General features: G+C 44.7%; 1 protein-coding gene across 1 annotated transcript; it reads left to right on the plus strand.

Moving 5' to 3' along the window:
* Nucleotides 1-20555: 20555 nt before the first annotated feature.
* On the plus strand, nt 20556-52173 carry CHKA (choline kinase alpha). The gene is made up of 12 exons (XM_090032370.1): nt 20556-20909; nt 30798-30909; nt 37810-37863; nt 42337-42450; nt 43046-43179; nt 43273-43377; nt 43770-43828; nt 45592-45679; nt 47078-47186; nt 47714-47820; nt 48765-48846; nt 50822-52173. The coding sequence occupies exons 1-12, from the start codon at nt 20650-20652 to the stop codon at nt 50879-50881; spliced, it is 1284 nt and encodes a 427-aa protein (XP_089888496.1). The 5' UTR covers nt 20556-20649; the 3' UTR covers nt 50882-52173.
* Nucleotides 52174-72089: the final 19916 nt, after the last annotated feature.

Consider the following 72089-nt stretch of genomic DNA (forward strand, 5'->3'; position numbering starts at 1 on the left):
GTTCAAATTATCATCAGAGCAAAACCGAGAATTCCATGATACCTATTCATGTCATTAAGTTCATAAGTCTGCACTGAATATTTTTTAAACAAGAATGGTATGCTCCCATTAACCCATCTTGAGAGCAGGCAGTGGCTTTTTCTTGGAGCAATGCTAACCTGACTTTATTGCCTACCAGTTGTTTTCTAGTGATAATGTTAATGTTAGCAACTGTGCTATTCCCCTGGGGCAAGATACAACACAGGTGGGTTAAACTAGTACATTACAAGCAAGAATGATACAGCATGCAACATGATTCCAGTAACAACATTTAACCCAATCCTGGAGTTAATTAAGCAATGTATCCCAAAATTATTCCAGAGAGCTTTTGAAATACCACCACATGTTGACTTTACTGGTGATTTTTGACCTCAAAATAATTCCAGTTGTCCTGATGAATCTCAGAGTGCTTTACAAATTGAGGGCCCAATTCTCCATTCCATTATGCTGGTTTCCTACTATGGTAACTCCAAAGAAGTTATTGCAAGTCAAGTCTAAGATCTGTATAACAATGAAAAAGCCACCTCTGAAGTAGAGGGAAGAGGAAAATGTTGCCCAGCAATACAAAAGCAAAGTGCTACTCTTCTAAGTGCTGTGAATCTAAAGAAAGAGATTTCACAAGCTGCACAGGAGACGTAAAGGGGATCAGCTATCTTTGATGTCAATGAGAATTGCATATTGAAATTATCAAGGAAAAAAATAAAAACCTTAATCAAGGTTCCCTCCAAGGTGCATGCGTGTGTGGCCGTGCATGATTTAAAACTTTGCTGCACACTAACTTATTAATGCCACGCACCCACCCATAGAGGCGCGGAGTGCAGCGGAGGCACCAGGGCCAGTGCAAGACACTTACCAAAGGTAAGCTCAGGCAGCGGCTCTTCCCCGAAGCAAAGCGGCTGTGGGGGAGGGTTGGGGGCTGGAGCAGAGTGCCTCCTTGCCATGTGTCTCCTCACTCCCCAAGGTGAGGTGGAGGCTAGGGCTGGTACAGGCTCCAGCTGCAGCCTGCAGCAGTGGCAGCTGCCCTGCCTCAAAGCTGTGCACATTGGCTGAGGCCAGGGTCCTCCTGATGATGAGTGTGGCAGTGTATTACATTATCCCAGGGGGAATGGGCTGGGCTCGGCTCTATATGTAACGTAGCAGCCCCTTTGGCCTCCAGGCCCCTGGCCCTGTTCCACATGTAGTCCAGGACCCCTGCCCTGGCCCAGGCAAGGCTCCTCTCCATCCATCCCAGTTCCCTGGGGTCCCTGACCCCAGACAAGGCTGATCACCCTCCACTACAGTCCCAGGGTCCCTGACCTTTATATGGCTCTGTGCAGGGTGCCCCTCAGGCACCTGTGGTTTCCAAAGCAGCATGCACCGAAAGGGGGAGGTGGGACCAAAGCGGCGCACTCACAGACTGAAGCAGCACTCTCATGGACCGCTACACCTTTGTGGGAACATTGACCTTAATGAATGTATAGAAGTAATAAGACCTTAGGGTTTTAGGGTCTAAACCTGGTCCACAGGAAACTCTATGTATATGTCTCAAAAGGAAGAGAAGCAATGCCATATGGCTCTAGTGCAGGAACTCTTAGCTCTGCTGATACTCCTGAGTTTATCTAGTCTGCTCTTGAACATCTCTAGTCATTGGGCCTAATGACTTCCACCTTGGCTAGCAGTTGTCAGGGGCTAGGGATGGAAGTTACACCTGTTTAAGTGATCAAAAACTGGTTTATACCTGTAACAGAACAGAAGTTCAGTGTACATGAACAAGTTAAAAAAGGGCTGAAATTGGTTTAAGATAAACCTTGTTGAATGTAGTATCAGACTTAACTGATTCGGGTCAAACTGGTTTATGGAACTTCTGTCCCAGGCCCCTTCCTGGTTCAAGTTAAATCACAGCATCCCAGCCTGCTTTCCAGCCCTAGGCTGGGCTGTACTGTCTGCTCCAAAGAGCAGGGCTGGCCCTGCCCCTCTGCTCCCTAGCTGGAGCAGAAAGGGCTGACTGACAAAAGGGTGGAGGGGGGGGAGAGCAAGTCCAGCTGGGTATGTAGTGCAGTCTACGGCAGGGGGGACTGCCCCCCTCCAGGCAAACCCAGTCTGGGGCCAGGGGCCAGGAAGCAGGGTCAAACACCCCTTCCCCTGCTCAAACTTACTGCTGGCTGCAACTGTGGACTATGAATCCCAGAGGCACCTGGAAGCAGGAAGGGGAAGTGATGAGCAATCCTGCAGAGTCCTGGTATCGTAAGTCTGGTGGGCAAATCCCATAGACCTTGGAGGCAGCAGGAAGAGAAAGTGAACACACAGCCAGAGAGCCATGGTCTAACACCCCAACTTCTGGCCTGAGCCACTACAGGCAAGTGGCTGCATTTCCTGAAACAAAGTAAATGTCTTTTCACTTCTGTTTCAATGAAATCTGTGCAGTTTAGACTAACCTGCTTAGATTAACCTGCAAAGACTGAATTGATTCAGCCTCAGGATTTTTGACTGTCTGTACTTAGCCTAAAAGATCTGATTGTTAGAAATGGTTTCCAAATGTTTCATTTTAATGGGACCTTTTTTACTTTCAGGCTCTTAGCAGTTATCGTATGGAATGAGCAAATACATCTGGGTGACACATAATATGCCCTGAATTTTGCCTTGAATACAAGCTCTGCCTAGCCTTTACCAATGTAGTCCCATCACAGCCCTAAATAGCAACATCAAGCAACAATCTCTCACACCACCACCATGGCAAAACAGATATAGGCCACACAGTGAGTTGCTGTGCTAATTATCTGTCTATAGTTTTAATAACTCAAAAGGAAATTATTTGTAACAGCTTTTTGGCTCTAGCTGTAAACTCAGATGTGGTGTCAGAAAATCATACAAATGTAATTAGACAAATATAAATAGCTTCTGAGTCAGAACTATATAGCGTTTGGAATCCACTGTCTAATCACACATACTAATCAGAGGAAAAAAACTGCAACACACATGACTAACCTGCAGCACTTGAGTTGCAAGTACCATTACAAATTAGTTCTTTCAGTATGTCATCAAAATACTAACATGCATTGTTAGGAAAATAAATTATTGCATAATGAAAAAAACAGAAAGGAAACTGGGTTTTGGGTAGCCCAAACTCCTGGGGGTAACCTGTGGGCTACCTGAACAACTGATTTGAATGCCCATATGAGAACAAACTTTGAATCAAGTATTATAACCATACATCCGATAAGTGCTAGAAAGAGAGAGAGAAAGAAATGAATGGACATGTTTATTTAACAGATGTGGCTGGCAGAAGTTGGAGGGGAATACAAGAACTTTGGGTCATTGTATCCTATTATGATATTTACTATTTATCTAACTAAGTGCATAAAAGAATTCTACCCCTGACCCTCAGCATTTTATTTGCTTTAAAAAACTAAATCCACATCTTATTTTGCACATTGCACATAACAAGTGCATCTACACACGCACTTTACTGTGGAGGGTATGGCCTCCACTTGGTCACCATCTCCATGTGCGCAGTTAATTATTCCACCATAAGATAGTACTGTCTGTCCCCAACAGTAGTATCTTAGGGTGGAGTTAAATAGTTTACTGTGCCCTAATTACCTCTGCAGTAAAGCATCACCATCTACATATGCACCAGTATTAGGGCACAGTAAACTAATTAACTCCACCCTAAGATACTACCGTTGGGGACAGACAGTACTATCTTATGGTGGAGTAATTAACTGCGCACATGGAGATGGTGACCAGGTGGGGACCATACCCCTGGCTGCCACCTAGCCACATGCCTCCACAGGTTCTGCACCCTCATGCCCCAGCCAGCCCCTCCGTCACGTGATACCACCACCCAGAGACCAGGGCTGACACCTCCCCACCCTGGGCCCTCTACCAGTCAGGGATTGCTTGGCTTCAACTCAGATTGCTGCTGTCCTGGACACACATGAAGTTGCTGCACCTGGGAGCAGTTTACTCTAGCTGAAATAGCTCTGGAGTCTATTGTTTCACCTTAATGTCACGTGTAGATCCACCCAGTATTTACTACCACATCCACTGAAAGTGCCTGAACTTGGAAACTGGGGACACGGGAACTGTTTTAAGTAATGTTTTAAGTACTCTTGCACTGTCCAAGCAACTGCTCAGTGAATGTTATCAGTGTCTTATGTGGTATAGTTGGAGTCATGCTGTATCTGTTGACAGTCCAGGAAAAATGCGAGAGGCAAGGATTTTTTGTGGGTGATATCTTTTATTGGACTACCTGACCTTGCCTTATATCATATACATATTCTCAGGTTTCACACATACAATTAGTGACTAACAGCATTCTTTTATTTGACCATTTACACCACCACCATCTATGTACACACCTTTTACATTAATGGCCATTATGCCCATGATGTCCTGTATTGTAGCTTTTCTCCAGCCACTAGCCCAGGGGTTGTCAACTGGACGTATGCGTACCCCTGGGGGTACTTGGGAAGGCCCCAGGGTGTACAAGGCAGTAGTGCAGAGAAGTGGGGGGCAGGTCTGCCAGCATTTTGTGCTGCTTGAGCTGTCACATGCCACATGCTGCCAGCACTTTTGTTTTTGCTGGCACTGTGCACCACTGGCACTTCCGGTTTTGCTGCTGTGCGCAGTATGGGTGCATGGAGGACCCAACCCTCCCCCCACTCATCCATCAGCCACTGGGGTTACACTGACCAAAAAAGGTTGAAAACCCCTGTACTAATCTATACGCTCCTCCTGCCAATCCATTTGCTGTCAGTAAGAACAAACTCCAAGCTATATAGACTTTGGAACCCTTTTCTTTCATATGTATTTGTTTAATCGGTCAATACTTTTTCAGTGGGATGCATAGTGCTTGCAGCCATTGATCCAATGTATAGCTAAATCAGAAAAAGTGGAGGTATGTGGGATTTAGCAGGGGGAGAGAATGGAGAATTCTAATATTACAAAAGCCTAAGTCTGTCTGTCTGTCTATCTGTTACACTTTATTCACGCTCTGATCGGCTGACAAACAGCCTGAGGCACAAAAAAGCATTCTGACAGAAGGCAGCTTGCCACCATGATGGTGGGGACACAGGGGACAGAGCAGGAGGGGCAAGGCCAGCCCCCAGCCCCCTTCCCTGGAGGTGGCAGCAACAGAGAGGATGGAACATAGGTAACATGGGGGGGAGTGGGCCCAGGCCCAATGCTGAAGGAGGAGAGTGGGCCTGCGCCCAACACAGAGGGGAGTGGGGGGCCCAACATGCGAAGTGGGCCCAGGCCCAAAGCAGGGAGAAGGGGAGTGGGTCTGGGCCCAATGTGGAGGGTGGGGGAGTGGGCCCAAGTGGGGGAAAAGCTGGCCCACTGCAGCAGGGGTAGGGGTGCAGGGACCCGTGGGCCCAGCCCAACATGGCCGCGGCAGAGGCTAGGGGAGGGAAGGAGCGAGCCTCCTGCCCTCCTTGGGCCTGGACCCACTCCTCCCCTCCCCCACGTCGGTCCCGAGCAGGCCTGACAGGGGAGGAGCAGGAGCACTGTGCTGTCAGCAGTGACGGTAGAGTCAGGTGAGGACTGGGCCTGGGCCAACGCAGGGTGGAGCGCGGGAGCAAGCCTGAGCTGGGGGGAAAGCTGGCTCACTGCAGCAGGGGGGTGGTGGGACAGCGTACCTGGCCCGGCCCGGCCCGGCCCAGCACAGCTCAACACAGAATCTGTGGGGGGAGGAGAGGAGTGAACTTCCTCCCCACATCGGGCCCGTGCCCAGACCCATTCCTCCCCCACCCCCACGCCCCCATGTGAGCTCCGAGCTTACTCCTCCTGTCCCCCTGCCACTGACAGGTCAGTCCAGGCCCGTTGCTCCCCTCCTGCCGCGGCAGCCTAGCTTCTCCCAACCTTTGGGCCCTATTCTCCTTTGCATCAGGCCCAGGCCTGCTCCTCCCTTCCCCCCACCACTGCGGCAGGGAGGGGGGGAACAGGCCCAGACCCCAACCAGCAGGAGGGAAGGGAAGCATGCTTGGATGAGGGGGGACCCAGGGCTCCGTCCCGCCTGCTCCTCCCCCGCCGTCATTCTTGACGGGCAATTGACTAGTAAATAAACAATGTTGTCCTTGCAAAATAGCCATGTGGTGAATTATTGTGCTAATTATCTCTCTTATCAATTTAAGCCTGCAATGAGATTTACTCAGTTGATTTTGGTCACATTTTCATCATAAGGACAGTTATTTGTGAAATGGATATAAACAGAGTTTTGCAGGAGGTTAGATTTTACTAAAAGACTTTTAAAGATGCTAGCAAGAATGCTAGGCAGGTAGTGAGCCAGAACAAGTGTTTACTCCTGTAATTCTCAACCAGGCTGCCATAGCACCCTTGCGTGCCTTGAGATCTTTCATGGAATCATAGAAAATTAGGGTTAGAAGGGACCTCGGGAGGTCATCTAGCCCAACCCCCTGCTCAAAGCAGGACCATCCCCAGCTAACGTTGCCACAGAATGCCACATAATGTTAGCACTGGTAGGTGTACAAACAAGATTCAAAAGAGAAACCCAGAGTCTTCAAATAGGAATCCTTAGTATTGAAAACACTCTGACCTGATTTGATCTTTTCTGAGTTCTCTGCACAAGAAGAATTGCTGTATTATTTTTCTGTACTCAAAAAACATGTGAAAACTAAGAGCCAAAATTTTCCATGGGGAGTCCCAGGTCTAAAAAGGTGGAGAATTACTGGTTTCCTCCAAGTTCTTGGCTAAAAAAAAATCCTCTTCCCCAGCTGGTGAACAGTGTGCTGGCTGTTGACTTGGTGACAGTGTTTCTTGCTGCTTCAAAGGTGGTTGCATTCCTCTGTATTTCTGGCCAAATCCTGGAGACCTTACTCAGTCAGTGGGAGTTTTGCCTGAGTATCTTTCCTTAGTACCTTTACTACTTTGCTCTCTGCTACTGACTTGTCCTGTGAGCTTAGGAAAGCCACTGTACTTAAGTTTCCTGAAGCACTTACAAACTTTAAGTAGTTAAAACTCACAACACACCCACAGACATATTCCTCAGAGTTCCTCAGATAAAAGGTATTAAAGAGAAGCCCATTATTAATAAAAGAGCTATCCATCTGCCCCACTGTTAGAATGCAGGAAGCTCTTTGGCTGTGACCCTTCCAGTGAGGTTTGCAATAGGTAGATGACTTTTCAGTTGGACTATTGTTCACCAGGGGACAAGACAAGGCAGAGCTGCAAGAAAGAGGCATTTTCTTCCTCTGCCCCCTCCTTGGAAGGGTCTTAATTTTTCACCATAAACAGAATTACATGAGAAGGGAAGGATTCAGGTTGGAACTTACTGAAATGCAAGATCCACAAAATAGTTTAAAGCAGTAGCCTTCAAGCTTTTAGCCCTGTGAGCCAAATGAGTGGCATGGGGCTGGACTGTGGGCTACATCAAGTGCCATGCACCAGGATTAGTCCCCAGCCGGCCTCCACATGCCTCAAGTGCTGGGACTGGACTCTGGGGTCCAGTTCTGCCCTCCCCTGTCCCCATATGCCAGGTTTGGGCCCTGGGCCCCCTCCCCCCTCCTCCAGCTCCGTATGTTGGGATTAGGCACCTGATTCAATGTGCAGGGCCTGCAACTCCCCACAAGTCCAGGAATTTAGCAGCACTCCCACCACTACATTTCCAGACCAGAGGGAAGCCCTGCAGTCCAGCTGACATGGTGCCAGAGGCCAGATCTGACCCATGGGCCAGGGGTTGAGCACCCCTTGTTTAAGAAACAGTGGAGGGTGCAGTAGCAGATTGGACAGCAGTTTCTTTTGGCGCACACTGAAAACTGGAGTTAGAAGTAGGAGGAAGAGAGCTCATTTCTCAAGCAACCTGACTATGGAGTGAGACAGCGGTACCACCTCCTATGCAAGTTTCACATGGTTTCATTCTCCTTCAGAAAAACCGCTTCCAGAGAAAGATACTGGCAGTGAAGTGTATGAAGTTGGAACTTGGGAACAGTTGGGCCTTTTGAGGCTGCAAAGGTTCCTTGCCTCCCTCTTCCTGCGGCTCATTTGCTGTGTCTTACCCTATCCCTGCCTCTTAACTTCTTCCATAAAGCCAAAAATCAAATGTAACACTGATACAAAAAGGTAAGGGAGTAGATTTATGTATGTAGATGCATGGCAGTAATCCTTTCAGAGGATTGGTTACTGTAGTAACTGCTTTCCTCTTTGAGCACAGTCTGCAAGAAACCCCCCTGTTGAGAATTGGCAAGTAGTCCTTGGACTTGGAAAGGAGATTGCCTGGAGAATGTTATTTGACTAAAAAAAAATGTGACTGATCTCCTGAACTCCACCAGAGACAAATGTAGAAATCTGAGGAGGAGTCTTTGACTTCAATCCAAAAGTAAAATGCCTGTAAGAGAGCCTGAACTCCCCAGCAACATTCCTGAGGTGGGACTGAAATAAGAGCGGTGCTCAAATTTTGTCTACAGTTTTTTGTAGGCCAGCTTTCTGTAGACAGGATATCTTGTCTTCTGTGCCCCTTTCTGTATCAGTAAATTCTTAATTTATGCTCCCTAACAGTACTCCAGCAAGTCAGAAGTATCAAATCTAATAGTTTTAACAAAAAGAAAAGTTTTTTTTCCAAACCCATAGCCAATGTCAGAGCTCCTATGGGGTTTTCAGAAAGTTCCTCAAAATCAGGATGAATCCTCAGGAATAATAGAAACTGGTACGCTAGATAAATGAAATCACTTCTTATTTAAGAAGGAGCTTGCCTAATCTGGCTCCAGGAAATGCTAGTCTTCTGGGATATGTGCCATCTAGGTGTTGTCTGAGCTTCTTAATTAGCCCACCTGGCACAGCTATGGACTGGTCTAGTGCCATAGTGGGCTGGGGGTAGGTGCCATTTAAGAAGAAGGAAACCAAGCAAATAAAGAAGAAAAACTGTCTTTAAAAGTTCTTTAGAGTCTGGTTCTAAAATGTTCTCTCTTGGGATCAAATCAAGTAAGAAATCGCAAATTCCCTTGAACAAAGAAAAACCTCCATTTTTTTTTCTTTACTTGTAAAAAAGAGCCAAAGTTAGACAGCCTTTATGGTGTTTATCCAACAAGAACATTCAGTTATTTTGAAAGGATCCCCTCAAGGGCCAGGCAAGTTCCTCCAACATATCTTGTTGGCCTTCCAGCAACCTAAGCTTTCTGTCTTCTGCTTCCTCCATATTTTAATACAGTAAAAGCTGCTTTCTTTGAAGATGAATGGACTGTAATTGTTTCTGGTCCCTGTCTATTAATCTTCCATAGCAGAGCTCCCTCACCTGTGCTTCCAAAAGGCATCATACCTCATCACATGAAGGTTTGTGGTTTTAGGTTGGTAAAGTTATTGGTACAAGATTAGTAAAGTTATGTTGATATGTGTTGATGACAGCCATTCCAAACAATCACAGGCCCTTGTTAAAGCCCATGGATGTGCTAACTAGCCTTCTTACAAGCTAAATGAAACCTGCAGTAAGCCTCTTTATGGGCGTTTGATAGCTGGAGGCTGCTGTCCAAGGCACTGGGCCATCTGGTGAAGCAAGGCTAAATCATGTGGTCTGAGGGCTTTTGCTGGCACTGATTGCAAAGCAGAGACTGTGGGAGCGATGGGTTGCAGTCCTGAATTTCTTTGTGTGTGACAGCTAGAATAGCCTGCAGAAGGCAAGAGAAGCAGTTCTGAGCATAGCCCTCAGAAGACAAGAGACAATGCTCTTGCAGCACTAGACCATCAAGAAATATATGCTTAGAAACTGTGAGCAAGGAAGCTGCTGTCTATTATTGCTTTTTTCTACTGAGTTTAGAAAAATAGGACTATGTACAATTTTTGTAAGAAAACAGGTTGCACCAAAGAATATACCTGACTCGTACTATCAATTTCTCCTCCTAACAGAAACTCCTGAATATTGGCTCAGTGCTCAGGGCAAAAGGTTAGCAATAATAACTGACACCAATGGGGCTTTGGGCTCTAGTGAACATCTAGAGAGACAATAATCAGATGATCATTCTTAGTTCTTTACAGCAATGCTCACATATACACAAACACAGATATATACACTCAGGAAAAAGTCAGTTATCCAAACACTAATTACTTGAACTGTTCAATTATCCAAATGCAAAAAGTGCCATCAACTTACATGCTGTGTGGTACAGATAAGAGCAGTGGGGACTAAAAGAAGGACAACTGTTTTAACAGTCGAGGAAAAACTTAAATGATAAACAAATTAAAAAAAATGTGTACATGAGTTGTATATATTATGGATGTAAATGTTAATTTAATTGTGTTTAATTAACCAAACAATTTGATTATAAGAATGGGTTTTGGTTCCAATTAGGTCAAATTCACTCTCTACTGTATATAATAACTAGAGTTTTGCTGCACTGGCCAATCATGAATGAAATGCAGAACACAGTTTAAGATAACAAGGCTTCCCAGGACTTTGCTTCATTTCATTAGCACATTCATACACCACAGTATGGTAGGTACCACAGATTTTTAAGTGAGAAATTAGCAGTCCTTCTGGGATACCATAGAAAAAAATATCTTCTCCTCAAATGCATGGTGTGTTCTTCACGCAAAATGAGAGGCTCCAAGTTTTAGACTATTTGTCACAAATTAACTGGAATGAGGTAGGAAAAGAACTGGCACAAAGTGGAAATCAGAGACAGTCTTATCCTAGCCCCTGCTTTGACTGTGACAGTAGTGTGAACAGCCTTAATTGTCTGCTTAAGCAGCTGGGAAAATTCATTCGGTATGGGGGAAACTCCAGATGTCGCCCGGCCTCTGGTATAATAATAAAGGCTGGAGGAAAGGGAGTCTGATCATGGCACATTACTGTGTATGATCTCAAGGAAGTCTAAATTAAAATCAGCCTTAAAACTGTTCTAATTTAAACTAGAGACAGCTGATCCTAGGACCAACAAGCTGCAAAGTGGCAAGGCCCACAATGAGCTGCCTTAAGTATAGTTCAAACACAGTGTAGTGTCAGGTCTGAAGTATTTTTCTACTGGAGTTCTTCTAGGATATAGGAACTACTCCCACATAATTGTCATGAAGTAACTAGCCTAGGACAGTTCTGATGTACAACCTCCATTTATGACTGTGCAGCTCACATACCAAAATGTTTGGCTTCACTTTTGCTTTAGAAATACAGTTCACCAGTAGCAACCTCCTCCTGACAGTAAGTAACATTTTTCAAAAACTGTTGCTCACTGTGTTTCCAAGGTGTGGCAGGACACTGTTTGTACCTGTCACTTTAAGGGCCTGAAGACAGCAGCCAGCAGGTGCCTGGTGAGGGAAGCCATTTTGGATTCAGGGCTGCGCATATAAACAGGGCATTTGGCTGCTGGAAGGCCAGGCAACAACATTGCCTGGCTGCAGGTATCAACTGGAGGTAAGGGAGGAGCTGTAGGGGATGGTCAGGAGGCTCCTGGTCCTGGGCATGACCTAAGACTGCACCCTGCTGGGAGTGGGTGGCCTGGTGGGGCTCTCAGTGACATGCGAGCCCCCAGGAAATGCCAGGTCAGTTACCACCCCGGTGAAAGGTGGGTCAGGGTGCCTTAACCCCAGCTCCCACAACTTTGTAGGGTCTGGAAGGTGGACCCCAGAGAGAGAGAGTCGGGCCATAGACTCAGCCTATCTCGACATCCCCCTAACTGGTCCAAGCTGGGACCAGGACCGGAAGGGTCAAAGGGCCAGGGGCCCACTGCAAGGAACACCCAGGAGCTCAGGGCTTGGGGTTCTGACTGGCCTGGAGGTGGGCCAGGGCCAGTAGAGCCGAAGGGGGGACCACCCATAAGGAGGAGGCAGCTCAGGGAGCTATAAAGCCTGGAAAAAAGGTGGAATAGCCTGCCTGAATGGAGGGATCCACGTGGGGTTCAAAGAGCAGGATTCTGAACCCAGTGTGGGGCTGGTGATATTGATAACATCTCAATGCCATCTGCGAGGCTTGGGCTGCTGTGTAAGGGAGGAACAGAGCCGCAGGTAGTGTCCTCTGGCATCGGGGCAAGAAATGAGCAGCATCCTGCTTAATTAACATCAATTAATTAATTATCATCAAGGCATGACAGGCGAGAAGGCGGGCGGTTAGCCCAGAAACAGGTGGGTGGACCATAGGAAAATCAGCCCTGAGAAAGCCCCTGTTACACAAGGCTTTTAGCTGAAATAAAAGTCTCAGTCTCCTCTTACTTCTACATTGTAATTTCCTCCCACTGTAAAACATACTAGTCTTAACTCATATTTAATCTAGTCCGTAAAATCTGCTTTATTTTTGTATGCATTTAAAAAAAGGATCTTCAGTGTTCTCCCAATAAAATTAAGTGCGTTATGATTTAAAAAATTTTTATATTGTAATGTCCATGCATGCTGAATGATTTCTTCATAGCTCTGATGCAGTGCAGGTCAATAACATCACAGGTCAGCTCAACTGCAATCTGCAGTTCCCTCTACTCTAGTTCTGTGTGGATTGAACGAGTTGGCTCCAATTTTTTTTCCTTTAACGTTTCAAAAAGCCTTTCCAATAAATTAAAGAGAAGGAAATCATTGGCTAACTTGTTATTGTTATCACACTGGAAAAAGATGAAGAAAAGAAATATGACACCTTTTGGTTGAGTCATCCATAGCACTGAATCTATGACTTGTAATTTTAAAATGATGAGTCTCCCTTTGGTTGAAGTAAAAGACAACCTCCATTAGCTTGAAAGCAGAAATGTACTGGCTAACCTGTATGTTTAGCTGCTATATAGGGGAAATGATCCATCTATTGTCAACATGAGTTTCATAGTTTCTAGGGGCAAGATAATGATGTAGTTTGGACTACAGAGAACTTGAAAAAAAGCAGCAAATGAGAGGGGAGAAGAGAAGAGGGAACTGTACTGTTAGACCCCTTTTTCTTTCTTCAAGCTGTTTGCTAACTGAGCTCAGTGCAAACTCAGATATCTGTTCACCCCAGGAGAGGTGGCAACAGTTCAGTTTTTTCCTTGTGAACACTTTCGTTAGTTACTCCACTTCTTCAGGTCAAGTTATCCTACCATTTCTTCCTTTTATAGCCTTTAAAACAGGTTATCCAGAGGATGCAGAGAGTTGTTTTCAAAGGAATAATTATTGTCTTGGTGTGTTTAACTTACTAGTTGCTATTTCAGATAGCATCTATTAAATGGACTCAGGCAGCACCATTACTGAGCCCTTATTTACTATCTACAGAATGATAACACTCTAATGCAGCTTGGTCCCTGTGGATACAAAACCTGACATCTGGTACATAGAGACATTTGACTACCTTTTTCCATTACTTATGAAGATGGCTGGTTGATCTTCTAATCCCATTAGTTCAGATGTCACATTTCTGTCACTTAGCTATGACTTGCTGGGAATGCACCTGAAAAGGAAGAAGGGAGGAGAAGATAAAAACAACAGATCAGACGACTGAGAGAGAGAGAAAGAGGGACTCTAAACAGGTTTTTCAAGTCTAATTCCTGTATTTCAAACTGCTCCAGGAATTAATATATAATTCTGTTTTGAGATTTGGTGATGACCTTTGTTCCAAAGTATCCACATGTTCCTGGGAAGGCTTAATAAAAGTAAAGCATAACATAGATGCATTTTGGGTACCAAGTAAACTGGGAAGACAAAATTGCAATTGCAATATGTAGAAACATATGCATTGCCATGCCAGTGCATCTCAATATCAACCTTCATGAGTCACACAAAGGGACAAAAAACATTCTCTACAGGACCCATGTAACATCCAGTCAAAGTGATGGGAACTTTCCATTGACTTCACTGGGTGTGCTCATACCCTGAGCCCATTCAGACTTGGCCTCTCTTCTGAGACATCCACAAAAACTGCAACTACTGCCAGTGCTATCTGTCAAGTGGCTACCTCCCACTCAAAACTGGACAACACACAGAGACTCCTTTTATAGAGGACAGAGCAGGCTTGAGATGGTAACAATGCTGAGCTCTCCTTGATGTGAATTGGATTGGATTCTACAACTTAGAGATGAAAGTCTCCCTGACCAGTAACCAATTCCCTGATCTATATTCATTTCCCGGGGATACTTTAATCCTAAAATAGAAGCTACCTCAATGTCTTTTTTTAAGGAAAAAAAAAAGACATTTCTGTAACAAAGTTTAAAAAGGAATACAAAAATGTATTAGAGAGGGAAAAAAAATGTTGTTAAGAAACATCAATATGGCCTTACGTGAATTAACCAGCAGGCAGACTCTTGTGAGCTTTCACCTTTACTTCAATGTGCTTCGCTGCTGCATTGATTGCACTATATCCATTTGTCTTTTGACAGTGTGAGCTTCTCAGAAGATGGTTATTCTTGTTGCAGGACATTATGAACCATTGTAAAGCGCTATAAACACCTAAAACTCAAATAATTGACAATGGAGGAATGGATGAAGGAAAGAGTGGCATGAAAAACAGGCTGTGTGTGGTGGCAAATAGGGCTGTATGAAGCTTTGGTCCCTGATCTGCATCAACAGAGATTCGGCCCAATTTGGTGGCTGAATCTCTGAATCCAAATCAAATCAGGAGACCCTTTAATCTCTCCAAATCAAACTGGAACCCTTTGAATCGATTTGGAGAGATTCGGAAAGATTCAGCGATTCAGACATAGACACAGTTTTAAATGTTTTTTCTACATACCTCAAGATACCAGGGGGCTTTGTGAATGCTGCAATGCTGGGGCGTGTAGAGTGTCCCACAGAAGCACGCGCTTTCAGTAGCAGACCCAGAAGTGGACCAGAAGCCCTTCTAGTCCACATCTGAGTCCACCGGGGAGCACGCAGGGGAGCCCCCCTGCTTCTCCCTGGCTAGGTGACTGGTGCCTCCTGGCCAATTGGGGGGGGGGGGGGGGGACACCCGGGGTTCCTCCTGCGGCCAATCACTGAGCCAGGAAGGCATGGAGGGGACCCCCAATGCACTCCCCAGCGGACCCAGAAATGGACAGGAAGTACTTCCAGTTCACTTCCAAGTTCACCACTGAGCAAGTGGAGGGCGCCCTCCTCCCACTCCCCAACACCCCTCCCCCCCGGCTGTTGGGAGGCTCTATCCACCCTGGCATCACAGCATTCACAAGCAGCACTGGTACCTTGAGGTGTGTAGAAAAAGCTTTTAAAGCTGTGTCTATGTCCGAATCAGCATCAAATCTTCAGATTCGGATTCGGCCAAATCAAATCAGGGACAGTGATCCGAATCAATGAATCGAATCACAGTCCCTGATTCAGGCTGAATTTGAATCCAAATCAAATAGGGCCCACTTCACACACCCGTAGTGGCAGAGGTCCATCCTTATAGTTTCTTGGTGTGGGCCTAAGATACAGGTAGCACAAAAAAAGGTTAATGTCCTATGGCAGGGGTTCCCAACTGTTTTATGCTGAGGACTGGTAAACTGTAGATCAGATGTGACCGCGGACTGGCAAACTACAGACTGGAAGTGACTGCAGACCAGCAAACTGTGGACCAGCAGTGACCAGCAGGGCCATCCCTAGGATGGGGTGAATCATGGTGACCACCCTGGGTCCTGTGCTTTGGGGAGCCCATGTAGCCAGGCAGAGTGAATGCGTTGCCTCCACGGTGCCACTGCCCCCCACCCCCGCTGAATCCCTCCTTGAATCCAGCGCGTCCACATGCTCAGCACCACTGAATCTGCCACTGACTTCCTTGCATCCAGGGGTGGGGCCTCGCACAGGCTGATTTGCCCTGGGCCCTGCAGCCTGATCAGGTCATCTCTGGTGACCAGCATACTGCTGGCAGGTAGTATAAAAAAGGGTTGGCTGCTGGTCTGCGGTATGCCTGTCACTTTCAGTCCATGGTTTGCCAGTCCAGAGTCACTTCCGGTCCAGCAGCCAGCCCTCCTGTGGACTGGCAGCCAACACTTTGAGGCCCAGGGGTTGGGAACCCTTGTCCTATGGGACATTTCATAGAAATTGTGTAATGAGCAGTCTCCCATGAAATAGCTGGTTCCCTGTGAAAAAGCACAGGGAACCGGCTTTGTTCAAAAAGCCGACAAAGAACTTGCAAAAAGCTGTCTTCTAGAAGGGCAGTGTGGGGGTGGGGAACAAACAGGGGAAAAAAGGCAGACTGCCCATCTCCTGAAGAGGGCAGGCGGAGAGAGATGGGGAAAAGTTCCTATCTTCAGGAGGGGGAGCATGGAAAAAACAGCCAAAAGTCCCCTTTTCCTGAAAGGAGGGGCAGGATGACAGCCGGGTTTTATTTTAGCCACCTAGCTAGCTTTACATTTCAGTTGGGTAGGGGAGCTCTTTAATTGCTACACTTAAACTGTTTGTTTACTCAATAATTATCATCCTCCCCCCTTGAAGAGAGTGATAACTACTAAATTAACAAGCCAGGCTTGTGGTGGGACTTGCACCACTCCTCAGCCAATCAGAGGCGTGGGCAGGGGGGCACTTTGCTCCACTTTCAAAATGTCAGCTACAGCTGTGAAATGAGAGGCCCCAGCCTGTTATCAGCCACTGGGGCCGGTGAATTTGGTAGGCCCCTACCTATGACAGAAAGGATTTAAAGGAAACTGATGTTCTTGCCTCATCGTAAGGTTCTTGAGCTGCTGAGGAGACTCTACTAAAGATTTGAGGGAGATGGCTCAGTGAGAGTACCAGTACCGAGAGTTTGAGTCCTGTGAAGATGTCGGACAAAGAGACAGCTGGGATAATAGAAGCCTCTCCACCAGAAAAGCAAATAGTGGAAGCTAGCCAGAAAAAAAAAAACCTGGAGGAACTAGTCTTTGTTTCCTACCAAGTGATAAAACTAGGGCATTCAGGAAAGATGAGGTTAGTGGTAAAGCTCACAACACCAAAATGTTCAAGAGTTTTCACTGCTGCTGTGATGGCAGCTTTCCAGTTCTGGAGCTACTATTCACAACCACAGGCAATGCGTTGGGGGGGGCGGGGCATGTGCCTTCTCTGACAGGGCCATCCCTGCTCTGTGTGCAGATGCTTGCCAGCTCCTGCCCTGCCACCGAAGCTGCCGCCAGCGTCTCCAGGAGCTTGCCAGCTCTGCCCCCGCCACTGCCAGCATCTGCAAATACTCACCAGCTCTGGCCCCACTGCTGACACCGCTGGTAGCATCTGTGGGTGCCCCTAAGTTGCCCATGTATCAGAGCTTTTTAACTTGGTATCAGTGGCTTTTCTGTGACTCCCAAGGGACCTTTGGAAGCAGCATTTCCATTAGGTGTGAGACAGCTGTCCTTCTCCCCTGTCATGGACCCTTCTCATCTCAACCTTCGGGCCCTGCTTCTGCTACCAGCTTCCCAACTGTCACGGAATATTCTGCTCCCAACTTTCTGTTCCTCCCACACCCCAGTCAACTGCCATGGAATGTTCCGGTTCTCTCTCACTCCAGAACACGGCAATGTTGTCCTTCTTCTGCTTGAAGGGCCATCATCTATAACATAGTTTGGGCCAGAGCTTCAGCAGGTCAACTAAGTTTCCTAGGAATCAAATGGAGCTATGCTGACTTACGCCAAGAGGATCGAACCATTTGAGGGATTTCTTCTGCTCCCATGGCACTAGCCTCGCTGAGGAAAAGCATGTTTGATAGCAGCCAACTAAAATATCAGCGAACAGCTTCAAGTCCATCTGCAATTGTAAATTTGATTCTTATCCTGCCCTCAAATAGCACTATCCATTCCAAACAAATTGAAAAAAAAAATACTGCTGCAGTTCCACTACACTTCCCCATTAAGGTCCATTGTGGCAAATTTAAGATTTCACTGAATCTATCCCATGTGATCTGTTGCAGTGATCTATTATAAATCATCTGTGATCTATTGCAGGGTCTGAGTTCCTTGAAATTTGTAATGTATGTATCCCCACTACGACCTTCTGGCAGGGAAATATTTCATATCCTTCATATACAAACAGAAAATGAGAGCACAAAGAGACTCATCAGCTTGCCTAAATCTGTGACAGAGCAGGGAATTAACTCACATCACCTGATATGGGGCTAGGCTATAAGAATACCTCTCTTCCTGTGCGGGACCTAACATGCCTCAGGCACAGCTCTGATACCTAGTTATGTTGTGGCTGTTTTGCCAGGACAGAGCAGCTGTAAAAGCAGCCATGCCACTTCTCACAAAATCCCTGTGCTGCTGAAGGATTCACCACTGCTGGAGAGCCAGGATACGGGAGACAGGCAAAAAAACAGGGTTGCCACTGTTGTGAAATGGCTAAAAAAAAAAAAAGAGAGAGACAGAGATCGTTTGCACTTCAGTGCTACCTTGAGGCCCCTGGCAGCTGTTACTATAGGCACTCCAGTTGATTTGATATAGAGTGAGAGATCAGAATGATGGAGAGGTGATGCAGGATCAGGTGAGTACAAAGGTGGCTTGGAGCTTAAAGGTGGCTTATCCTTTGCTACTCATTTACGGGCAATAAACTGTTAGGAATTATTAAAGAAAGCAAAGCAGAAAATATTGTTATACTGCAGTCCAAATCCACAGCACATCTACATCTTGAGTATCTGTGAATTTCTGGTCCCCCCACCTCCAAAAGGATATAGCAGAACTGGAAAAAGTAGAGGGGAAGCTCCCTCCAGAGGTTGTGCAATCGCCTACCCTGGAAATCTTCAAGAGGAGTCTGGATGGTCACCTCGTTGCCTGACCCCCAGTTGTTTTTCCTGCCTAGTGCAGAGGGCTGGACCCGATGATCTTCCAAGGTCCCTTCTGGCCTTACAATCTATGAATCAATTTATGTATGAACCTGTCAATTTTATGGATGACAGGACATGAAGTCTTAGGCATTTTTTATATTTCCTCTCATTCCCCTGGGGGACAGGAAAGCTGCCCCTCTTGTTCAGCTGACTATGAGGTCACCATCACAACATGCCAAATACTGCCAAGTCCTTCAGGAGAAAGAGGCAAGTGAGAATCTGCCATTTCTTCCATTTCCTGTGTATAAAAATCAAGGGGATTTGGGAAAGAAAAAAGCCTTAGGAGTATGAGGCAGTGCACAGAGAAACAGTTGTTCCTCTGCAGTTTAATTTTCAGTATAGATTGTGCCTAATCTCAGTTCATCCAGTTCATGCTGCCTGGATGAATCAGATTTGGAAACCCTAATTTGTGAATGAGAGTGAACGAGGCCATCACCTTCCATCCTTGTTGGAGCTAACCCTCCTCTTGCAAAGGTGACAGGTAGGGAGAGCATGGGGGGGACAAGTGCCCCCCCTTGAGATTGGCCACCGCCGAAGCCACCACCGGCTTCTGCAGGTGGTTGCTGCTTGCCAGCCACTCCCCCTCACCACTGACGCCACTGCTGGTGTCCGTGGGCGGTCCGTGTTCGCCACCCCCGCCCACCACTGACACCACCACTGGCATCTGCACGCAGTCCCTGTTTGCTGCTTGCCAGCACTGATGCCAACATCTGCAGGCAGTTGCTGCTCACCACTGCCAACATCAACACTGGCATCTGCAGACGGTCCCTGCTCGCTTCTTGCCTCCATGGTGCACCCCAAGTCTCAGGAGGCACCAGTCGTTCATATCCTCTTGGTTACTGTGACCTGTTTTCGTACAGTATGGCAGCACCCCAAAATATTCTCGGGACATGTCAGAGGAAGTGACACCTTGAAACCTCTGCAAAGTGAACACCCCGGTGCAATAGCATTTGGCTGTGGGGGAGACCTCCGGTCAGGGGGACCCCCCTGCCGCAGACACCACAGTGGCAGCCTGGAGATGGTCCCTGCTGGGCCCACCCTCACCGCTGGTATCAGCGCCGCTGCCATACCACCACTGCTGACACCGCGGCCTGCAGGCAGTTGCTGTGCCCCCAGCCTCAGGAGGCACTGTAGCTTATGATACCAGCTCAGTTGAACATAAGATAATGCATGATGCAACATGGAGGGTTTAAATCCCCGGGGGCAAAGGTGCATGACCCACAAAAAAGAAGATCTCAATCTTGCTGCAATCCCTGCACTTCTGTGCCGCAAATGTCCCTGCTGTACTCAAAGCCTATGTCAGGTGGACACCCTCCCCGCCCCATCTGCCCTCTTCTGGGACTGTCCAGCTCTGCTAAGCCTCCCCACCCCTTCCCCCTACCCTGAAGAGTCTCCTTGTGGGAGGGAAATGTATACTAAGCACAGGGGGAGCATGGAGGCGCTGGGACCAGGGGAGTGGGAGCTGTCGGCACGGCTGCGGGAGGGAGATCCAGCCCGGGGTGGGTGGGGGAGCACAACTGGAGGGGCAGGCACAGCCGGGGAATGAAGGCAGGGGAAAGCTAAGCCGCTAAGGAACGGCTCTGGCCCACAGTGGGGGGTTGGGGGGGGCTTGACCTTCGCAGCACAATCACCTTGCCTCCTCCCATCCCCGCCGCAGCAATCACCGCGGCAACCCCGGGGCCAGCCAATCAGCGACCTCCCTCAGCGGGGATCTGCAGTAGCGGTCTCAACCCCTCCTGCTGCCTCCCCAGTCAGCCAATCAGGAGGCGCCCCGAACGCGAGGCCCGCGGGGCTGCCAGCCAATGAAGACCGGCGGGGGGGGAGGGGCCGGCGCGAGGCTAGGGAGCCCGCGTGCCGGCGGCTATAAAAGGCGGGCGCGGGGGCGGGGTGGCGCAGAGGTTGGTGTGTGGCGTGCGTTGTAGTTCGTGTCTCTGTTGCGTTCACGCATCTAGGGCTACCTGAGACCCCGCTACACCCGCGCAAGCTCCATGAAGACCAAGTTCTGTAACGGCGAAGCTGAGCCGGCCCCGCTCGGGGGGGGAGGGGGAGGAGGGCTCCTGCTCGGCTGCGGTGCGGTGGGGCCGCCCGTTGCCGAGGCGGGCAGGGAGCTGGCGGAGGGTAACGAGGAGCCACTGCCGCAGCAGCCGGACCCGCGCACGCGGCGCCGCGCGTTCCTGTGGTGCAAGGAGTTCCTGCCGGGCGCCTGGCGGGGGCTGCGCGAGGACCAGCTGCGCCTCGCGCCCATCAGGTCGGTCCTGGGGTGCGGGGCTGCCCCACGCGCGTGTCCAGGATGTGATGAGGGGGAGGATGCGCGTCCTCGCGCGGGGGGCGGTTGGGTGGGGAGTGGGCGGTTAGGGCTCGTGAGTCACCGGCGCAGCCTCGTGCTGCGCTGTGACTCAGCGGGTGGGTACCGCCCCCTTCCTGCGTGGGGGGAGCGCAGGGAGCGGGTGTATGGGGGGGTGCAAGGATCTTGCCTCACTGCTTGCCCCAGCCTTAAGGATTAAGGGGGGGCAGGACCTCCTAGCCAGACCCTGTGGTGACAACTGCACTGCGTTGCACTGCACTGGTGGGTGACAACTCCTCCTGTGTGCGCACACACACTCCCATGCACTGCCATATCTGTGAGGCAGGCTTGTTCTGTGTGCCCCAGGCATGAAGTGTGCAAGTGGGGCAGCAGTTGTTTGTGGGGTGGGGAGGGGCAGTTGAGCCAGGCTGTGAGCAGGCCTGATATGGGTTTGAGGGGTTTGTTTTACAACCATCCCCAAGCTCAGTTGACCCTGCCCTGCACCAAGAGCCCCACTCAGTGTCTGAATGAAGGCTTGGCCACAGGGAACAGTTGCAGTTCCTGTGAGTGAACTGCCCTGGTTGGGAGTGTGCCAACCCTGCACCTGTTTTTGTGAGACCTGAATCCCAGGCTAATCAGTCCCATGTTAAACTGGTCCTCTGCCTTTCAGCCTGAGGTGCATGAAATAAAGCTGACAAAATTCATTCTTTAACCTACACGTACTTGGTCACATCAGGGGATGCTCAGTCTCTTCAGTTTGCCCTACAAATGTCTGGCTTATGAGTCTCTAGCCTGGTCTGGGAAGTTGCTTCTTCTCTGTTAATCCACATATGACTGTTCACAATGGCCTTGAGAGAGAACCCCCCTACCTGCCTTTCCTGCCAGTAGTCTGCTATCCTGCCTGTAGTTAATAATATGTATCCTTTTGCTCTGTCTGGCCCCCTCCCATGATTATGCAGATTGTTCTTTTCATTAAATCAAACTTCCAGGTTATTCTGTTTAGCTTCTTGCTGTGGCACTACTACTACTGTATTTCTCCTACCACTTCCCCCTTTTGCCTTTTCAGAATGGCTTGTTCATTTAAAGTGCTTTCCTTCAGCCATCCCAAAGTGTGAGGTATAAAACCCTTGCAGTTTTCATCTTGCTGACCAGCAATAGTCCTCTCTACCATTTCCATGTTAAGGAGAACATTGCTTAGAATAAATTATGCTGATTCTAGATGAAAAATTGTGAACTCCAGACTCTTGCTGTTTCTCTGTCTTGGTGTTCTGTCTTTGTAGCATAACCAGTGCAGGCAGTTTGTAAATCGGAGTTCATGTTGATGGCTGTTCATGAGGAAACTGCTACTAGTGTATACACATCCTGATAGGTGAAGGTTCAAAACATTAACAAATGTATACCAGAGTGAAAGAGAGATTGGCTAGTTGCATGTCTGTCTAAGCCAGGCTGTAGAGCACAGGGTTGGTGCTTTGCTTAAGGACCTTCATGAGCAGAGAGGCACTAGAGAGACATGTGAGATGGCTAATCATTTTCCATCTTTGGTGTATAGACTCTCGACTGATAGCTTTATTTTTCTGGTTGAGTCTGGTGTACAGTTAGTACCGGGGCTCCCCATCCTCTCGCCCCCAAGTTTTCTGCCTGAGCCTGCTTGGCTCACTAAGGTATTGTTGTTAAGGTAAGCAAGTTTTTGACTTAACAGTTTGAATGGTTAGGTACCATTTGTGGCAAGGTGCCTTGGGATGACTGTCGGCCTGAGTGAATCCAAGCAAGCCTTGAGTTGATATGAATCTGGATTCATACTGACACACCCCCTAATGTTATCACTTTACCTGACTGGTGACAAAGGAGCTCCTGTTTGTACCAAACCTGCTATGCCACAAAGGCAGATTAAAGCGATCTTGATGGTTCTTAACATGCATCCTTCAGTTTAAATTTCTTTTTATAGTGAATTTCATACCTGTAAATATAGCACAAGTAAAGCCTTTTGGTCTTCTGTATGAACTGCCTTGCTTGCATCTCTCTAAACTTGGTGCATTAAACTTCCTGTTTCCATTGTGAAGCATATTCTGTTCAGCCTAAGCAACTTAAATAAGAAAGTTAATCTTCTGGATTGGGAGAAATATCCTAAGGATTCTTCAACTTGGCAGTGTAGGAAGATGAATACCATACTCAACTATTCATAGACCTGTTATAAGGCACTTGTTTAGTACTTAGTTCCTTTAACTTTTTTTTCTAGAATCAGTTCCAAAGTGCTAGCTGTTGTAATTTGAGTAAGAGCAAATTGTTCATGTTCCCTAGCTCAGTGGCTTTGAGAAGGGGAAATAAAACATCATTCCTTCATTTAGAGTGTTTTATTAAACATAGAATTATAGTTTGCTGATGTAGTTGGCCATCATGTCCTGCTTGTGGCACTGCGTGGTCTTTTTTTGATATTCCTTCCATCTGTTCTTGGCCCCTGCTCACCTGCGTGCTTTTTAAAGTTGTCTTGTTTTTCCTCCTACACATTTCTCTGGACAGCTGCCAAACCAGTTGGTCCTCTTCCCTGCTTGCATTCTTGAATATGCTGTCCAATTGCTTTGTACCTTATTTCCTTGTATACTATTCAGCTGGTCCATAGAGCAACTGTCCCTTTCTTCCTATGTAACCATTAGCCTGCTGTGGAGTTGCATGGGCTGGCCACTGGTTTATAGTGGATCTTTTTTCCTCACTAGAAGAGGGTATGGATGGCTGTAAAAGTGACTGTAAACTAGGAGTTGGCACCATACAGTGATCTGCTCTTTGCAGATTGTTTTTGGAACTGCTCATCTAGACTGCTTTCTTGTTGTCTGACATTGACTTCTAAAATTACTCAATTACTTTGCTTTTTTTAAATGACATGCTCAGGTCCTTTATGCTGAAGTATTTCTGCAGTTCCTTGAGACTGGATATTAGGAGAAAAATACAGTTTGTTTTTAAAAAAAAAAAAAAAAAAGATCATTGCTTGATGCTGAGGAATATATTGATTTTAAATTTCTTGGGGCTTTTCTTTTACTATTACACCAGTGGGGGCCAGCTTTTTTGGTAGGCATGCCACAAGGTAAATCCTGGACACCCCCCCCCCCCCCGAGTGTCACTCCAATCCCTTCTCCTACTAGTTTTGCTGTTCTGCTTTCAGCTCCCTGCTCTTATCCGCTGCCCCTGCCATTTGTGACACTTGTGCTGCAGTTTGACTACCCCTGCTTTAGGGAGTAGAGCAGGTCTCTGCGGTAAGGTTCTTCACTTTGATTTGGTCCTTTTCTTCTATGTGTGTGTGCATATGACTTCCATCCCTCACCACCAGAACCCCTATAAAAAGTGAAAATCTGTGGCAAGGGGTGATATTGTTTCAGGCTTGTGCAGCAAAGTAGCACTATTGCTAACTGTTGCTCTCATAGGAGCATTTCTCTCAGTTATACTTGTCTGAGTTTCTTTATAATAATCTGGAACTGCTACACTGGGATATGTAGTTACACAGGCCTGAGAGAGACTGTTCCAGTGACAAAAGTTATGCTGGTCAACCTTTTTGGCAGGTGTGCCACAAGTTAAGCCCAAACCCTCTCCATCTGCTATTCTGATTTTCCCCCATCCCCCAGAGGCATACCTAACAGGGTTTGTGCCCTGGGGCACGAGAATGAAAGTGCCTTCATTCTGAAATTTAAACTGCAAGGCTGCTGGGGTTACCTGTGACATGTGCATCATAGACTGGCTGGCTACCCTGGACTAGGAAAAGGAAGCTCAGTAGGGAGGTGTTCCCTAAAGTTTCTCATCTATCCAAGCCATGGGTGCATTGGGTCATGTTTGCTAGTTCCTTGAATTCTTTCACAGACCAATAGCACTGTCCTGGGGTCTCGGCTTAAGTCCTCACCTCTCAAACAGCATCCCCATTCCAGTTCCTTCTTCAAGCATTTGTTGTCCACATATCCTCTTGATCCATGGTTCTGGACCCCTCCCTTGATTGAAGAGGCATACATCTTGCTGCTAAGCCCACCAACACATCAAGTAGCTATTGGGGTTTTCACTTCAAAATTCTGTAATAGTGCCCCTGCCACTTCAAGAAAAAAAAAAAAATCTAAGTATAGAGGAGTACTGGAACTTGAGTGTTAGTTGTCTTTGCACTGTGAGAACTAGGATCCTACAATTTGCAGGCAAGATGCATCAATCTCCTCATCTTGCATGTCTTCCTCATGTCTGTCAATACTCACTCAAGTTTTCCACTGTGGGAACCAGTTGTATTATGGCTTGTACCTTTTCATTATGTAGTGTGTTAGGTGGATACTGAGTAGTGAGAGCTGAGCATTATCAGTTTGTGAATGTGAAGTAGCTTCTCCTTTCTTCCTTAGTTGCTAGTATCTGGGTCTGCATGTCAAGCCTAGACTAATTGTCATCCTGCAAACTAATACTTGTTAGTTCATTTGGCATAATCTTTTGGCAGAGGATTCTCAATAATAATAAATTTACATGGATTTAAATAAAGAGTATTTCACTCCCTCCTACTACTTTATTCCCAGCCCTAGTCCTGTGGCCCTGTGCTTACTCCCTTCCCCACCTGCTTCCAGCCCCATCCTGCTCTGTCTCACTCCCTCCCCAGTCTGCTTTTAGCCTTTTCCTCAACCTGCTGCTCTGCTCCTCACCTGATTCTGCCACTGCTGTTCTTTTCACCCCTTGCCTGATCTGCTGGAGCTAGTTTAGAGAGTCCATTTCATTGTTCTGGGTTTTCAAATGAAAATCTTGCATAACTTTTTTTCTCCACTGCTGCTTCTATTGCTGTTGTTTAAATTCATTCCTATTGCAATCATCTTTGAATTCACAACCCCCTTCCCCCACCTGCTGCTTTACTCCCAGATGGCTTTGCCTCACCCCTCCCCCATCTGGTCTGCTTCTCACTCCTTCCCCCACTTGCTTCTCAGCCTCTCACTCTTTCTGATCTGCTTTTCAACCTTTTCTCAGCCTGCCACTCTTCTTGCTTGAATCTGCTGCTTTGCCCCATGATCCTGGATCTGTTTTCCCACCCTATGCCTGATCTGTCCTGTGCCACAAAAAAGCAGCTGCAGATGGGCCCTGGGTTGGCCACCCCTGTGTTTATACCAACTAAAATGTAAAACTACACTGGCATTTCATCTTAAGTAAAATCTTTTTGTAAGACTTAACAATAAGCAGAGGTGACAGGCTAAGGTCAAGTTGCATGCTGATTTATACTACATCTGTTTCAACTTTATCATAAAAGCAACTTTTAAGAAGCAAACATTTTACAGTAGGTTTTTGTAAATGGGATTTTCCTGCTGCTTCCCCATTTTCTTCACAATGAAGCAGACCAGAAATTTCAATATTTCCAATTTCAGAAGGGAAATTCCAGATAACACTAATATGAAGGGGGAATAAGAGACCTGGTACAGAAAAGCAGCATAAATAGAAGCAATATGGGACGTGTCTAAGCTTTTGCAGAGAAACAAAATGGAACTGGGAAACTTCTAGCTTATCTATTCTGCCTCCCACAGATTTCACAACAAAGGCTAACATACTGCATCCTAACTTTTTATAGCAGACCAGAAAACGCTGCAGTTATTCTTGAACATTTATTTATTTTAAAAAGGCCATAACTAAATTTGTTCTTCATTTTCAAGATAATGGTACAGCCACTGAAGAATTAGAAGCAGGAATTCTTAATGTTAATATTAAAATTTCGTACCAGATCAAAGTTGCTGTTCCAACAATGACATACTTAAATGCCTGAACTCTTCTCTTCCAGGAATATCAGACAGAAATCACTTCTATTTTTTCTAAACCTTGTCTGTTACTGGTTTGCACAGCAAAAGTGCTGACATTAAATAACTGTCTTTTATGTTCACCTCATGAAACCCACTGGGTTCTCAAAATTTACACCTAGATTTCCCCAACCCCTGCTCTTTTGCATTACCACCCAGCTAAAGGTTAGCATTTCCCTCCTGTATACCTGCACAAATTAGTTTTCATTGGGACTTTTAATGCCATTCCACTTACAAGGCTAATTATACCTGCATTGTCTTTTTATTTCTTCTAGAGATTGCAAATAACCTTCTTCTGTGGATATTTAGTTTGTAGTGTTGATGGTCAGAAATAGCATTCGATTAATTGTCCAGTGTGTGAAATGTACAGAGAGCAAAATTGTGGTAAATATGCTTCCATTCTCAAGAAATACTGCTTCTAGTCTGGGTTTAATAACCTGTATTAAATACTGCTATGAAGATAATAAAGTTCTACTTTATGTACTGGAAGCTAATGGTTGAATTGGCCTTTTTCTAATAAGATATGCAAGGATTTATTTGGACCTTCTAACCAGTTCTGGCACAATGTAAATACTTGTAAGAAAGGCCACTGAAAGCAGAATAAGTTAACACCCTTCTGTTAGATCAGCATTTTTTTCAACCTGTGGGTTGCAACCCAAAAATGGGTCATGAGACCATATGAAAGGGTCATGAACAAACTTTAAAAATGGATTCTCCATTAAAGGAGAAAAACATGGAAAAAGGTGGCTTTTCCCTTACAGGGTGTCAGGAGTTCTGTTATAGCTGAGATCAAGGCCCCTGCAGTGAGGGAAGGAATGGGGCAGGCACTGACCAGCCAGGGTGGGGAAGGGTGCAGGACGGAGCTGCAGGTGGTTTGTCAGAAGGTGAGGGAACACATTGTGTGCCCCCTGCCCCCCCAGATCTGTACAGTGCAGGGTGGGCTGGAGTGAGCACAGGATGGAAGTGTGGCTGCCCTGGCCGCAGCTGGGCAGCCCCAACCCCATACCTTTCCTCACCATGGGGGCATTGATCTGCCCCCCCCCCCCCCCCCCCCCCCCCAACCCTTCCCCTCTACCCATCCACCACACCGGACTTACCAGCTGCAGGCAGCATTCCATGCTTCTGGGCTCTGCTCCTCAGTGCCTATGTGCTGCAGTGTGGCTCTGCACATGCACAGGCTTTTATCGGCCAAATCAGGCCAATTTCCAATGCAGAAAATGTTCTTTATGTTGGTGCCAATCTGATATCGGACCAATGTATTGGTGCACCTGTATTACAAATGGGTCCTGGTACAAAAAAGATTGAGAAACACTGTGTTGGATCACCTTAAACTTATTTTGAGTGCCCTTAAATTCCATAACTTTGGTAGTGACTAGAGGTGATTTTAGTCTGTTTATAGCTGAGATCTGTGAAAGTTGTGCAAGGCAGGAAGAATTGTTAGTCCCAGCTCTGCTTTAGCCTCAGACTTCTGCTTGCCTTCCAAACAATTTATTGATCAGATCATTGCACCAGAATATGTCACTGTTTTGAAAGTCATGAGAGAATGATTTATGTATTAAGAATAAAGAAGGCTCTGTAGTGTAAGCTATTCTATAGTTTATTTCTAGACCCCATGATTTACTTAGTTAAACTAAAGTGTGAGAGAATATGCTTGAGCTAAATTTTAGCTCTCACTCCTTTAAAATAACAGTAAGTTCCAGTTTACGGTAACAAACTCAGTCCAAGTATTGACTATTTAAGATTTCACCAAAATAATTTATTTGAAGGCTCTCATATAATGACTTTATAAGCAGGCACTAAAAAGCAACATTAGTTCAAAGGGAACAAAATAAATACTGTGTGCACAGCCCCAAAGTAGGGTTTTGAAATGAGTGGAAGGGAAGCTTCCTCCTGTGGGGCAGTTGAAGCCCCACTACTCAATTCCCTCCCTAAGACTGGGAGTAGTAGAGCAGCCTTTGATCCTGACACCTTTCCAAAACCAATATCTCATCCAGGTAAGGTGGGGCAAGGGGGCAGGTGCAGACACAATGTCTACTTTTCCCTCTCCCAGAACAATTTCGTAGCAGTGGAAATCTCTCAAATTTCCACCCCTATAAATTAACACCTGTTCAATCAAAAAAAATAAATCTCCATGTCTACCCCATACCATTCTTGTTCAACAGAACTGTGGCTGTGAGCAGTATTTCTTTTTCTGTTGATGTTATATTGATTAATCCTAGCATATTTCATAGGTGCCAGTATGACTAGAACCATAACTTCTTTATTTAACTCTGTGTGCAGCATGTAGTCACTTTTGCTGCTTTAGTTTTAGTCTCCTTATAGTCTGCAGTGACATGTCCTTGTACTAACTTGTTTTCTATGCCTAGTTAAATAGACATTTTGCCAGGCCAAACTGCCCTTTTTTTATATGTAAAGCCTGCCAGCCGGGGCTGCTCTGACCCAACTCAACATGCAGTAGAGGGGCTGGTTAAGGCACAAAGGCATTCCAGTGCACATGTAGACACAGGGATATTTACTGTGGAGCTAATTGGCCAAACTGCAGTAGATGTCTTATGTAGATGTGCCCAGTTGGTACTAAACTTATTTAAAGATGATCTTTAGAACATCTGATAATAAATATAACTATAAAGAGGAGTAAGCATAGCATTTACAACAGACTTATGTTGATGTCTTATGGCTGACTGCACTGCTATGACTAGTGATCCAAGCTAATTTCCATATGTTTAGTACATATGGAAAGAGCCAGAAAACTCAAAACATATTGTGAAGTTGTTGTAAACTGGTTAGATTGTAAAGGATTTAAACCATGTGAAAGTCTTTAAAATCTCAGTGGTGTTAGCATGTATGGACTGTAATGTTCAAGTCCTCTGCCATGTCATGCAATATTGAACTTAGTTCATGCTGTGAGCAGTCTTGTCTTACAAGCTAATACTCCCTGACCTGCACAGCTCCAACTTGCCCCTAGAGCAGGGGGTGTCAACGTGATCTGACCCCACAGGCTGCATGAGTGGCACAGGGCTGGTCCACAGGACTGATCGGGCCCACAGACTTGGCTGGTCCAGGGTCTCAGTCCAAGCAGGTGTAGCACTAGGGGCCAGTTTATGGGGTGCTGAGCTGGATCTGGGTTGTGGGATGTGTGACACCCCTGCACTAGACAGTTGGCAAGCATGGGTGTTGATGGGACCTGCCAAGGCTCCCCATGGCTGCTTGGCTCTGTCAGTCTGAGGCAGTAGAGTTCAAGAGGATAGATGGCCTTCATGGGGTGGATTGGGGGAGCAGTGCATCCTGGGATGCTGGAGGACTGCAGATTGCTGCTTGTTGTTCATGTGGACTGGCATTATAGCATCACAAGCTGCCTAACACCCACTAGAGATGCTTCTCACCCAAGATGCATGACTTTGAGATGCTCCAGTGGCATTTAGCTCATCTTTTCCTGCCTTAATGCCTGAATGCTTCTGCCTTGAGCATTTTAATACATGGGAAGCGTAACATGTAATAGCACCCTTAGCATCACAAGCTTGTGGAGAAGAAACTTCCTAGAGTTTTAAGATGTCGGTCAGAAAAAGCTCAAAGCAGAAGAGTAGATAATGCAGGTCAGGGACCAACATCTTACTCCAAAAACCAGGGGTTAACTTATGACTGGGGGTTTCTTTAAGTAATATTCCAACAAACTTTTTAGAATAGCCCCTGCACCAGTTCATTGTATAAATGATAAAAATTTTTGAAATGTAGCAAAAGCTATTCTCAAAGTTTGTTGGAATAAAGACTCCTGCTAACCCACAATCATAAGTTAACACCTGTTTTCACTTGGGGGAGGGGGGAGAGCAAATGAGCCTCTCCCCTTTCAGTAAGCATTTGACAGGTAGTTCTGTGATGACTTGCCAAGCTATATTAGAAATTTTAGCATGTTGTTCTCTTGCTTTTGAGCTTGTGGTATGCTGAAGAAAACTTGAATGTAGTCTGTTTAGGCTAGGTTGCCGGTTTTCTGATTTCCAAGAACAAAGTCTTGGAACACACAAATCTAAATTTGTCACTGAGATGACTTGCATAAACTTGTCACTTCTTTTGACAGAGGTGGCCTCAGCAATGTGCTATTCCAGTGTTCATTACCTGATGCCGTAGAGACGACTGCAGATGAGCCACGAACAGTCCTCCTTCGTCTATATGGTGCAATTCTACAGATGGTGAGTATGTTGAATGCTTTGGGAGTGGGAGGGTTTCTGTAGCTTTAACCTTAGAATGTATTTGAAGAGCCCTGAATCAGTAATGCATTGTAAAGGTGTTGCTTTTACTGTTTGGGAGTGTCTTGGTGGCAGGGTTGATCTTAAGGTTAATATAGTTCATATTGGTTTGTTGCTTAGAAAATGTACTTCTGTCTTCAAAAATCCTAACTGGTGTGTATCAGCTGACAGATTCACTTGATGCTGGTTTAGTCCATAACATGTGTTTCTGGTGTTAAGTTTGGAGTATGGTATTCCAAAATAGTTATTAACCCTGCTTTCTTGTAACTTGTAGGGTTTTGCTTAACTAGCAAGATTTCAAAGGACTAAACCATCTGGAGTCCTTTTAAATCTTGGCATTGTTTTTATGGACCGTTCTGAGGTTGAAGTAGAAACTTTGTTGAACATACTGGGAATACTCTCTAGGCAATTTCTTAAAGGTCTGAATATATTGTATGTAATACTGTAAAACTTACTGATCTACAGTATTAGTCAAAACCGAACACAAGTTCACAATGCCCTGTAAGAATTCCAAAATATTTTGCAGCTGTGCTGTTATAAATTTTTAATGCTGTTTACCTGTCAAAAGTAAGCTATAGCTTGTAAAAACTAGATTTGGGAGTTAATGGCTGTTTCCAGGTGAGCAAAATAGCCTGGCTTTGGTATCCATAAATTTAGGGTAATGTCAGGTTCCCAGTCACTTGCCTTGACTAATCTACTGGAGATATTGGATCAACTTTAACTACTGAAATTCTGGTCCATGGTTTCCTTCTGAGCATTCACCCACAGTGGCATATTTCTTCCTATTTAGATGCTGTTGCTTAAGTACTTGCAAAGAAGTAGGTTTGAAGTTTGACCTTTCACTAATGAAAGTTTAAGACCTTTGGTAACTGCTTAACACTTGTTAGCTTGCCCTACTGTAGCTAAATATCGCTGCAATATTCAAAAGAGAGCATGCAAAAATAGTTTGAAACAGTCCAAATGGAATATATCACTACAACAAAATGCATACAGTAGAGGTAAGTTGAGAGTAGTCTTAATTTGATGAATAAGACTTCATTAAGCTAAGCTTCAGACTTTCTGGAAACAAGCTGAATCTATTATTAAAACTAAATCTAGAATCTGTTTTGGCAACTGGTTATAGAAATGAATACTATTTTTACCTAAAACTAGTTGACTTAAGCAAAACTGATTGGACTAACTTTTTATTTGGTTTTAAAAGCATAGTAATTATGAGTAAGGAAATGGCTGCAAAACTTACATCTTTGTTATAGAAGAGCTATAAATTCTCCCTTTAATGCTCTGAAGAAAAGTAACTAGGCATTGTAAAATGCTCGGGGGCGGGGGGAACAAGAATTGGTTATCTTCCTTTTTTCTTCTAGGGTTTTTCTTAACTTACCTCTTCTGTACACAGCTCACAAAAGAATCTAAAGATGTTAGTCTCTCTAAAACCTAAGGACTAATTCATCTAATTAGCTTTTAAAAGCTCAGTGTGCAACTTTCTAACCTTTCTACTCTGGGTGTTGAAGGATCTTTTGATATGTCTAACTACCTTTATTTCCATAGTGGCAGTGAAATGACTGCTCTTGTTGGTGCAGTTCACTAAGGGTTAAGTAAGCAGAGAGCCCCCAAGGTAAAACTTTCAGATTGCATTGAGGTTCACAGTTTCTGTCAACAAACACTTGTCTCTTCCAGTGCTACCTCTTTAAACAAGTTAGAACATAAGCAAATTGATTTACTGGGGGTATTTTGTAAGCCTCATCTAAGATTGTAGTGAACTTCAAATGTTAAAATGCTTCTGATAAGGAGGGGATTTTTTTTTTTAATCCAAATTTCTTGTTCTTTTTAGCCTTCAGTTTACTGAAATTCTTTTCAAGTTCTATAGATATGTTGTAAGGGACTATGTAGGTGAATAGTTCTTCAAGTTTTGCTCTTAACCCTAAAATTGGCAAACATTCTTGAGTAAAGTTCTTTGGTCTTATTGGTCACAACTTCCAAGTCTGTTCATTTTTATGACCTGTTGCAGCACTTTTAATGCTAGTAAGTTAAAGTTCTGTTGGAATTGGTATGCCCAAAACAAGCTATGCCAGCTTCCCTTAATTTGTGCTCTAAATTGGTATCGATCGCCAATAAAATAGATGAAATTGTGTGCTCTTTTGATTTTTCTTTAATTTTGAAGGAATGAATGCTAGAAAAGTTAGTAGTACCAAACTTCTCTTAAAATGAAGGGATAGTAGCACCACAACTATACAAGTTAGCTTTGAAAGAACCAGTTTCTTGCAAATTTAAAAATAACCCCAGTTTGCTTATTATGAATCATGGAAGAAACAAATGTTCGTACATAAAACTCCATTTAATATAAGCCATGCCAGTTAGCTAAAGCTGCCACCTGGGGATGGCTTTGCCTCCCTCTGTCATAGCTGATATGTTAAGCCAAATTTCTGTGTGCATGAATGTTGCGGGGGGGGGGGGGGGAGTTGGGTGGGAGAGGCGAGTTGAGTTGGCTTGTCCATTATGACTGGTCTTGCTGGCCTGGTTGTCTAAACATTGAAGACTTCTTTTGAGTAGATCCATGAGCAGACTCTCTCTCTCTTTTTTTTTTTTAAGAGGGCAAATACTTGTGCTTGTGAAGAGGTTATGGTACTAACAACATCTAAAATTCAAGTGTGTTTTGAGGCACAATGCAGATATGCTAATCAGTGCATCTTTGTCATGCTTCTCATTTGAGCGGCCTCTACATTGCCCCCCACTCCAAGTTAAATTGCTATGGGAGCATTTAAGCTAAAACGTCCTCATGATAACAAAATTACTTTAATTGTTGAGTGTTGTGGTTTACAAATCACTGAAAGAGAAGCCTCTCCAACCACACTGCATGCCTTAACTTCTTTTTAAATTTTTGTTCAGCATATGAAATTCCAACAATGTTTGAATTAATATTTCTTCATGTTAGACAGGGCAGCATTTCAACATTTGGTGCTATAAATCGAAAACAAATTTGGTTTACCTGTCAAAATATAGTTTGGCAAGTAATTCACATGATTCCTTTTCATGTCAAAAGAACCTTGAACTCTGCTTCACTTGGGTTAGTTAGCTTACAGTAGCCAAAATTTACTAAGTCTTGTGTTTCCCTCAGCAATATAGAGAAATTTGATGTTTCTATAGCTTCTAAACTCGCACTTGAGCAGACACTGAAACTTAATGCTGGCCATGAACCTGGCAACTTGTTTCATACCTGCCTTGCTGCCTTTAACTGTAACTAAATAAACTGCCGATTGCTGTGTAATTGTAACTGGTTTTTTTTGTGATTGTTGCTGTCCATACTTGTTTGTGGCATGGAATATCTACAAATCCCTGGTATTAGTAGATGGCTTTAATGAAGCCAAGCACCTATATTATGGGGGAATATTTGTGTTGGGTGGCATTAAGGGTGTTCTGGGGGGGTAATGTACCACTCTAGTTGTATATGCATGTGTTCTCTGCTGCAGGCTTGCCCATGCGATCGTGCCTAGAGCACTCTGGTTTCCAGGTGACAGACACGATTCACGGTATAGTATGAGATATCTGAAGTTGGAGCATTCTCTACAGCTTTCATTTCTCTAGTTCTGGATTTAACTTTTTTAAAGAATAAGGGTTAAGTAGTACCAGCTACTATCTACTGAGTACTAAAAATTGTACAAAATACTGCCCCTTCCTTTCCTCTGCTCCCTCATTAGAGAATGGTAACTCTGTCCAAAGTCAAGGTAAGCAATATTTCTGTGCATGTGTAGTTTTTTTAATCCTTTAAGATTGTCTTCTACCCATTTGTTGTTGGCAGGACTTATTCTAACTTCATTCCCTTCAGATCTAGCTACATCAGGGACTGAACACAAGTTAGTAGCTGAATAAACAAACTTAATAGTGTTGCCAGATTGCAAGGACTATGCATCCCTTTGTTGGGTAGCTCTCATACCAGCTTTAATGATCTGTTTCTAAAGTCCAGGAAGGATGTTAGATAGACTGATACTGTAAATGTTGTTTTCTTTTGTCAGGGATATTTCAAGATAATGCAACACCGGTTTTTGTATCACTTAGGGGCATTTTTAATTTTGTCAGCAAATTGAACTGGTCATTAAATTTTGAATTAATTGTACAGATTTCAGTGCTAGAAATAAACATGGAAACAGCTTGGGTCCACTTTTTTTAAAGAATTGCTAGCTCTGTCACCATTAGTTGTGGACTTTTGCTGCTGAACTTATTTCATCCAGGATTATTTTGAGTCCTGAGCAAGCTAACTTTTTCAGGTGAAATCAGTTGTCCAACAAATTCTGCAGTGTTAGGACAAAGGTGCACAACTCCAGTTTTCCCTGGTCTACTTGATCACTGTAAACATACTAGTTGTGGTCATCATACTTGCAGATGGAGATACCTGTCCATTTGATATTCATAAGGAAGAAAACAATCAGAACATGTTTAATAGGTTACTGTAAGATCATAGCAGGGAAAATACTAGTTCAGTCTTCGTCACTTAAGTTTTTAGAGATCACAAGTTCTTCAAGGGTGAAGATCTTATCAGAATAGTTTGTAGCTTGAAGATATAAAGACTTTTAAAAAATTATTCTTACACCTCAGTATGGTATACTTTGTCACAGTTGCAACTACTAACCAAAATCTTTTGGGGAGGGGGTTATTCCCTTAATCTGCTTCAGAAATCCCCTTACAATACCTGGAAGTAATTAGTGACCATCTAATTTGAGCAGTTAAACTTTTTCACTTCTCTTTGAAATAAATCCAAGACTAATGCTGGCTCTACCAAGAGTAGCACTGCTAGAGCTTTTGATAATACCTTGCAAGTTTATGGAAACAAGAACTGAAGCCACCTATTCATGAGCAAATCACCAGAAATGGATTCAGTTCATCCTCGATCAAGTTGCCACCTACAAGAATAACATTTCAAGAAAGTAGCTTTTTTTTTTCATGCCTTACTAAACCAAATTTAAAATGGACTTCTTGGCTACTAACAGTTGTCTCTTAATGTAACTTCCATCACAAAACATACAACAACAAAAATTGCTAGCATGCGGAGTGCTGACTATCTAAGTAGTCCTAATTCAGTACCCCCAAGTAAAAGGATAACCATTTCTAGAATTGCTTCACCACGAGCTCCCTATTCATAGTCCATCTTCTTTCTTGTTTGGACATTTAAAATATTCTGTGCTGAGGGAACAGAAAAGAGGAAGGGATGCTGCAGAAGGTTTTCTTAGGATTCTGCAGCATGTCCTGCATTGTCTTAATGGCACTTACTCTATGTTCAGTGGAAGACTTCTCGGACGCTAGTCTGAAGAATGCTCTTAGAACTGGCCAGCTTTTTAATTCACTGACCTAAGTGCAGTGGAAGTGGATGCCAGATCAGGTTCTAGGGGAAAGCCATCTAATCTACTTACCTTCTTATGACCTGAACCATTCTAGGAGCATCATTAAGCAGGAAAGACTCCTGGATGGTGAGTAACCCTGAAACAAGAAAAAGCATTAAGATGCAATAGTGGTATTGATGTGGGACACTTCTCCCCACACCCTATCCCGCTCCCCTCTTTCGCTCCCCTCCCTGCCCCTTCCACCTCCCCTGGGCTCATCTGTAAATGACTCCATTGTGTAACTTCATGTTAAAATTGGTGAATGTGTTTTGACTTAATATTTCCTTGAAATGAATAGATGCTAATAGCAGCCTTCATATTGTCTGCTAGAAACTTAGAATGGGAAATACTTGCTGAAAGACTATATTGACTACATCCCTGTTGTACCTTTTGAAATACTGTAGCTTTATAATTTGTGTAAATCATTAGCTTGTTGTATGGTGCTTAAGACAGCTGGTGTTGCTTAATGTATTCTGTTCAGTTCACATTTCCACCTTTTTGTACGGATGTGTTAGAGCTTTGAAACAGAAGGGTATGTTTTTTATGGTTCCATGAATCAGATGTTTCTATTCAGAAGGTGGAGAGAGGCTTCCTTTATGGCCCTCAAACCTAGTCTGGTTTGAACAGTGAGCTGTAGAATTGCAGTATTAATAGCGGCCACAAACTGCCATTAATCTGAACTCTGAGTAAATATTTGCTTACTCCTTGCCTTCAAAAGACTCCAAGGTTTTACTCTTTCTTGCATTTAAAATGTGCAACTGTGTTTAAAAGCATGTTCCATTGAGAGCTCAGCTGCTGAGGGTATGGTTTAAATGCATTGGAATTGTTTTGTGTTGGCCATTTGGCAAACACCGTCCAGTATAGATTGCATGGAATAAATCAGTAGTTTACTTGAAATTGTGCAATCTTAGTGAATTGTCCAAGTTTGTATTCCATGTGTAGATAACTTTTCAAAGTCATGACATACACAATTGCTTGCACATGTAGCAAAATACTTAGTACATGTAAGCAAATGGGAACAGCAAAGCAGGTAGTCCTGCAAGCATTCCACTCAACGCAGCCAATGTTACTCTAAGGCTTTATTCAGTTTCTGCTGACTGAGATTTTAAAATCTTTTAGATCTAGCTGCAAGAAAAAATGTGTTCCACAGTGACTTAAAAAAACATGCTAGAAGTGCTGTAAATTTTTAAATTTACACATTTTAAATCCAATCTTAATGTACTGAACCTCTTAATCGCCAATATTTAACGTGGCTTTGCCTCAGTGGTACATCCTTTTGGAGTCATCTGCTGTATGCAGCAAGACAAGTGGTCAGACACTGAATACTAGTGGTATAGCTATTACTGATTAGATTAAATGTGGAGTCATAGTTAACTATAGCTGTCACTTCTACTCCCTCTGTTCTGGTGGCTGCAAGTTTATCATGTTAGCTGTTATCTTCTCACTGTAAGTCCTTCCTTTTTCTCATTCATAGAGATCCTGTAGCAAGGGAGGTTCTGGACAGGCTCAGAAGGAAAATGACTTAACAGTAAGTAATTCTCCTGATTGTATCTCTGCAGTAAGAGTTCAGAAACCTGCCCAAGATGGGTATGACGAATGCCGCTCTTGGTGTTAACTTCCTCCATTTCTCTAGAGAAGCACAAGTCATTTGCTTTTTTTCTTAGTGCCTTCTCTTCCATTTTCTCACTCAGTCATGTTGGACAAAGTCTATGTTCTTTGCATGTCAGATGTTGTACTCACTTACACTGCTTCAAATATGAACTTGACTCTTGTATAGGAGAACCTGCAGGTCGAGGAGATTAAATGGAATTTAATCTTGCTTAAAGATGCCACTTGTGCAGGGTTGTAAGTTCTGCATCTTAAAACACTATTTCCTAACTGATAGAATCCTCCTGGTACTGCTGTCCATAGCTGAACAGCACTAGCTGCTTTGTATCCTCCTTATTCATTTCCCTAGTCGCTTCCTCCTTGACCATGGTTGAAGATGACATACAGTTTGCTCTGCTCTGTCTGATACAAAAATACTATCTTCTTTTCTCGTATTACCTGCCTGCAAGTCGCATCATTGACAACTCTAAAATTCTTGGTCACTATTTCTTGCAGTTTGGGGGAGGGAGGGTTGACGCATACAATGATGCATCCACAAAGATGAAGGAAGAATATGAACAAAGCTAGCCATATTTTTTTTTTTTAAGGAGTTATTTCCTCCTTAATTCCATTATTTGAAGAAATGGAGGTTCTAACTGTTGGTGTATGCTTGCACATTTGGTCTTCTGCTTTGAAACTCACAACATTGGTTTCAGGAAAACACTTTGCCATTAGCAGACTTGGTGATCTTGAATGGATGTGATGGTAGATTTAAAGAGGCACACTTGCCAGGCTTCAGAGACAAAACAGAGAGACTTCTCCAAGATAGGAAGATAAACTAAAATAATCTCATGTAGTCTTGAAACTATTAATTGACTAAAAATGTACCATTCTGCTGGAAAATAAGACAACACAGAACTACATTCACAAACTTGGAGGCATGAATTCCTGCTATTCAATGCAGTAAAATTTTAGAAAATAATATCTGAACGTTGTCTTTGATTCAGGATAGGTTTTCCCATTCTTATTAAAAGTACTTGCATGGTTACTTGGTTAAACTCTGAATGTGAAAATGTATCATTGCTTAGACTTCCGTTTTGAATTGCCAAATGAGAGTTGACACTTTTTTTTTTTTAAATAGATCTTTAACCCTGCAACCAGCATCAACTTCCAAAGTGAATTTCCACCTTTAAGTCTTCAAAACCTGCATGAAGTTTTAGTTGTGCTTGGTTGACTCTTACGACTGTCTGAATTCTTTTTGTGTTGAACTCAATTTTAGTTGGACTAAACTTTCAGGCTAAAAATTAACAGGTCATCTTGTATTGCTTTAAGTATATTCAGGACCTCCATTTTCAAAGGCCTTTGGGTAAATCATTAACTTTTTATTTGTAATTGGCCCTTTTAGAAATTGAGAGGTTATCAGATTTGCAATGATATACTGGAAGGCAAGCCTTAATCGCCTTGTAACGGGTGGGCAATTATTTAGGCAGGAGGGCCACTTAAAGAGTTTTGGTGAGCTGTCCAGGGCTGCATAGCCTTGCTCCTTGACAGGTGCCTTGCCCCCTCATCTCCATCTTGGGACCAGAAGGCCCTCCCTTTGCCCCTAGAAATACTTGTTTTGGGAAGGGAGTTTGCAGTTTGGCACCTAGGGGGAAAATAACAAATTGTATACTAAAAATTAAGTGTGGGGTGCATGTAGGGATGGGGGGAGGCTATGGAGGGCAGGTGCATGTAGGGTGGGGGGGGGCTGTGGGGGGGACAGGTGCATATAGGGGGCTCCCTCCACAAACATGCCCCACCATTACACACAGTTCTTGTTGCCAGCAGCAGCAGGTGGAGTCCCCCAGTGGTGCCTGGTCCCAGTATGCATCAGGAGTGCACATTGCTGGGCCACTGGTTCTGGTTTGGTAGGGGTCACTCCCAGGAGGAGCCCTGCACAATGAAGGCAGTGATGTAAGTTACGGGGTTTAGCCAGTGCAGCAGGGAAAGAGGTGGAGGCAACCTGGCTCTGTAGTGTGGAGCTTCTAGCCATTCCCTCTGAGGTGTAGCACTGATCAGTGCCAGGCTGTTGGCTCCATCATGTGGGGCTGCTTTCCACCCCCCCACCCCCAAAGGTACAGGGCTTGGGGCAGAGAACCTGGGAACTGCATGCAAGCCCTATGTGACGAAGCCAGGCAAACCCTGTGCCGCCACCCCCCCAGCTTAGGCTCTGTGCTTCTGCCCCACCCTAGGTCCCAGGGTATTGGCGTGGGCCTTACACTCCCATCCAGTTGCTGCTCTGCTGCTGCTGCCACTCCCCTCTTTCCCCGCCACTGCCAAAGGTTAGAGCACAGCATGTGCTGCCCCCATGGGAGTGAATGGACTTCATCCCCAAGCAAGCACAACAGGGGTAGCCTGGGGCTGGGCTGGATACATTGAATTAGTAGGCACCAGCCTGTGGGCTGGATGAAGTTACCTGGCGGGCCACACTTTACCTGCTGCTGCCTTATTTGGAGCTCTCCATTTTTAAGTTTAAAAAAAATGAACTAGGAAAGGACTTGAGTTGCCTTTCATTGTAAATGTAAATATTCAGATGTCTTTCACTGGAGCTGCAGTTAGTTTGCTTCATTTTAAAGTTTGGTTACTCCATGAATGTACTTAAATTATTAACTATCTTCTTCCACTAAACCTGGCTTGCTGAGTGAGTTTCAATTTGAATTCTCCTGTTGGGCAGCAGGTTATATAATGTTCAAGTGCCCAACAGCAAGAGCATGTGAAACCATGGGGAGTGTTTGTTTAAAGGCATTAATTCTGCCTCAGGAAATGAAATAGAAGAGTTGTCCAGTGGAAGTGTTACAAACATTCTGTACACATGGGTCTCCTTATCAAAATCTGTAACGAAGATAATTTGTGAGGTTGTGGGTGCTGATGGTGGTAGTAGTTGTGTAGGATTTTTCCCCCCTTTTCTTTTTTCTGTTCTAGAGTTAAGTCATGGCTTCACCTGTCATTTTTCCCTACATTGCAAGATGGATTACAAGCCTTGCAAGTAGGTTGTTTCAAACTCTGCACTAGCAGAAAATCTTTTGCCTGACACTAACACCCACAGAAAATGTTATTCACTGTGGAATCTAACATGCAAATACATTCTTAGGCAACAGTTAAGAGAACTGCTTAAAACATAATCAAGGTAACTAAAAAAACCCAGTGCAGGGGAAGATTTATAACCCCCACCCCACAAAGTTTCAGTAGAATGCTTTTTTAACCTAGTGGCCACAGCTCCATTCAGGGATGTGGGAGATGTGGTCTCAGTACTCTTAGGCAGAGACTTTGTAGACATGGTCTATAGGACTAATACTGACCATGGTGACAACTTCACTTAAGGGGAACATGATGGGTTGAGTAATGCCACTGATGTCAGGAAAGGTTGAGAACTAATACAAAATTCTTGTCATCAACTGACTAATTTCTGCATTGATTTGAGGCTGATGTGGTTCTGTATTGCTCCTGGGAAGTGTCAGGCAAGTGTATTTTGTAGGAGAGCTTAATTTTGGAACATGGTACATGTACATATAATCCACCAAATGAGACCTGATTCTGCCATACCTAGTACCCTCAATTTTTATTTATAAAAAATATTTTGAGGGGGAAAATGCCATAATGGAAGAATTTACCAACTCGAAAGTAGTCCCTTCCTCTTTAATGAGCATACTTTAGCTCTGTGTTTTCCACGTTTTAAAGTAGAAGTAAGTTAAAGTTTCAACTGCTATGTAGCTAGCTGTGGTTGGCTTGCTTTAATTTGGGCAGGGTATTTGCCAGGTTACAGGGTACTTAGATACTCAATAAACACCTCTTCCACTTCATCTTTCTCTTGAATCTGAAACACTGCATTACTTTTACATTTAAATCCCCTTGTATTGAGCAATTGTAATTCTGGTAGTTTTCTTTGAAAGGGGGGAGTGGGGTGTTGGGGGAAGGGGTTTAAACATATAGATTGTTTGTGGATATTTTAAAAAAAAAAAAAGTACACTTCAAATGTAGAGTCTTCCCACACCTAGGCCAGCACATACCCAGAAAAGGCAGCGTGTTAGTTGGATCTGACTTGTGCAACATCTGTATAGACTGGGTGCTTTAGTGGAGTTTTTCTTGTGCTTTTAGCTAATAGCTGACTGGATTGGCTATTAGCTAAAAGTGCCAAAAAGTCCCACTGAAGTGCCTAATCTAAACGGATGCTATGGAGTCGGATTGAAGTAATGTGCTGGTGCTGCTTCTGATAAAGCATGCGTCTTGTTGTTGTGCTTCGTTTTTTAATGTTTGCAAGCAGCCTATCATTTATCTCATTTTGTAAATCCGAATCTATTTGACAGCTTTCCTTGTAAAATTGCCTACTTTGTCCACTACTGTGTGAACATCCATTAACTTGCTTAATTTTGTTCAGGGGGCAGAAGCCATGGTTCTGGAGAGTGTTATGTTTGCCATTCTTGCAGAGAGAGCTCTTGGCCCAAAACTGTATGGGATCTTTCCACAAGGCCGACTAGAAGAATTCATTCCAGTAAGTCCCATTCATGGTTAGTCAGCACACTGTAGGATGTTGCAACTGATATGTGGGGAAATCTGTGAAAGCAGAGAGGTAGCAAAAGGGTATTGGTAATTATCCATCACGGAGGACTTCTGAAGAAGTCACCCATCCATTCCCATTTTCTGTGATTTTTTTTGGTAACTTTATTACAGTTTGTGGAAAAGCCCACTAATTTATGGGAAAAGGAAACTAGCAACCACCCTCGAGGTCTTGCTTGTATTGATAGCAAGAAGCTTGGAGTTGAAGGAGCCTGTCATTTTAAGTTGGAATGGGAAAGGGATCTGTGTTCCAAAAGCATAATGTAGTATCTTCTACATTTTTTGACCAAGAATGCGAGCCTTTGCCTTGTGATCTGACATTTCTCTGGGCTTGCTTACCACTCAAAAGAGCAAAGGTTATCAGACAAGTCACTAAGGGATGATCTGAAACTTAAACTATCCCAAACATGGCAGTTCTGAAATTGTTACCACTGTGTAATGCATACTCCTGTTTCAATATTGAATTCTATTATTCATACTTCTGTTAGCTGTTTTTTGTTTTTTTTTTTCAAGTGTGCTTTGTGTTACAGAGCAGAAAGCTAGACACTGAAGAATTAAGCTTACCTGACATATCGGCTGAAATAGCTGAGAAAATGGCCAGATTTCATGGCATGAAAATGCCATTTAATAAAGAACCCAAGTGGCTTTTTGGGACAATGGAAAAGTAAGTCTTCTCATATAGCACTCTACTCATTCAATGTAAGTCATAAAGCAGGGAAATTGGTATCATATTAATCTACTTTTTTTTTTTGGGTAGGTACTTAAATCAAGTGCTAAAGATAAAATTTACCAAAGAATCCCGAATTAGAAAACTGAATAAACTCCTCAGTTACAATCTGCCCCAAGAAATTAAAAGCCTGAGGTAGGATTTGACTTTTGGTACTACTTAACATTACATCAACTTAAGTTACCAGTAGCATCTAACATTATATTAGTACAACTTCGTTGTCAAATGCAAGTTTCCTGAACTTGTATCACTGGTTGGAGAATTACTGTGGTTCCTCTAGCCACAATATCTGCCTCTTTTGTATGTAATACTGAATGTAGAGTTTTGCCTATCTGCATTTTGAGTTGGCTTCAGTGATACCCAACTTTGCCCTGCACTTGTCTACAGAATACTTGAAAATCTGCATAGATTTGACTAGAAACTTTGAAACACGGGTTTTGCAGAACAGAACTTCTTAAGTCTTAGTTGAAGAAAGCTAATTGACTGGAAGCTTTCTTGGTCTTTATATTGTCCTCTCCTCTTTCTAGGTCTATGCTGGAAGCCACTTCATCGCCCGTTGTATTTTGCCACAATGACTGTCAAGAAGGTAGTGCTGTTGCTTTTTTATTAAGCTACGTCTAAAGACTGAATGTACTATGACAGGGCTGCTTTTTAGTTGATTTCGTACTCATTTTGGGTTACATTTATTGGTGGCATAGAACAACACGGGAGGGTAAAGTTTGTAAAGGGATGCAAGACAGGTAGCAAAACTGTAGCATTTAAAAGCCACAATTTTGAAAGATGGAGGAAGACTCAAGGGAATGGGAACTATATAGTTCTAACTGGCTGAATAATGGTTAGCATTCCACTTGCCTATATGTTACAGCCCATTAAGTCTAAGGACAGACAGTCAAAAAGCCCTGAGCCTAAATTGATTCTGTCTTTGCAGGTTAGTCAACCTGGCTAGGTTAAATCACTTTGTTGTAACTGCTTGGACATCCCACACATGCAGGCACATGTCTGTAGTGGCTGAGGTTAGAAACTGGGGGGGGTGTTGCTAGAGCAGCCCTCCCTTCCCTTAGATAATACATAGCTGAGGGAGGGGGCATGGCCAGGCCCTACAGGACACTCTGGTTTAGCCCACCAGACAGTTGATAAGTGTTTATCATCCTATTAAGAAAACAACAGAGGATCATTACCAGCTACCTGTTGATCTGGCAGGGACCAGAGGGGGGAATTTCTGCTTAGCAGGGAGTGGTGATGGGGAGCAAGTGGGTTGTCTTAAACAGCTTTTCCGAGGAAGAACATTTAAGCTATCTGTTAATTGGCTAAAAAAAAGCCTGTCTGCCTGTTGTCTCCCACAGCAAGGACTGTAGCTGGGGTGTGGTCTGCTAGCTAATGCTGTGGTATCTGCATATGGCAGAGGGGAGGGGGGGATAATCCCTGCTTAGGAGGAGGAAACCAGGCAGACTGCTGTGTCTGCAAGTCTGTGCTGAGCTATAACCAGGGAGCAGAGGGAGGGTCCAGCCCTGCTGTGGAGCAGAGAGCCCTGTCCAGCCCAGAGAGCATGCCAAAATGCTGGTGGGGTCTCTGGCTTATTTTAAACCAGCAAGGGGTCTGGAACAAACATTGCAAAAACTGGTTTGACCCAAGTCCATTAAATCCAATACTGCATTTAACCAGGTTTGTCTCAAACCAGTTTCAGCCACTTTGAAACTGGCTTATGTGCACTGAACATCTGTTCTGTTACAGGTTTAAACCAGTTTCTCATAACTTAAATATGTGTAAATGTCTATTCCTAGCCATAGTGTAGAGACAACCTATATTGCTTTCTACAAACTTTTTGAAGAAAATTCATCCTCTTTCAGTAAACTCTAAGGGCATCTTTACATGTGCTCTGGGGTTGTGGTGCAGAGGGCACTTTAGTTGAGCAGCTCTGAGAGCTGCTAAAATTAAAGCACCTGCAGCATCACATGTATTCGGTGTCCCACAATTCAAAATGATAACGGGAGCACTTTAACTAAAGCTCATTCAAAGAGTTGTAAGTACCCCTGCTGCCATTTTGAATTGCGGGACTCTGAATACACAAGACATGGTGGCTACTGGAGTACATTAGTTAGTAGAGTCAAATTTGAGAATGCTCTGGCACACTATAATTGTAACATGTCGGAGCAGAATCCATGCACATCTACAGACATACCAAAGTACAGGATTATGAAGTAGGGCAAAGAGCTTTTTACAACTAAACTATGTATCCTGATAAGCAGAAATACACTATGCCTTAAAGAGTTATGATCCTTCAGTCTTTCTTTCACAAGAGATTCTATTTAGAATATTTTGTCTCAACTTTTTTTCCCCCCTGTCTCCCAGGTAACATTTTGCTTCTGGAAGGCAGAGAGGATTCTGAAAATCAAAAGCTGATGCTTATTGACTTTGAGTATAGCAGCTACAACTACAGGTAAACTGCTTTTCACTGACTTTTGTTTCAAGGAGCACTTAGTTCTGCTTTATAACCTGCAATGAATGCAAATGCTTTGCTGTCTATTAAGACTAACTTTTCCAGTGAGTTGCTTTCCTTGCATCACATCCTGTTTGCCGCTGATATACACAGCCCTATATACTGGCAGTTTTGAGCGACAGGTTGGCAGTCTCTCAAATGCCTACATCTTTGCATCTGAAATCTAATTTTTCAGATGTCTGAAGGCAGTTTTATTACAGCTTAGTTGAAGTAGTGTTTTAGCTTGTGACCATATCTACAGGAACAAGTTCATCCTCAGAAATAAGCAAGTCACATTAAAGTAATAGCTGAGTAATGTTGCTTGAAATTCTGCTTGAAGGGATTTTGTCGTCTTCTGTCTGCAGCTGTCTTAAAGCATTTTGGTGTCCGGCTGTCTCTAAGTTTTTGTCTTGAGAATTTACTGACCTTTTTTTCTTCCTTCTTAAATAGGGTTGTTGCTGCAACTTTATTTTATCAGATCAGTTTGGTTCCAGTTCTCTGGGGGCAACAGAATTCTCTTTTTCCCCCCTCTACAGTAGTTAAGAAAACTGAGACCAATTGACAACTCTGAATTTTCCTTGGTTTGATGTGTGCAGCACACTACTTCAGTCTACAAAATTTACTAAATAAGCTTCTTAAAAACATGAAGGCATGAGCATGGGTGTTCAGCCACATCCGCAGTGCTACAATCTTTTTATGTGACACTCTCTTTTATTTTTTTTTTTCTTCTCCCTGTTGTCTGCAGAGTACATAGATACAGATGCCACAAATATCACTTATTGCATGACTACCAAAAATGTTACCTGGCTTCACTTTTTTCTGATTTTTAATTTTAGCAAGATTGGTGCCATTTTTTGCCCAAGTAACACATTTAGCCCCATAGCATTTAAGTTTGTAGCTTCTGCTAAGCTCTCAAGATCAGGAATTTTAAATAAAAATTTAAGTGACAATAGAGTGTCTTTTGAATAGAAGTGGATTTGTAGTTTTGTGACAATCACATGGCCATTAATTCTCAGGCAAGTTGCTCACTGATATCATACACTTAGTGTTCTGAATTACTGTGAGGTATTGCTGTTTCATATGCAATACAAGCTTCTTTCCTACATTGAATTAAAGTTGGTGGTAAATTTTAGTGCATCTCTAGCTGAAAAGCCTTCTGACTTGCTCATGTTCCATGAAATGGGTAGGAACATCTTCTGAGTTGCCAATTATTTCTACTTGTAAAATGCATTGTCATGCCAACATACTTGGTGCCTCAAAATTAAAGCATTCTTTAGACTTTAACAAGAGTAAACAGTGTCTATGCAAATATTCAGAATATTTCTTGAAGAATTTTCCTTTTGATCTCTTAATTTTCAGAGGATTTGATATTGGAAACCACTTCTGTGAATGGATGTATGACTATACTTATGAAAAATACCCATTCTTCAAAGCCAGTTTTCTGAAGTATCCCACCAAGAAACAACAAGTAGGTGCCTTAACGTGCTGTTAGTCTGCCATTGATGTCTGCTAGCTCCAGTCTGGAGCTCTGCTTTTCCTTGAATCACTTTGGGCGATTACCCTATATCCTATGAACCAAAACTTCTGCCATGCTTTCAGTGAATAAGAAGACTCTGTCCATAATGTAGCTATATTAATCACTAACAGCATTTCCCAGTGAAATGCTTATTGTTCTCTGACATGTATGAAGTGTCACAGTGTTACTGAAATGATGGATTTGTTACTCTTTTGATCAAAATAGGGAAAAAGTAAATGGCAAAAGGATTAACTGTGAACCTAGAATAACAAATAGTATGATGTCTTAACATGCCATATTTAGTAATCTGTTGCTGAATTGATTTCTTAACTAAATGGATTTTGAAATAAGCTTGTGTAGTAGTAGTTTGTGAGATTAAGAGATTTGAACTCTTCAGCATCTTTCTAAATACTGAATGTTCTAGTGAGTTCTTATAGACTAAGTTGTCTGAACTGTTCTCATGTTTCTTCTCTTTCTAGCTTCATTTTTTCTCTAGCTATCTGACTGCCTTCCAAAATGGTTTTGAAAATCTGAGCAATCAAGAAAAGTTGAAAATAGAAGAAGAAATGTTGACAGAAGTCAATAGGTATCTCCATTTTTATCCGCTTGTAGCGGTAATAATACAGCTGACATCCTGCAGTTGACTTGCATGTTTGGCGCTTCCATTTTGGTGCCTCTAGCAGTGGTTCTCAACTTTTTTTGTACCAGGGCCCACTTGTAACCAATGAGGGCCAGTCCCAACCCAGTAAAGTTAAATAGAAAACAGCCCCCAAGCCCTGTCAATGTCCACTTCAGTGTGTGGGGCATGAGGGAGCATGTGCCCCCCCAGGTTTGTGCCCACAGCAGGCATGGGGCTGCAGCCTGGCCAGACTGACATGGGTAAGAGCCACACCTATGGCCAAGCAGGTGGGAACTGGTGCAGGAGGGTGGAGCAAGGCAGCAAGACTTGTTGCTGTTGCTGCCACTGCCACCAGAACCCCTGCACCAGCAGCAGCATGAGGAGTAATGGATGGGGGTGTGGAGGGGGAGCACTGCCTTCACCTCCTGCTGCAAGCCAGTCATGTGCTGGCCACAGCTCTTTAAAGGAGAAAATCCACACTCTTCCACAGCAAGTGGAAAACCCAGATCCCTGTTTATTAGCATGCACAGCATTAACATATGGTGAAGCACAAGCAGCATCTATTCATTTTAAGCGTGTGCAAAAAAATCCATTTTAAGTTTGTTTGTGACTCTTTTGTATATTCTTGCGACCCCGTTTTTGGGTTGAGAGATGATGCTCTGTAAAAATACCCATTTATAATGAGAGTTATTTCTAGTTAAGCTTTTGCTTCCGATTTCTTCAGAGCACTTAACTATACAACTTTGTAATTAAATCTTTATTCAAACATCCCAACAAAGTATCTTCCTAAAGCCTGTTTTAAAAGATAAGCAAGCTTATAACAAAGGTAGTGTTGCTTTTGTCTTGGCTAAACTTTTTAAGATTAGCTGAAACATATCACTAGTGTATAATGTGTGTGTTATGACTTGCAGGTTTGCCCTTGCATCACACTTCTTCTGGGGCCTGTGGTCCATTATACAGGCAAAGATCTCATCCATTGAGTTTGGCTACCTGGTATGTCTAAAAAATAACTTTTTTTCACTCCCTCAGTGTAAAATAATAAACTATGGAGAGAGAGCTCTGATGTAGTGGTATTGTGTTTTGAGAAAATGTGTGCTTGCTTCCCATGTAGAACTTCCCTCTGCTGAGGACAAAATGCCAGCTGTCAAACTTGGTTTTGGTGCCTAAGCAAATGGTACCATAACAGTGTAGACAGGTGTTTGTTTTCAAGTGCCACAAAGTGTCTTGGCACTTAATAGTGCTAAGGAAATATAGCACTGTAATGGTGTGTAGGCACTTGAGCTAGTAGGAAATGGGGGCTGCTCCCTGAATATCCTCCCCCCCCGGGGAAAGGAGCAGATGGTTGAAGATCAGCGGAGAGAGCCCCTGCTCCCCAACCCTACTGATCTACAGAGCTGGCTGCAGCAGTAAGAATTGATACCACTTTAAAAGCCTCAGCTCTTGTAGAGGCTTCTGAAGCAGTTGTAATATTATCATCTGAGGAGGGCTCCCTGACTGCTTCTACCTGGGCCTGAGTGGACTAGGCAGGAGTCATCTGCTTTTCTTCTCTCCCTTTCTCATGGAGGGAAGAAGGGCAAGCGAAGAGGCCTGTGGGATGCTGGGGGCCCTAAAAATGGGTGTAGCACTATGTGCGACTACATGAATTGCACAGTCACCCTACTAAAGTTCTCATTTTTGAAAGGGTTAACACTTTGTAGCACTTCCTGTCTTTGTAGTGCCGCAAACAATCCTACTGGCCCTAGCTTCATTTTTAGTGCTACAGATGTAAAACGTGTCCCTGGCTTGACAAACCATTTTAGCCCTCAACAATGGGCAAATTACTGCAGTTTAACTTCCACTTACTATTTGGTACACAGGTACTTGAACAGTTACTGCAGAGAAGGTGAGATGAGGGTTAAAAAAAAAAATGTCACCAGATGAAGCAGATCAAGCTGTGGCAGGATGCATCTTGCCACAGCTGATTCACTTTGTTTGAATTGCACATAGCTTGTATTCCTGCATCAGGCAATGTGTACCCCTGATCTAGGGATTCCCTGCATCTCATGTGGCCCTGTGCTTCCTTGCCAGGACCCAGGTCCCACACTGATCCATGCCTCATGCAGGAGTTTGGGATAGCATGGGACCCAGGGAATTGCCAGTGTCCCATGCCTCTACCCTGGACGCTCACTGACTTGTGCCTCCACATACAGTGCAAGGCAGCATATATCCTGGCAAGGAAACATGGGACACTAGGAATTCCCTTGTCCCTTCTTGTCAGGGTGCATGCAAACCTTTTCCTCCATGTGAAGTGAGGAAAGCTGGGCAGATGCTCCTGGGACTTGATGGTCCCGCTTCTGAGCAGGAATTCCCAGAGTCCACTAGATTCCTCAAGCCCTCAGTGTAGCTAGAGCTGCCTGCCACCATGCAAATAAATGCCTGCACTATTTAAGGCTACCTGATATGGCACAACAAAGGGTAGGGTGTCTCATTTGCTTGCTTCTTGTGCCACCTAACTCTCTTGTGTTGGCGCATGCAACATCAGGTCATATCTGTGTCTTTACACCGAGAAGAAAACCCTATCTTCCTTATCTCAAGTAAATGTTATGTAAAATAAAACCTTTACTCTTTTTTTACTGAAAAGTAAAAATGAGATCAGCACACTTTATTTTCTAATAGTGCACTGTTGCTTGCTGTACTAATAGCATAGAATCAATAAACCAGGGTCTTGAGAATTAAGAAATGTTATCAAGAGGTTGTCTAAATTCAAACCCCACTCTATCTGGAACTCCTATTTCAAAACCCGGAATAAGATTATATTAACTTCACTTCAGACTGTCTCTTTCCTTGCCCTGGATAAGTTCTTAATTTTTCATTCATTATTATGTTTTCCTTTTGTTCCTTGCAAAAATACACTCACATTGTGACTGGTCTTACACATCCAATGGTTAAGTAGCTTTTGTTTGGTTTTTTTTTCTCCCCCCTTATTTAGGACTATGCACTATCAAGATTTGATGCATACTTTGACCAGAAGAAGAAGCTTAAAGTATGAATGTGAGAAGAATGGACAATCTTACTGTACAAAGAAAGCAGCTGGACAAACTTCCACTGTGCTTAGGCTACTGTATCTGTAATGAAGGTGTCTGGATTTCAAAATTACTGGAATCCAGATGTTCAATACTGAAGACTGTACAAAAATAACAGACTTGTTTACAGTTCAGAAATCTTTGGAATGAGATTGGGAGGCAAAAGCGTAATACAAACAGTGCAATATCCTTTTAATCTAGAAAGCATTTTTACATTATGGGAGGAGCTTACAGATCCCACATGCATCAAAAGCAAGCAGTGTTACTATGGGTACTTTTTCAGGGGGTTTTTTGATGTGCAGGTGAATGTTACGTGACCAGAATAGTTGTAAATGGTAATGCATTGTAGACACTACTGGTTTATTGAGAGCCAATTGTGTGTATGCCGGGCAACTTAAACTGTGAAGTTGGCTGAAAGGCCTTGTTAGGAGATTCTGTTCAATGTGGCCTACGAACACTCTTGCGAGAGCTGCTGGTACATTTTAAAACACCCTTTAACCATTTTGTTGTTAGACATATTAAAGCAGCCTGCTCTTAAAGTGCTGCCTGTATTAAAGATTAATGTGCTTCTCCTTGGTGTCTCTGTCAACTGAAATATGAATTAATCTTGACCTAGATACCCTAGAGAGAGTTGAATGGCTTGATCATTCCACGTTCTTCACCAAGAACATGCTTTATTACCCAGGCTGGCTGTCTGATGCTTGCACGGGGAGTTTTCTGGGCCAGCAGTATTGGGATGAGTGCCTTGAATTATGCTGATTTACTCTCCAAATAACTGGATTGCCATTGATGGTTCCAATTAGAGCAAGTCCTCCCTGCTGAGTGTAGCTACAACCCTGCAGTGCAAGGAGAGGGAGGAATGGGGATGGGGTTGGGGTCTTTTTTTTTTGTTTGTTTGTTTTGTTTTGTTTTGTGTTTTGTTTTTTGTTTTTTTTGGAGCAGGGGGTTCCCCATAGTTCTCTTTTTCTTCGAAAAAAAATTCCCCTACTTGGAAGAAAGGGGATCTCCCCCACCCAGCCTAAATACAGAACTGGATTGAGGCGCTTATTTAAATGTCTAAGCTCCACCTTGTTCCAGCAGTCCAGTAAATGGAGCATCTTGGGGGGGGAGGGGGAAACAGTAATATGTATAATCTGTGAAATCTACAGCATATGTGTAAATGTCACAAAGAAATCTTTAGATTTCAGGAACTCATTTTATTTTGACCATTTATTTTATTTGTATTTTCTAACATACTGTATTAAAAACAATAACTCAAGTTGTGTCTGTCTCCTCCTTGCATAGATTGTTGCAAGTTAAAGAAATGTACAGTGTTCATTTGCTACTCTTTTTAAAGTAGCCCAGTGTTTAAAAAAAATTGTCTGATTCTGGAGGGAGCAGCTTCAAATAGAGATGAAATTCAGAATACTGGGGGTGGGAGACCACATTTTCTCAAGCTCTAAAACTGTCAAGCATTCATGTCTCATCAGTGGAAGGGGGGGGAAAAAATCAAACCTGACACCTGGTCTCTTATTCTTCTTCTAATCCAAGTTTAAAGATCATGTTGTGTTAGCCTACTTTCAAAGGCAGAGTTATAATAAACAGCATAATGGAGAACAGGTTCATATAGAGATGTCCCTCTTCACCAAAGGTGAATGTGATGTTCTCAGCTCTACTACACTAGACTATACCTCTTTAAACATTGGTAGGAAAGATCTACCATTAAAGTTGGCTGCTATAACTAACAATGTAAATTTTATAGCTTTAAAGGCAGTTACAATGCAAAGCATGAAAATGAGAAAAGTGGGCTTCTTATTTTTGGATGGGGGAGGATTTCTACCCATAGATTGTTATATAAAGCTTAGGTACTTGTCCCTCTACGTCTAGTATGTTTTAGTCACAATGATAAAACAGAGGTCCTCTTGAATGTGAAGAATATAGCTTGAGAAAGTAAAAAGAGAGAGACCAGGTTAAAAAAGGGGAACAGTTTCTACTCCATAGCATAACAGTGCTGAGATGTTTTAATTTACATGAAATGATGATTTGGAGGCAGTTAGCAAGTGTCTGCCAAGCAGGTTATTACCATGTAGTGCGTATTGAGTAGGAGGCCAACTCCAGAGCAGGGTTGAGTGGTGTTTGAAGGTGGTGTATGGCTGGAAGGAGAGTACTAATGCAGCTTCCTGATCAGTTTGGGACTAAATTGCCAGCAAGTCTCTACCAAAATGACAGGGAACCTCATCAGTACAATTGGATTATACAGAGCAGTAAAGTGAATTCACGCATCCCAATCCATAGTACGAAGTGCAAGGTTATGCATAAGGTTTCAAGTTCCTATTGTAGGCTGGAGTCCATCTATTGGATAAACTTGGCAGGATGATGGCTACTGCCCATCAGATATAGTCATGTTGATGCAGCTTTGGAAAAGGCAAATATGAGTCTAAGATGCATTTAGCTGAGGTGTTTCCTGTATTACCAGGATTAAATTTTATGTTATGTCAAGATGTTACATTCTCACCTTTTTCATGTGTTTTATACACTGTTCTGCTTAGCCATACTGAAGGGAGACTTGATTCAAAATGAAAAAGGTGAAGATAACTGCCACTCTAACAAAAAGGAAATGACCTAGTTTGCAACAGGAGGTTAAAAATCTTTGATTTGTTTATCTTAGCAAACCAAAGTCTGAAAGGGGATATGATTATTTTATCTATAAATACTTTGGGGGTTAAATTCCAAGGAAGGAGAGAGCCTGAAGAGCAATGTTTTAATGTAGAAACTGGCTATGATTTAGATTAGACAAGAAGTTTCTGAGCATGGTTATCAGTTACAAGGCTGGATCAGCCTTCCAGTTGTCATGTAGGCAAAAACCCTGACTCAGATTTTGGTTGATCTGACAGGGATATGGGGATGTTTGCCTGCAATAGCAGGGGCCTGGACTTAATTTGGGAGGCCTTTCCAAACCTAAACTCTTAAGTGTTTGCTGCTTAGTTACTGGGGCTCCCTGAAGGTTGACCAATGAGTTATTCACCTGTTGCCCTAAGCACAGGCTTTTAAACATTCAAATATTTATGGTGTTACTTAGCTAAAGCTACAAACAATACACTGCCATTAGGTGCAGCGCTCCTGTGCTTCAGTTCGGGTTGGTTCTTGCATCTAGCTCATTGCCAGATGACATGTGAGTGGAGAGGCTTTCTTCCTCATATGGTAATTTTGGGGGGTCTCCCACCATGCAGTTGTGCTCACCAAATACTTGTAAGTGACTTTGCTTGTATGAAGGGAAATGTACCCTCTTTTTGCAAGCTACTGTATGCTTAGTAATAGGCTTCAAAGAGGCTGAAACTTGCCAGTGCAAAGTGGAGACTGAGTCTGCTCCTTCCTGAGATGGAAGAGAGTCCTTTAGCATTCAGTTTAAGAGTAACGGAGAGAGGCTAAGGGTGAGCATTTCTGAAAAATCCTCCACTCATTGAAGTAGGCTCTTGGGACAAGTTTGTAGTTAAACAGCACCTCTGTCAGCAAGTTCTGCTTCATAACAGTGAGTGTGGGGCTGAAACAGTCCTTGGGCTATTAAAAATGAAGTCGTTTTTATTGAGATGGTTTTCAGGAAACTTATCCCTGCTTCATTACCATTGGTAAAAGCCATGCTGTAGGTCATCAGGATGTAAAAAGTAGCATCTATGCTATGTTGCAAGCTGCTTGCTAGATCTGCACCAGAATGTGCCCAAGTGGGATGTAAAATGTCTGTACAGCAGCAGCTGGAGCTGCAATCACTAGCCCTGTTCCATGAAGTCCATTTTAGAGCACCAGTGTTGGTTTTTCTGTCACCTGATCCCAACAAGTTTTGTGAAGGAGCCTGAGGGTTAGACAAGGTTACTGAGTATTGTGCTTGTATTATTCCCAGCATGGTGCATTTGGGCAGCATGCCATGTTCTGTTACTGCAGCTGCTTTAACAAGAATCGGGTCCTTTTTAATGAAAAAGAACGCTTGTCCTAGGAGAAAGGAATGAGATGGCAAATTATAAAAGGAAGGAAATAACCACTGTGTGGCCAGACAAGCAGCAAGAGCTCAGAATCCAGGCCTGAATCTAAGTTGGAGGCCTAGAGCTGTTCAGGAGCAAAGGTAAAACTTGTGTGGGTTTCTTACAGCTGCTCTAGCATAGCCATAGTGCAGAACATTCCCTGCTGCTCCAATGGGTCCTAAAAGCAATTACTTAGATGGGCATCCTGCATCAACCAGGTAGAGCATATCAGCAGTAGAGGGCTTTCCCTGCACCTGTGTCAGGCAAGGTCAAACAACTAGACTCTGTGCTACCACTTCTCCCTGCCCTTCCCCACTCCTCAGCTGGGGCTGAGCCTAGCTTGTGGGGAGTTGCACTAGGGCTGAACAGCTGGAAACTGGGAGTGGTCCTCTGAGCTAAGCTTAGACTAAACCTCCTGAGGTCCCTTCCAACCCTCATCTTCTATGATTCCAGGTTGCATCTGGGAGGCAGGGGGTAGGGAGGATGAAGCAGCAGGAGTGTGGACAGTTTCCAGCTCCCTCTTCCCCCACCTGGAAGCTGCACCTGTGGAGGAAAGGAGGCCTGGGGATAAGGAAGAGAAACAGCAGCTGCAACTGGAAGCTGCTTGGCCCTAGCCCAGGCTCCGGCACTAGGTAAAGCCCTCAGACTCTGTGGGCCAGATCCAGGGGCTCTGGGGATCAGATATGGCCCACAGGCCATATATTACTGACCCCTGATTTTGATCCTCAGGTGAAGATTCAGACACTGAAGTTCAACTATGTTAGCCTAAGTGCTTCCCACAATTTAAAGGACCCCACCTTGCAAGTTTAATGGGTGTATAACCTACTGCCTTGGGGTTAATGCATATAAGCAAAGGACTAAGCCTCTTTTAAAACCTCACTTGAGTGAAGCCAGCTCTACTTTGGAAGACTGTCTAGTTTCCAATTTAGACTCTAGTCTAGCTGCAGTGATTTCATTATTAAACGAAGTCAGATTCCATAAAGCAAATTAATTCACAAGGTCATAAATAATGCCAGATCCAAATATTGCTAAAGTGCCATCCAGGTCTGCAGCTCAAGATGAAGTGGAGAAATGATTACAAGGAGAACTCTGAGTCCTCAAGCAAATCTCCAGTAATATAATGAAGTATAGTAATTGGCTTGACAGATATTGCTAGATCTGAAATGATTACTGGGAAACATCAGCTTTCCATGGGGTTGTTCAGGGCTGTCTCTCAGTATATGTATTTAAAGACCCCTTGATCCTGACCTGCTTCCAGAGAGTATATGACTACAAACATCATCTTCCTCACATAATCCATAATTCACATAACATTATTTCAGTTCCTCCACATAACCCTATCAATAATGAATTGACCCGGCCTCCATAAGAGATGACAGTTCAGCATGTTCTACCTCTGTATCTTCTCTGTATTGATGTGCATATGCTAATTCCATTGGTAGCTGTGACTGTACTTTGTGTACCCACTCTGGAGACTTGGCAGTAGTCTCTGCAGGGGTAGTGCTTGTCCCCTGCCTCCCTGTCTAAAAAGGGGGTGGAACCTCCCTGGCCTTTCTCAATCCTCTGGGTTGCATATGCTGTAAGGTGAAGCATCTCATGTTGCCTCAAGCTTGTAGTCTCTTCCATGCAAATCATTAATTGTTAATAGGTAAATAATTTATAGGTGTACCTCATTGGAATAAGTAATTTCAGAGCATCCCAGATAGAAAAGAAATGCTGGCTTTGGAAGCCCTGAGGTGTTCTCCTTAAAGACCATATTACAATACAGAAGTCTCCAGCCTCTGCTTTCCTTTCTTCCTATGAGGCTGTTTGGTTCACTGGTCAAAAGCATAAAAAATGCTTGATTTTTCTTCAAGAGAGACATCTGAAAGTCTGTCAAGGATTGAACTATAAATTCCTGGAAGAGTCATGCCTCAGAGAATACCTGATGGAAAAATCTGGGCACCCTGCCTCCAAACTAGGGTACCCAGGAGCTAAAAAGTAGGATTTTTCTTTGGCTAAAAGTATTCTGTCATCTCTCTCCAGTTCCCTGGAGGGGGGAACAAAAATCTCACAGATTGTACTCCTGGAAGTGATTTCATTCCCCTACACCCTAGCCAGTAGTCTTCATCTTAGATCCTGGAGCTGAATGGCTAACCCTTCTTTGAAAACGATTATTCCCAGCAGGTTTCTGCGGTGGAAAAGACTCCATCAGAACGATTGACCTGTTCAAATGAGAGCATTTTATAAACAGAAAGTGCTCATCCCTAAGTCCCTTCCCCTTTCAGTGACCTGCAGAGGGCATTTTACATTAGCTGATAACTTGAACTAAAAAGTCTCTTATTTAACTCTATCGGTGTGATGATTTGAGGTAGACTTTGGATAATCCACGCTGCATTTGATCTTCAAACTCAGAGCTCTGTTGCCAACAAGAATAGTGCTTTCTAATTAACATGGGTAGAAAATGTTAGGGAGGCATGCACCATCCCTCAAAGAAGACATCATGGTCACCGAGCTATTCTGCAACCATGCTTTGAGAGGTGTTGTGCACATACACATTCCATGATTCCTCTCTTTTTGAGTCCAATGCTAGATGCAGTCCAGTGTGAAGAAACTGAGGAAAGGCTAGCTAACTCTGCCCCTTCACCCCCCCACTCAGAGACACAAGGACAGGCAAAGTACGTGCACTCCCACTCCCCATACTGATTACTGCCAAGAGTCTCCCACTTGTTGGTATGCACACATCTTGTGCCCACAAGTAGAGTAAATGTGCACAAACCATCTGAAAGAATAGAAGTTATGACAAAGTTAGGTAACCACTTATTTCAATCCCTATGCAGTCCTTGCTTGTTCCACCAGGAAGAATAACTAGTGTTGACTGCATTGGTAAGAAGGGCCAAGATCATCAGCCTATCTGTCAAACAGCTAGTAACTTCTTTTAGCTAACCACCGACCTGGAACATATTGGACTTGGTTACCTGAGGGAAATAAAAGCACCTTTACCAATGTATTCCCTCTGTCCTGGAGAGAACAACAAGGAAATTAGCATTTGGGCTGCTCCATAAAACTGCCTTTCAGCGAGATCCAGTTCCACTTTTTAGGCACCTAGATGGCCCTGAGCCCGTAACTTCAAACCTACTTCACCAGCCTTGAGGACCTGAAAAACCATTAACATATACGGCGGGTTAATCTTTCTCCTGCTTGCTATTTTTTATGACTTCATCTTGAAGCTAAGATGAAAGCATGTTACAAATGCAGACATAGCCATGGATTTTCAGAAGCTTGGGCAGCATGGAATAGGATTGTACTTGAGTCCCTCAGGCCACTTACACACCTAATAGGTGGAGTAAGATTTGGCCCGATGCAAAAATGGCATCTTCGTACTCCACAGATTGGCTCCCTACATGCATCAGATCTTCTAACCTCAGTGACATAAGTCTGTGCTCCTGTTCTCTCCTGCTAGCCCAGCCAAGGCAGCACAACTAAACAGGAAAGAGCCGGATTTTGTCCCTTGCTTCTGATGGATGTAATTATTTATTACATTCCAGCCAGTTACTGCTCCGCAATCCCCCTTCTCCCCCCATGCGGCCCCTCAGGTACAAGGGTTTCACAGGTGTTGCCCAGGACCTAATTCGTCCTGTAGGACCTTGATTAGGGTTTCAGATGTGCTGGAAACAAAGAAAAACACCTGGATTTTGAGAGCCTGAGAACCATGGGTTGAGCTGGGAGTTAGAGAAGGTATCCTTTTACTTGTAAGCACAGCACAATTCATCTGGAAACCACTTGAGGTAACATGCAAGGAAAAGCCATTTTTTACTGTCACTTTTCCCTGAAATAGATAGGGCCTGGATTCTTGGGGCTGTACCCACTCCAACCAGCTGAGAACCTTGCCCATCGGGTACAGATGGGAAGGGGGAAGAAGAAATGGGAAACAAATTCCCCAAATGGAGGGAAAATATTGGCCCTTCTAACATCCCCAAGTCTCAGGGCTGCTGCCTCTGCCTTACCTGAGACATCAGCTAATCTCTAGTAAGTCACAGCAATTTTTCAGAAATAACAAGAGCACAGACCTAGCAGCTAAACATAACCCTATCCCTCCCTCCTCCTTCCAGGGCCTGAGATGCTGCTTCTCAAGCACAATTCAGCTGTGACAAAGCAAAGATAGAGCCGGCTCTGTTAACTGACAGTGACAGCCCGGCTGTGTATTTTTTTCTGCAGCTCAGAAGGGAAGGCAGGGGGAAGGAGGCGGCACTATTTGCTGTGTGTTCAACAAGACAATAGGGCTTTTACGAATTCCAGCTCTCCTGCAAGATTGCTGAGGCAGCGCTGTGAGAGCTCCCTCAGCGTACAGTGCGCGGGCCTGATCATCTATCATGCCACTCTGAGTCCACGTGAAGCAGCAAATGAAACATTTCACCAGAGATGAATAAATAGCCATCATAGTTCTGGACTGAAATAAAATACAGAGATGTACTTACAGAGCCCTGGCATGGAAAAGAAAGGAGCTACTGTCCTAAGCATCCAGGTCTTGAGCCAACCAGTTACTGGCTTCCCCTGATGTGAAGCTGGCTTTTTACAGCTCTGGTGGTCAGAGTACCCGCAGCTCCCATTGGCACCGCATGAAGTATGGTTCTATGATCATATGCAAGCAGGGAAAGAACATTTTTTTTCATGTATGTGAGCCTTACCTGCCAGCTCAAGGATCAGGGAGTAACCAAAAAGCCTCAGAAACTTTCATGGGCTTGTCTGGAACGGAGAGTCCTGATGGTCCATAGCTAAGTCAGTTCACAACCACGAGCAGCTCAGTGGTTTATAGCAGTGGTTCTCAAACTTTGTAAATACAAAGAACCCTCAGAAAATGTCAGCTGTTAGCTTTCACTCCATTTTTGACTACAGAAAAATAATAGAGCAATTTTTCCATTGCTGAGAACTTGGACCACATGCTGTAAGGAGGTGCTCAGCTTTCAGGGGGCTGAAACCCCAGCTGCAGGTAGGCAGCAGTTAATACTACCTGGCTAGGAGTCTCAGAGGCTGCTGCAACTGCTGGTTAGTAAATGAGGATGGAGCCACAGAAAGGGTTAAGAGCTCCAGGAGCAGAGTGCGAAGGGACAGAAGAAAAGAGGCTCTGGTGCTGAGGGAGGAGCACAGAGCTTGGGCTGCTTCTCTCAAGGTCTAAAGGAAGACAGTAAGTTTTGGTTGTGTTTGGTTTTTTTGTTGCATACTTGCTTGTTTTGTTTCTTGTGGGACTAAGACTGCCTCAGGTAAAATAAACTGGCTGGAAATGCTGAACCCAGAGCTGACTGGCCTTGATAAGGAAGCTTGGTAAGTGACCATTTACATGGGTTAATGTTGCACAGCACCCTTGGAAGGATCTTATGGCAGCCCAGGTGCCACAGCAGCCTGCTTAGAATCATAGAAAGTGAGGGTTGGAAGGGACCTCAGGAGGCCATCTACTCCAACCCCTGCTCAAAGCAGGACCAGCCCCAACTAGATCATCCCAGCCAAAGCTTTGTCTATCTGGGTCTTAAAAACCTCCAAGGATGGAGCTCCCACCACTTCCCTGGGTAATCTGTTCCAATGTTTTAGTACCCTCCTAGTGAGAAAGTTCTCCCTAATATCATCCCATTTGGCCCCAATGACTTGTGTATACATCCAACTTTTCTACACAGTCCCTAACCTGGTCTTTCACCACTGTTGGCTGGTCACCTGCTCTCCAAATTGTGCTGCCAGGTGCAGTTGTCTGGCAGCTGACCTTGCTTATGAAGACTGAAATGAAAAAAGCATTGAGTACTTCAGCCTTTCCACCTCATCATCTGTCACTAGGTTGCTGCCCCCATTTAGTAAGGGACCCACATTTTCCCTGACCTTCCTTTTGTTGCTAACTTACTTGTAGAAACCCTTCTTATTACTCTTCACATCCCTTGCTAGCTACAACTTCATTTGTGCTTTGGCTTTCCTGATTTCATGCATGCATGCCTAAGCAATAGTCTTATACTCCTCCCTAGTCGTTTGTCCAATTTTCCACGTCTTGTAAGCTTTCTTATTGTGTTTTAGCTCACTGAAGATTTTCCTGCTAAGCCAAGCTGGGCTTCTGCCATACTTGCTAGTCCTTCTGCGCATCAAGATGGTTCCTCCCTGTGCCCTCAATAAGGCTTCCTTAAAGTATGGCCAGCTGTCCTGCACTCCTGGACTTTCGCCCTCATAGTGGCCTCCCAGGGGGTCCTGACCCTCAGTTCCCAGAGTGAGTCAAAGTCTGCTTTTCTGAAGTCCAGGGCCTGTACTCTGTTGCTCTCCTTCCTTCCTTTCATCATGATACTGAACTTGGTCATCTTGGGGTTGCTGCTGCCCAGGTTGCCATCCACTACTACAGGGGTTCTCAAACTGTGAGTTGCAACCCCCTGGGGGTCACAAGCAACTTAAAAGGAGCCTGCAAACTTCCCAGGGAGTACACATGGCGGCGCAGGGAAGCAGCATGCAGCAGTGGTGCAGAGTGATGGATGTGAGCTCCCCATCCTTCCTGGACAGTTTATACCCATCCATGACAATACTCAAGCCATGCAAGCTGCCCCACCAAGTCTCTATTGTTCCAATCACATCATAGTTCCTTGACTGCAAGGACTTCAAATTCTTCCTGCTTGTTTCCCAGGCTCCATGCATTTGTGTACAGACACCTGAAGCAACCAGCTAATTGCCCTACTTTCTTAGGAAGAATGTCCCCTCCTGTCTGCTCTTCCTCCAGGTCATCACACTTACCTTCCCCACTTACCTCAGGTCTCTGTTCTAGTTTAAGGCCCTCCTCACTAGGTTGGTGAGCCTGTCTGCAAAGATGCTCTTCCCTCTCATCATCAAGTGGATCCCGTGTCTTCTTTGCAGTCCTTCTTGGACCAACATCCCCGGGAACAACATCCCTGTGTTCAGAGAAACCAAGGCCCTGCTGGCAACACCATTTGCGCAGTCATGATTGATCTGCAGGATGCAACTGTTCCTGTGTGGGCTCTTCCCCTTGCCCAGAAGGATTGAGAAGTATATCACCTGAGCCCCTGTCCCCTTCACTCTTATACCCAGAGCCCTGCAGTCACTTTTGATCTGCTTGGGGTCTCCCCTGGCAGTATCATTGGCACCCACATGGATGAGCAGCATGTGTTAGTAGTCAGAGGGCAGAATGAGTCACAGTAATCTCTCTGTGACATCTCGGATCTGGACTCCGGACAACTAGCAGACCTCCCAAGACAACCAATGGCAGATAGACACCTCTGTCCCCCACAGAAGAGAGTCTCCAATCACTACCACCCACTGCTTCTTGTTGGTGGTAGTGGTCTTGATAATTCTCACCTTGGCAATACTTGACCTGGCCTCCTCCACCAGTGAAACATGCTCCTCCTCCTCCTCTGTTACTAGGGCTCCATATCTATTCTCCAAGCAAAATGCTGCAGGTGTAGATGAAGATTTCTGCTTCCTGCCAGAGTTCATAAGCTTCCACCTTCCTAGGATTTCATGTCTTTTTTCCTTGTCTAGCACTGCCTTTTACTTCTTCAGTCTTGAGGTCTTCTTCAGCTCTGAATTGATGAAGTCCTTGCAGCAGAGGATGCTTCAGAGCCTTGCCACTTCCTCCTGTAGCTCTTACCTGCTCCCTGAAGGACACCACAAGAAGGCACTGCTCACATCGCAGGCATTACTTCACCAGGCTGTCACTGCAAGTAACCTGCAAGTCACAGTCTCTGCAGTGGCAAACTAGGACCTGGGTGGAAGCCTCAACAGTGAGCGGTCCTGCCTGGGTAGACACCTCACAGGTGCAAGCGAAGAACGAGCTGGCAGTGGTTCTGGCATTGCAATGTCCTCCAGCTATTTCTCTGGGTCTCTTAGTCTTCCACCTTTCTGTTCCTGTCCCTCTTCCAAGCAGACCTGCCATACCAAATATCCCTGTAAGCTGGCCTGATCACTGCTCCTTGGCCCCAAAAGGTTCCTTTTTCCCTGATAACCTGGTTTCTCCCACCAAACTTACAGTGAAGGAAGGTGAGAGTTACCAGGCAAACTCCCTAGCAAACTCTCCCTCACTCAGAACTTGTTAAGCGCAAGGGCTTATGTATTCATTTAACTCCTGAGTTTTTACTAAATATATGTAGGTTAGCTACTCTTACCTTAAAGGCTCCCCTTCAAAGATCTGCAAACTACTTCTCTGTTTGCTGCCCCTGTTCACTCTCTCTTTGGTCACTCCTTGTATACCTTGTGTGAGAATTGATGAATAAAGATCTCTTCCATGATACCCTATTGAGTCCCCAGCCTGTTCCCTTAGAGCTGAAGGAGATATGTTGGGCAGCTTTGACTGAAGCCAGCACACTTGAATGCTTCAGAGTTGAGGATCCTTCTGTGAAATGGTGCACTTTAATATGGACACTTTTTAGCTGGCTTATTACAGCAGCTTGTATTTCCCAGCTGAGGAGCTAAGCCAATGGTTCTCAAACTCACTGGGCTCAAGGCACCCCTTCATAACTTTTGGGAATTGGGTGGCACCCACTTTCAGAAAATAATTTGTATATTACATTGCTTACCTTTTTGCAGAGGGGCTGTGTAGTGAGGGTGGGAGACTGGCCAGGCAGGGGACATGTCTGAACTTATGTTTATCTGCCTACCCGCATGGCACTCCTCAAATAGGGTTCCCAACTCTGACTGAAGCTATTCCAGGAGATTTTTTTTCCCCCAACATGATGTAATGTCATGAATTGTACTGTTCAACCTGTTCACAATATCAATCTCCCAGATTGTTTTCAATAGTCACAGGGAGATCGATGCCAATTCTGGTAGACTCCCGGCCAATCCAGGAGAGTTGGCAACCCTACCTTCAAAGGATCTGGTGGCATCCCAAAGGGCCATGGCACCCTGGTTGAAAACCACTGAATGAAGCCATGGGGAGATGAAGTGCCTTGCCCAAGGTCACATGGGAAGCCGGAGGCAGAGTAAATAGTGGACTGCTGATATCCATGGTATTTGAACAGTATCTTGACAATAAAGCCACCCTTCCTGACGAGCAGCACCTTAGCTCACCTCTTCTTTCAGAGGAGATTTCCAGAGCACAACCAGGCTCCAAGGTACCCAAAACCTAACCTTGCAGTACTCTAAACAACTTTAGCACAAAGCAGTGACCCAGTTTTGGCATGACAGGCACACAAATCAGAGGCCTGGCCTTCAAAGGAGAAAATCTCTTGATCAAGAGTTGGATTTAAGTCCCAGACCTGCAAACTACAAAAGCACTTCCCTAATTCAAAGGTATGAGAGATCCTACTGAACAAAGAGTGGGGAAAGAAAACAGATGTACCCAAGATCATACAACATGCCACTGGCAGAGCTAGGGCAGCTCCCAGGGCTCCTGAACTCTAGCCCCATGTCCTGTCTACTGGACCACATAACCCCTCTGAGAAGCAAGCAGATTTTTTTTGTCTGATTCTAATGCTACATGGTGGTCACTTGTACTAATGTGTTTCATTTGATGGATGATGTTTAGGATGCATTAGATATTAAGATTTATGGCTGTCCCTGGGATAAAGCTGGACTGTCATTGTGAATTAGTAGGAGGAGGACTGAAAAAACATTTTTTCCTAGGATTTTGTTTCCAACTATTATCAAGATTAGCTAATGATATTGATCATATGCAGTTGCATTGTTTCTTAGGTAGCAATTTTTCCTGTCCAGAAAAGTGATGGAACATTTGGGTTATTTGAGGCTGTAGAAACCCCTGAAAACCATTTACAGAATTGACTGCTAACTCTGATCAGCCTTGGAGATGTGCCATGTGTTAGGTGCCCTTGCAGCACTTTGATCTTGGTCTGATTATATCTACTCCTCACTGCATATTTCATCCTGAGATCTGATACCTGCAGAATTGTTGTTCTTCAACAATCTTCCTACAGTTGGGGCAGTAGGAGAGCCTGAGGATGGAAAAAGATTTCTGTAGCATTTTAAGATGCCTGTCTGTTACCATTATTAAATCTTTACATTTTCCCAAGCACGAAGCAACTGTGACCACCTGAGACACTGCCTCTGCCTTTGTTTCAGGGTAATTTGCATCATCACAGAATCTCTCAGGTGAGAGTCAGCTATGAACTGACTGCCCAGAGGAGTTTTCCATTTATTGACTTCTCTGTGAAATCCTATGAAATAGGAACTTTCATTTCTACCCAGGAGAACATTTACAATCTTTTCTCCAATGCCTGATGAAGGGTATTTGTGCCCGAAAGCTTGCAATTAAAGAAAACTTTTTGCAAAAATCTTGTTGGTCTAATAAAAGATATCGTACCTACTACGAGTCCTGACTGCTTTTACTAGGGGTGTGCGAAGCTTCAGACACCAATTTAGTTAGAAGAAGATTTGGCCTCATTACAAGGTTCCCTCTAAGCTGTGCACAAGCACAGCCATACATAATAAGAAATCTTGCTGCACACTAACTTTTTAATGCTGCATACCCACCTGGAGAGGAGCTGGGCTGCAGTTTCCTGTAAACTCTGGATGCATAGCATGGTGGAGGCACCAGAGCCGGTGTGGGACACCTTACTGGAGGTAAATTACCGCTTGGCTGCATGGGGGCCACTCTGCTCTGCTCCTTGCTGCTCTAGCATCCCTGCGGGGAGAGAGAGCAGCATGGGGCAATCAATGGCTCCTCCCTGAAGCAAGGCAGGGGCAGGAGCTGGGTTAGATTCAACCTGAGGTAGGTGGAAAGCAATTGCCTGCTTTAGCATTCATCCAGAGACAGAGTTCATTTGCAAAGGTGGGGGAGGGGATAGCTATATCTATATCTATATAGTCATGGGAATCTTTGACCCCTGAGCATTCAGGAGGCTTTGGCCTGCACAACTCAGCCAAGAGCACACTCCCTCAACTTGTCTGAGCACCCCCAATGTGGGGGAATCGCTCACAGCCATTCACGCATTTCTGAGTCACGGCAAGAGTGACCTCAGCATATATACAGCTTCTGAAGGAGCTTTCCTCCCAGCCTGGGAGGAGGGTAGGGGCCTGGCCCCTGCTGGGAAAGCTGGTGCCTGGGGGCAGGGTGCATTCCCAGGTTGGCCCCACTAGCCTGTACACTCTTTGGAAATCCAGGTCAGGGATTTTCTTGCTACTTGGCCTTCCTGTTTCAGTCTGGGGTCCATCTTCAGAATAGTGCTGGCCCCTTGTTCAAGGCCATCTCAGAGAAAAGCCAACTCTAAGCTAAGCTTATGTGGCAGGCTCCTTTTTCAGACCAGGTGGGAACTTCACAACAAGCAGCACGCTCACAGAACAAAGCAGCGCGCTTATGGATCACTATACCTTAGAGGGAACATTGCCTGATTCAGAGACCAAATCACTGAATCTGAATCAAATCAGGAGGGGAAAACAAAACCGTCTGAACTGATTCAGAAGGCAGTCTTTCAGAGGAACAGCAACTGAGAAGAGGGAGGGGAAATACGTGGAGAAAGACTGACATGTCTCGCTGGCCAGTGACTGTGATCTTTCCCTGAGTCCCCTTCCAATCACAGTGCTGTGGGGGAGGGATGTAGAAACAGCATATAAGCCTCTGTCTGCAGCCTTTTGTGCCTTTTGTGAGCTGTTTCTGCCTGAGCAACAGGGTCTGAAAGGTACTGAACTGGCTTGGCTTCCTACCTAGTCAGTCTCCTGCTAGTTTCTGTTTTTGGAAAGGATTGGATACCGCTTACTAACTAGAATCCCTCTCCTTGTCTCCATCCGATCCATTTCTTTCAACTTATTCTTCCCCCCAAAACCTCTTGTTTGTTCATGTTTTTGTGTTTTTTCCCCACACTTTTTAAAAAGAAAGTTGGGTTTTCCTTGGCAGCGTGATCCATCACTGTGCAGGAAAGCACATACATTACACACACTCACATACTTACAACATAGAAGAAGAAGAGATATTATTAAACACAACACAAAAGAAGTCAGGCAGTCATACATCAGAGAAGAAGAAGAAGAGCTATTACAGCTGCACACACACATTTTCCAGCACAGGAAAGATTAATATGAAGTGTGCTGGACAGGCAGGTCCCAGGTCTTCTGGCAGGGGAGGAAGAGTGGCTAGCTAGGGTAAGGGGAGAGCTAGAGCTGCAAGTTCCCCCCTCCCCAAACATAGACACATCCTCTTTCCTGGCAGCCATAAGTCTTTTGCTGCCAGTGGGAGCAAGGAGGTGGAAGCAGTACCTGTCCCTGCACCGGCATCACCTCCCCTGACACCAGAAATAGCCATCAGTAGAATGACAGTCTCCTCCACTCCAGTTTCATCTCCCAGCATGAGCCTCCCAGTGCCAGAGGTGGAGGTGGATCTGGAACCAGGGGACCTGAGTGCCCTAGCTAAAGATATTCTGTGGACTGAGGGGGAATCTGAGTTTGTGCTCCACACCCCTCAAAGTTCTCCTAGGGCCAGGTCTCCTTCTCGGGAAGGCACCTCAGAAGAGGCTGTGGGACAGGTGGCTCAGCTTCCCCTGTTATTCTGCCTCTGCCTGCTGAGGAGGGAGATAAGGCAGGATCCCCACCCTCAACCCAGAAGCAGGGTGGTAGTGTAGTGTGGGATCATTTTGAGCTGGCAGATGATCCCAAGTATGCTATATGTCAGCACTGCCAAAGGCAGATCAGCTGGGACAAGGAGGTGGAATGCTTCACCACCATAGCAATGCTGCTACATCTCAGGTGGCAGCACCCACTTGCCTTTGTGCCTCCTCAGCCTGACACCAATGGATGTGCATCCAAAAGGAAGTCCCCCTCTTGCTCCAAAGCCCCCGTCCCCATGTAGCAGAGGCAGGCCACCCTGGAGCAGTAGGGGAAAGCCACAGACAAAGGTGGATGCGTTCCGAAGGTGGGCAAGGTCACCCAGAGCATCAGGGAGATACTTGCTCTGGATGGCCAGCCCTTCTTCTTAGTTGAGTGGCCAGGGTTCAGGTGACTCATGGCCCCATCCTACCAAGTGCCCACATACACCACCTTTAGCAGGACAATGGTGCCTTCCCTGTACGAAGAATGCAGGTAGTACTTGAGGGAGGAGCTGTGCAAGGCAGAGCTGCAAGTGGCCTTACACTTCACCTCTGACATCTGGAGCAACCAGGGTGAAGATCACACCTACCTCTCCCTCACAGGGCACTGATGCGATCAGTCAGGCTGTCAGTGGGTTCTACTTCAAGCTGAGGTGATGGATGAGTCCCACACAGCAAGGGAGATCATGGTGGCCATGAACCACATGGTGCAGAGGTGGCTTATTGGGCAGGGTGAGCTCACCCATGGGTTCATGGTCAACGACAGTGGGGCCAATATGGTCAAGGCAGTCTGTGTTGCCAACTTTGTTGGGATCCGCTGTGTGGCACACAAGTTGCACCTCACAGTCAGGGATGCTTTGGAGGGGGACAGGGCTGCTGGTGATGGTGCCATCACTACCACCCAGCTGAGTTCAAAATGCAGGAAGGTGGAGGGCTACTTCCACCGCAGCATCAAGGGGGGCAAGATGCTGCAGGAGAAACAGACAGAGCTGAACACACAGCATAAAACCATGCAGGATATGGAGACTCGGTGAAACTCCACATACCTGGTGCTGGAAAGGCTGGTGGAACAACAGAAGGCCATCCATGAGATGGCCTTGCTGGGGGAGATTGGGATCAGCAGCTCCCTTAGCAAAGCAGAGTGGGATACCATCTCCCAGATCTTGCTGGTCCCCGAGCCATTGCTCGAGGCCACTAAGACCCTCAGCACTGGCGATGCCCTCCTTAGCCAGGTGATCCCCATAGTGAGGGAACTTGAGAATCAAATGAAGAAGTTCCAGGGGATCAATATTCCTGGCTGGGGCAAGCCGCTTTCACCAGATGTGCAGGAACTGGTGAGGCGGCTGAAAAAGGGCATCAGGAAAAGGCTGGATCCATCATGGTCTAGTATGGTCCACATGCTGGTGGGCATGTGTGACCCAAGGGTGAAGGGGAGCATGTGCACTGGCAGCACCAAAACCCTCCATCACTGGACGGAGGTACTGGTGATCAGAATCAGGGAGGCAGAAGGGCAGAGGCGAGGGGACGTGGAAGAGGTGGGATCCACTTTCCCATGCCAGCACTCCCAGTACCAGCCAGTTTCCTCCACACCAGCCACTGCCAATGTAGGCCAAGGGCATGGCTTCAATGTTGGGGTCCAGATGCATCAGACTCGAGCCTCAGGCACATAGCGCTGAGGCTTTGGTGACTACCTATCTCACCGAGGACATGGAGCTGCTAGACTGTGACCCCTTGACCTATTGGACAACCCACAGCCAGATGTGCCAGGATCTGACCACAGTTGCCCAGGAACAACTGTCCTGTCCACTGACCAGCATTCTGAGTGAGGGGTTGTTCAGCATTGCTGGGGATGTTGTGACACCCCACCACACCTTCTTGGATCCTGGTTTGGTGGAGCAGCTGGTGTTCCTCCAGTTGAACCTCCCACTGCTGGGTTCCTCAAGTTGTACCTGCAGATGGAGTGTCATCCTCTTCACCCCCTCTGCACCTATTTCTGTGGGTTTTTTTAAAAACCAATTAATGCCCCACTCTCTGAACTGGAGGTGGCACTCACTCCATCACCAGCCAGCAGGGGAAAAACATGTCCCTGCTGAGCTCCTGTGCCAGGACGAACTTCGAGGTATGAGCTGGGGCTATGAGGAAGGAGGATGTCCCAGGTCCTGGGCATGACCACTAAAACTGCACTCTGCCAGGGTTGAGAGGCCTGTGCAATGAGAAGACTGCTAGTGGTAGTGGGACTGCTAGTGGTGTGGCAGCCCCAGGAAATGACAGGACAGAGGATCCCTCTGGTGAAAGGTGGATAGGAAGTACCATAATCTCCAGCCACCACACACATGCACACAGTCCTGGCTGGGGAAAGTCCAGACCTGTCATGTCTTTGACAGGCCTAGGCTTGCTGGTTGCAGTGGAGTTGTGAGGTTCCAGGTGAACTCAGCTTAGCTGCCTGGGATGCCAGCTTTCGGGTTGGAAAACCCTTTGTCAGGCTGAGGAAGCACTTGCAATTGGCTGTGTGCGCTGTTCCTGGACGGAAGGAATAGTAAAAAAGCCAGAGGCTGGCATGCAATACAGGCAAGAAAGCCAGTCAGTGAAAATGGAAATGGAGGTGTCAGGGGGTGAGAGAAACAGGCTGGGGTAGTAGCAGGTAAAAGCGGAGAGGTACCTGGGAAGTCAGATGTCTGGCAGGTTGTCTTATGTTATAATTCCAATGTCTAAATTGAGTCCACGAGTTTCTGTATCTAGGAGATTGATGAAGTGAAATTCATAGGGCCATCTGGGAAAAGTGGTTTGTAAATTCCCTTTGAGGATCAGGCCTGAGAGACTGGAGACAGAGTGGCTTTTTTCTGAGAAATGTGCCCCACACGTAGTTAGGTAGTCTTGTCTTTGATAGATTCTGGTGCACAGTTTGTGGGGGTACTGGAGAGACATTGGCAGGTTTTCTGTTTTGGGAAACTGGTTTCTGGTGATGAGGTTAGCGAGGTTCAGTATTTGTTTGAATTTACAAGCCACTTTTCATAGCCAGGCCTATAACTTCACTTCATCAGCCTCCTAGATACAGAAATTCATGGATTCAATATAGACACTGGAATTCTGACACACTACAACCTGCCGGTCATCTGACTCCCCAGGTACCTCTGCACTTTTACTTGTGCTGCTACCCCCCTCCTTCCCAACCCCACCCGCCCACCCACCCCAGTCTGTCCCTCACCCCCTGATGCCTCCATTTCGATTTCATTGACTGACTTTCTTGCCTGCATTGCATGCCAGCCTCTGGCTTCTTTACTATTCCTTCCATCCAGGAAGAGCACACACCAACCGCAGATGCTTCCTCAGTGTGACAAGGGTTATTCAACTCGAAAGCTTGCTAAGATATATTTCTGTAACTATTTAGTTGGTCTACTAAAAGATACCAGATTGACCCAAATAACCTTGTCTGCCAGTGCCATGTCCTTAGACCAACACCCCTAGCACCTGTCCTTGGGCAGAAGGACGCAAGGCCTTGGGCACATCTAAGCCCCAGGGCTTGGGCTGGTAGGAAGAGTTCTCTGGCAGCTACCGGAGAAGAAGCTCCTGCAGGAGAGGAAAGAAAGGCTCTGTGACAGTTTGGCTGCCTGGGATGCTGCTAGTGCTACTGTGCTGCTTACTTACCTGTTGTTATTTAGTGGTGGAGAAGACCTCATTGTGGCCTACTATCGTGTCATGTAGAGGCCCCAGTGCCAGTGAGGGAGTGCCTTAACACACACACAAAGTCACACATCACGAGTTTTGCTTCTCAGCAGCCTGAGGTGCAGTTTCCCAGAAACCCCTGCACATATATCCTTGAAACATGGCAGGCCTCATGCCCTCAGAAGGGGCTACCGTCCCTACAATTGTTATCTGAATCAGCCAGAAAATGACAAAGTTATAGGTATTTCAGTGATTCCCCATTATAGTCTATGGCCAAATCTCTGAATCTCTCCGAGTCAGTGCCGAATGTTCTGAAGCCGATTTTGCCGCATCGATTTGGGACAGTGATCCGAATCTCCAAATCAAATCATTGTCCTCCGAACCAGCCAAATCCAAATCTGAATCAAATACGTCCCTATTTGCACAGGCCTAGCTTTTACCATTATTAATGCACTGGCTTTGCTTTTACTTTCTTCCCTTACAGTTTTGAATCCAGCAGATGTGACAATAACAGAATGACATGCCTCTCAAAACATATGGCTGGCTTTATTTTTCACACTTTGCAGCTGAAGTCCTCTAGTTTGATCTTAGATTCCTGAGAAGCTATGAGAGAGATTTTAGCTCCATTTTCAGGCTCAGTTTAGCTGCCAATATAGAGCTTTTCTTTGCTGAGCCATACACAAATATTCTTCCTTTAAAAAAACCAATAAGAGAACCTAGGACTCCAGGAAATTCTTCTCATTGCACAGAATTGAAAGAGGACACTTGAAACCTGATTCACTTGAAACAGCTGTGCTGTATAGCAGGGCTTATAATCTAGGAAAGGGAACAAATGAAGCTATCCCTGGATTTTGGAATTCAGTGCTACATGCCTGAAATAAAACTGCTTCTGAGAACGGGAGCAAGCAGTTTCCTTGCCAATAGCAACTTTGTGAACGTACAAGAATATAAGGGGGGAGCCTAAGCCCATATGAAGAGCAATCATGGCACTGATTCCTTGCTGGTTCCCTGGAGAGATGAAATATGCCCCAGAA

The sequence above is a fragment of the Crocodylus siamensis genome, chromosome 2, assembly GCF_052110815.1.
Source record: "Crocodylus siamensis isolate JL-2025a chromosome 2, ASM5211081v1, whole genome shotgun sequence".
Taxonomy (NCBI): Eukaryota; Metazoa; Chordata; order Crocodylia; family Crocodylidae; genus Crocodylus; species Crocodylus siamensis.

Coding starts and splice junctions, on each gene's coding strand:
- CHKA (XM_090032370.1), top strand. CDS start 20,650: ATGAAGACCAAGTTCTGTAACGGCGAAGCTGAGCCGGCCCCGCTCGGG. Junction 42,451..43,045: donor GACTAGAAGAATTCATTCCA/GTAAGTCCCATT, acceptor TTTGTGTTACAG/AGCAGAAAGCTAGACACTGA. Junction 48,847..50,821: donor CCATTGAGTTTGGCTACCTG/GTATGTCTAAAA, acceptor CCCCTTATTTAG/GACTATGCACTATCAAGATT.